This window comes from Scyliorhinus torazame, chromosome 5, assembly GCF_047496885.1.
Source record: "Scyliorhinus torazame isolate Kashiwa2021f chromosome 5, sScyTor2.1, whole genome shotgun sequence".
NCBI lineage: Eukaryota > Metazoa > Chordata > Chondrichthyes > Carcharhiniformes > Scyliorhinidae > Scyliorhinus > Scyliorhinus torazame.
The window spans coordinates 166,497,480-166,569,568 of NC_092711.1; the positions used below are offsets into that span (position 1 = coordinate 166,497,480).

The window sequence follows — 72,089 nt, forward strand, 5'->3', positions numbered from 1 at the left end:
GAAAATAGAATATGAGAGCAAACTGGGGAGAAACATAAAAACTGACTGGAAAAGCTCCTATAGGAATGTGAAAAGGAAAAGATTAGCAAAGACCAATGTGGGCCCAGTCCAGGCAGAGACAGGAGAGTTTATAATGGGGAATAAGGAAATGGCAGAGAAACTAAACAATGTGTTTGTCTTCACGGAGGAAGATACAGAAAATGTCCTAAAACACGAGAACCAAGGGACCAGTGAGCACGAGGAACTGAAGGAGATTAGTATTAGTGAAAAAGTAGCACTGGAGAAAATAATGTGGTTGGAAGTTAATAAATCCCCAAAAGCTGCTGCTCTACATCCCAGAGTGTTGAAAGAGGTGGCTGTAGAGATAGTGGATACATTGGTGATCACCTTTCACTATTATATAGATTCTGGAATGGTTCCTGCAGATTGGAAGGTGGTAAATGTAACCACACTATTTAAGGAGAGAGAGAAAACGGGGAACCACAGACCCATTAGCCTGACATCAGTAGGAGTGAAAATGCTACAATCTATTATAAAGGATGTGATAACATACGAATTAGGAGCAGGAGTAGGCCACTCGGCCCCTCGAGCCTGCTCCACCATTCAATAAGTTCACGGCTGATCTGATTGAAACCTCAACTCCACAGAGGCCCCTCAGAAAATACATCTGAGGAAATAGTAATAATATTCTTTATTATTATAATCTTTATTATTGTTACAAATAGGCTTACATTAACACTGCAATGAAAATCCTCTAGTCGCCTCACGCCGGCACCTGTTCAGGTACACAGAGGGAGAATTCAGAATGTCCAATTCACCTAACAAGCACATCTTTTGGGACTTGTGGGAGGAAACCCACGCAGTTTTGGGGAGAACGTGGAGACTCCGCACAGACAGTGACCCAAGCCGGGAATTGAACCCGGGTCCCTGGAGCTGTGAAGCAACAGTGCTAACCACCATGTGCCTCCACACTGCTGTTTCAGTTATGGGGAACAAGGAAATGGCAGAGGAGTTTGTTTTTTGTTTAATATTTTTATTCTCCTTTTTCACATTTTCTGCCAAATTTACACCCACCAACAATAAACAATAATCAGCAACAAATATGTTAATCCCCATAACAATAACAACAATCCCATCCCCCCCACCAACCCCCAAACATCAGCCCGCATGTTTACATAAACAAATGACAAAAAGGAATCTGGGATTACCCATAGTCACCCTTAATACAAGCAGCCCCTCTCCCCCCATTCCCCCCAACTAATGTTCGATGTTATCCAGTTCTTGAAAGTGCTTAATGAATAATGCCCATGACTTGTAGAACCCCTCCATCCTTCCCCTCAGTTCAAACTTAACCTTCTCAAGGGTCAAGTATTCCAACAGGTCCCCCCCGCCACGCCAGGGCACAGGGTGGAGAAGCTGCTCCCAGCAGGATCCGCCTTCAGGCGATCAACGAGACGAAGGCTACAATATCTGCTTCTGCGCCCGTTTCCAACCCTGGCTGATTTGACACCCCGAATATGGCCTCCCGGAGATCCGGGTCCAGTTTCACGTGCACCACTTTAGAAATTACCCTAAAAACCTCCTTCCAGTACTCCTCTAGCTTTGGACAGGAACAAAACATATGAACGTGATTCGCGCCCTTCCCCCCCACCCCCTCCCGCAACGCTCACACACATCCTCTACTCCTTCAAAAAATCGTCTCACCCTCACCCTCGTGAGGTGTGCTCTGTATACCACCTTCAGCTGTTTCAGCCCCAACCTCGCACATGAGGTAGAGGCATTTACTCTCCGGAGCACCTCACACCAGAACCCCTCTATAACCTCTCCCAACTCTTCCTCCCACTTTGCTTTGATCCCTTCCAGTGGTGCCTTAGCCTCTTCCAAAATATCTCCGTCCACCGCTGACACTACCCCCTTCTCCAGTATCCTGATCGTCAGCACCTCCTCCAGCAATGTGGAGGTCGGTTCCTCCGGGAAGCTCTGTACCTCCTTCCTGGCAAAATCTCGAACCTGCATGTATCGAAACATTTCTCCCTGCTCCAGCCCATACTTAGCTTCCAGCTCCCTCAATGCTGCAAACCGACCTCTAAGAAACAAATCTTTTAGCGTCTTGATCCCCTTCTCTTCCCATTTCCGAAAACTTCCATCCCACCTCCCTGAACACGCTGATGTTCTGCCGATGCGGTAACTGAGTGAATCCCTTTCCACACTCAGAGCAGGTGGATGGTCTCTCCCCGGTGTGAACACACTGGTGTCTCCGCACGTGTGCAGACCGAGTGAATCCTTTCCCACACTCAGAACAGGAGAACAGCCTCTCCCCAGTGTGAACTCGCCTGTGTTCCTGCAGGCTGCATGAATGAGTGAAAGCCTTCTCACACTCAGAACAGGTGAAAGGAATCTCCCCAGTGTGTACTCGCTGGTGTGTCAGTAGAGTCGGTAAAGCACCGAATCCCTTACCACACATGGAACAGGTGAACGGCCTGTCCCCAGTGTGAACTCGCTTGTGTTGCAGCAGTTTCGATGAATCACTGAATCCCTTCCCACATCCCAAGCAAGTGAATGGTCTCTCCCCAGTGTGAACCCGCTGGTGTTTATACAGGTCTGATGAATTACTAAATCCCTTCCCACACTCAGGGCAGGTGAATGGTCTCGCCCCAGTGTGAATTAGCTGATGTCTCAATAGGTTGGATGACTGAGTAAATCTCTGCCCACACTCAAGGCAAGTGAACGGCCTCTCCCCAGTATGAATTCGCTGATGGGACTGCAAGATGGATAAATGACTCAAACCGCTTCCACACTCGGGGCAGACGAATGGTCTCTCCCCAGTGTGACTGCGGTAATGAGCCTCCAGTTGTGACGGGTATTTGAATCTCTTGCCACAGTCCCCACATTTCCATGGTTGCTCCATGCAGTGTGTGTCTCTCTCCAGGTCCGATGATCAGTTGAAACCTTGTCTTCACAGCAAACACGTGTATGGATTTTCCCCTCTCTGAATGGAGCGATGTTTCTTTGGGCTGTGTAGCTGGTTAAAGCTCATTCAATATCTGCACTGGGACACTCTCACTCAGGTATGTGTGACTTGGTACTTTTCAGATTGCAAAGTTGTTGAAAATCCTTTGAAGCCAACAGATGAGACAAACCTTTCTTCTTCTGGATTCAAAGTCTGATAATATTCAGCCCCAAAGAATCGAGTGACTGTCAGACCGCGTTGTGAAGTCTGAGATATCTGACTGGAATTCGTCCTCTTCTAATATTCTGTAAAAACAATTTACAAAAGACATCACTGTCAGTGCAGGATAGAAATTCAGAACAAACAATTCTAGTTGCTATGGAACATTCTTTCCTCTCTTGTTCCTCAAAAGCTGTGAATCTCCATCACACACATTCTCACTCCATTCTCGCTCCACTTTTCCGTAAATACTCAATAATACCGCACTAAAAATGTGTGTAATATACAGGACTTGATTACAGGACTGGAGACTGATGGGGCTGTGAGGGAGATAGTTATTTCAACAGTGAGATGTGAGAGATCTGCAACATGCTGCCTATGAGGGTGGAGGAAGCACAGACGATCATCATTTCAAAATAAAAGTGTGAGGAAATAAACTTGCAGAGTAACGGGGATATCGAGGGGGGAATGTGACTGATTGGATTTCTCTACAAAGTCGGCATGGATTGGGCTACTGAATGGAATCCAAGTGTCGTAATCATCATAGAATTTATATCATAGAATTTACAGTGCAGAAGGAGGCCATTCGGCCCATCGAGTCTGCACCGGCTCTTGGAAAGAGCACCCTACCCAAGGTCAACACCTCCACCCTATCCCCATAACCCAGTAACCCTAAGGTCAATTTTGGACACTAAGGGCAATTTATCATGGCCAATCCACCTAACCTGCACATCTTTGGACTGTGGGAGGAAACCGGAGCACCCGGAGGAAACCCACGCACACACGGGGAGGATGTGCAGACTCCGCACAGACAGTGACCCAAGCCGGAATCGAACCTGGGACCCTGGAGCTGTGAAGCAATTGTGTTATCCACAATCCTGCCGTGCTGCCCTAAATAAATGTGTCAAGCTGAGGGAGCAAATGTCTTTCAGAAAGAGAGAGAGCTGGGTCAACCTTTCCAGAATCTGCACCCTCCCTGGATTCACTTTCTTTCCCTTCAATTGCTCCGAATCGCCAATTGAAGGTGAGAATGAGAAAAGAAATGGAAAGGGGGAGAAAATAAAGTGTTTTACTCACAGTTGTTGGAGACAGGAGGAGGTTTCAGTCTGTGGGGAGCTCAATCTTCATTCACACAAAGTCCGCCTTCTGATTAGCTGGAGGATCAGAGTCCTTCCGGTTCACCAACTTTTGCTATTGGTTAATACCGTAACAGGACGTTCAGGGGGTGGGCTCGACTCTGCACCACATGCGCAGCTTCCCTCTCTCTTGAACATGCATAGGCCTGGGTCGCGGGCGCGGTGGATTGAGCGGTTTCTCCAATGCTGGGGATTGTGGGAGATGCGGCCGTCATTACTCATCCAAAGCCCAGTCTCCAAACTCCTGGGTGACAAGTAGCGGTGGGAGGGCAGTGACCCCACACTGATACAACGTACACGTGGGTAGTCACTGGATTTGATTGCGAGCCCCCCTTAGCAAAACAGTTTGTTAACTCTAGGTGTAAAGATTTAGATACATGTGTGACATATTGGCGGGGGGGGGGGGGGGGGGGCAATAAGTGAATGTGAAACTGAACCCGAGAGTCAGCACCTTCAGGGGAGGAGAATTGTGGATAAGCAGCAGGAGAAATCCTGGTGGGAGGATAGGAGACAGAATTATCTGTTCTTAATTTCTATCCTGTACTGACAGTGATGACGTATGCAAACTCATTTATCAGATGGGTGGATTTGAAGACAGAAATTGCAAGCCAAGCACCTCGTTGTCATCTGACAGATTCACTTAATTCATCAGGATCTGAATATCATGAACCATTGAATCTAGAAGGAGAAATTATGATCTGTCAGCTTTCAAATAATTTAAATATTACTTTCACTGGAAAGGCACAAGGACTCATCCAAGTGAGAGTTCCACTGCACTGACTGTGCAAAGCCTGAAATATTATCACAACATTCACATTGAGGAGAAACCTTCCTGGTGTTCTGTATGTGGATGAAACTTCAACTGAGCATTGAACCTGAAGAGACACAAGGACACACACCAACGGAGGAACAATCATCAAGATCCACGATAATTTTAATGTCGATTGGGAGAATCAGATTCGCAAAAATATCCTAAAAAATGGGTTCAGAGTCTTTTTGGAACAATTTCTTGGAGCCATACATTTTAGAGCCAACCAGGGAGCAGACTATCCTCGATCTGGTAATGTGCAACAAGACAGGATTATTCAATAATCTAATCGTGATGGAGGCTCTAAGTCACAGTGATCATAATATAATAAAATTCCACTTTCAGTTTGAAGGTGAGAAGTGCTGGTCTAAGGGCGGCACAGTGGAGCAGTGGTTAGCATAGCTGCCTCATGGCGCTGAGGACCTGGGTTCGATCCCGGCCCCGGATCACTGTCCATGTGGAGTTTACACATTCTCCTCATGTCTGTGTGGGTCTCACCCCCACAACCCAAAGGTGTGCAGTGTCGGTGGATTGGCCACGTTAAATTGCCTTTTAATTGGGAACAAAAAGAATGGGGTACTCTAAATTTCTTTTAAAAGTGCTGGTCTAAATTAAAAACTAAATAAAGAGAACTCTGAAGGGTATGAAGGGAGAGCTGGCGAAAGCGAACTTGGGAAACTAGGTTGAAAATTGGGACATCAGTATGGAAGTGGGTGACTTTGAATAACTCTCAGCAAACATTTATGCCAGAGAGAAAGAAAGGCTGTTTGAGAAGAATGCATCATCCATGGTTAAATAAGGAAGTCAAGGAATGTATTAAATTGAAAGAAACACCATCAAAATCTGCAAAGGTTAGTGTTCATTTAAAAGTTGGGCAGATTTTAGAATCAGCAAAGAATGAGTAAAAGATAAGAAACAGGCAGAAATTAGAGTATGAGGGTAAACATTCTCGGGCTACAAAAGTAGATAGTAAAGGTTTCTGCAAGTATTTGAAGAGGAAAAGAGTGACTAAATCCAGGTTGGTCCTCTGGAGAGTGAGCCTGGGAAATTGATCATGGAAAACAAAGAAATAATGGAGGCTTGAAACAGGTATTTTGTGTCTATCGTCACGGTACCAGACCGAGAACAATTCACAAAGATAATTGAAAATCGAGAGGTAATAGGGAGGGAGGAACACAGAACAATCACCAGAGAAAAGATGCCAGGAAAACTATTGAACCTAAAGGCTGACAAGTCCCCAGGACTGGGTGACCTGCATTCTTGGGCTTTAAAAAAAGTGGTGGCAAAGAGAGTAGATGTATTGGTTATAATCCCACAAAATTCCTTAGATTCTGGAAAGGTCCCAGTGGATTGGAAAATAGAGAATGTAACACCTTTATTCCAGAAAGGAGGGAGACAGAAAGCAGGAAACTATAGGCCAGTTAGCCTAACATGTGTGACAGGGAAAGTGCGAGAATCTATTATGAAGGAGGTTACAGCAGATTACTTAGAAAATGTAAACATTATTACTTTTTATTTATAACGAGAACTACCATGAAATATGCAGTAAATGCAACTGGTTAACTACAAGTTAATACCTAATACCCACGTCAATCTGCCCCACCCTCTCTCTCTCTCTCTCTCTCATATATACACACACACACACACACACACAAGAAAGACAACCGCAGAGGGGTGGAATGGGGCAAAAAAAATTCAAAATTGGAGGAAAGAGTCTTTCTTCACAACAAGCTTGCAGATTAAAGTCTTTGGCTTGCAGTCTGTAATGATCTTCTTTGGAGATTCATTCATTCAGGTACTCTCTACATTAAAAATGCAGTAGTCAAAACTTTTCTGGAGAGTCACCTTAGTTCACGTCAAATTTTGCTTTCAGTTTGTAGTTTGTCTTTCGGTCCCTGTAGTCTCAGAAGTACAGCACCCACCAGGCTCTCTGGAGAGAGAGCCAGCCCTTACAATGGCCTTCTGGGGAGAGTTAGCTGGACCTTTTTGGAGAGAGTTAGATGTATCAGCGTGCTGCCAGAGTCAAAACTGATACCAAACTGATATCTTGGGACTCGGAAAAGCGTTCTAGTGGAATACTATCCAATCACCACCTGTTACTGGACAGATCACAGATCTTTGGGCCAATTCATTGGCAACCGGCCAAATCAATCAAATGGACGTTTCATTATGAGATATGCAAGACATAAATCACAAACGTTCAATCCATCCCCATTATACAAGTTACCTACCCAGTCTTTATATTGGTAACTAGTCAGCCCTTAAACCCATGACAAAGCATCTGCAATCACATTATCCTTTCCAGGAATATGTACAATTCTAACGTTGAACTGTTGTAATAATAAACTCCAATGGAATAATCTTGCGTCCAGGTTTTAAACTTCTCTACAAATGCAAATAGATTATGGTCTGTGTAACAATGTTTTGCTGATTGTCATGTTGGACATGTATGACGAAGTGCTAAAGGGCTAGTCGCAAGGCCAAGGCTCAATGATGGAATACTTTCTTTGGCACAGACTGAATTTGTTTCTAAAAATACCTCCCTATCCTCTTTATTCCTTCATTGTTGTCCTGTAGTAGCACTGCCCCTACTCCCAGGTCACTGGCATTTGTGGCCATTTTAAATGGTCTGGAAATGTCTGGGATGGCCAGCAATGGTTCGCCCACCAACATGGATGTCAATCTGTCAAACTCTACTTGGCGTTCTGTGGATCATTGCATTTTTAATTGTTTCCGCTAAATATCGAACGTGCTTTTTATTTCAGTTTCTAACTGAGGAGGATGTTGCTTTATTAGTTCAGAATTTCTGATGTTTACTTCATGATTTGTTAACCGAATGCCGCTTGGTGTTTCCATTCAATTCTATTCATACCCTTTCAGCATCTTTGTTATATCTGCCCCTATCTGGGTGTCGTGCAATGTAAAGATGTGGAGATGCCAACATTCGACTGGAGTGGGCTCAGTAAGAAGTCTTATAACACTAGGTTAAACTCCAACAGGTTTGTTTCGAATCATTAGCTTTCGGAGCACAGCTCCTTCATCACCTGATGAAGGAGCTGTGTTCTGAAAGCACGTGTAATGTAGTCAGTCTTTTCTGATTGTCCAATGAATGTTTATCCATATTTCAAAGATTTGCTACAGTCAAACAAAAAGCACTATTGTCAATGCTGAGGGAAATATTTGGTTCATTTTTAATCCATAAACACTCTCCAACCCCTCCAGCTTTACATCCTCTCTTTTCTTGCGCATGGTTACTTTCAGAAATAAGAACCATTCTTTGTTTTACAGCTTCTACCTCCTCTTTGGAGTTTTCGTAATCACAACTCTTATCCCGATTTAGCAATACAGACCTTCAGAATCAGAGGATAACACATTGTTGGACCCATGCATTTTCTGGTTTTTGTTACCAGATGTGGTGACAGAATCACGACATAGTTTTAAAAGATATTGATGACTGATTATTTAATCTCCTTTGCCATTTGCTCCCTTTAAGAGGCACTGTGGATCTTTAAAAGGATGTGGGTGAACCAGCTTAGGGCCACTTCACGGTCCTTACTGTCCTCGTCCTGACTAACTGGTGCTGTGCTATCAAGTATACTTTGCTTCAAAGGAGGCATGCTGTGGGAAATATTTCCCCTGAAGGGGATGGCAATGGATTTACTACAAGGGACTTTAACAAATCACTTTTAGAAAAGTCCAATTCACTTTCTTCCTCCAATTTTCTGTCTTCGTTCCGAGCTCTGGGAGAATTACTTGTCATTGGCACAAGATCAGTTAGTGACAGGTCTATTTGGTAATAGCTGTTCATCATCACTTCATAATCAGAAGCAAAATTGAATTTGGTACTCTCGTCTGTCTCTTCATCACTGTCACTACTATTAAATTCAAACTCCTCTTTCCTATGGTCACCTTCAGTCTTAGAATTCTGAGAATCTGGTTCACTATTTGATCTGTGATTAACATCTTTCAACATTTTTCTTTGAGTAATTTAATGCCCAATGAGTTTCTTAATTCCCACATGCCCTACTGTTGGGATTTCAGGTGATAACTGCAGTAATTCTCTCAGACCCTCTGTTATCATGGATGAATCTACAACCGTCACTCCTGCCAAATCATTCCTCAAAAGTAAATCTATTCCGTCCACTGGGAATTTCTCAGCCAGCCCAACAACTACTGGACCTGACACTAGATCACACTCCAATTGTACTTTATACAATGGGACTGGAATACAATCTCCACTTTTCCCATTCACTAATTCCTCAGCTTTCATTGAGTCTCTGAAAGAAGAAACAAATCCTTCTCCAGTAAGAGAGTTTGAGTAGCCCCTGTATCCCTTAAGATTGTTATGGGTTTGGCACATGTTGGACATGTAAAGTCACAGTTTGTGGCTTAAGAAAAGTAGTGGGAAAACAGACTCAATCAAACAGGATAAGCCAGTGGGTTTTATTAAAGTGGGAGGAAAAAACATTGTCCCAGTGGAAAGGTGCAACAGAGTGTAGAGCCTATTGAGAGGTTGGTGGATAAGCAGGTAACAGAACTTTTTAAGGATATTTGTGAGGGTGAGGTTTACTTGTGTGTACAAGGTGGAGTAGGTGAAGAGATTCAGATCTTGAGGGATACAGGAACAAGTCAATCTTTTTTTTAATAAGCATTTTATTGAGGTATTTATGGTATTACAACGACAACAAAATAAACAATGTCCATGTAAATATAAACATAGTGCAAAAGCCGTCTTCCACCCTTACAGGGACCACCTTTACTAACATCCTAATCTAAACTAAGCGAACCCCCAATCCCGCCCCCCCCCCCCCCCTTCTGCTGATGGTTAATTTTCCCCAAAGAAGTCGACGAATGGCTGCCACCTCCAGGCGAACCCTAACATTGACCCTCTCAAGGCAAACTTGATTTTCTCCAAACAGAAAGCTAGCCATGTCAGTTAGCCAGGTCACTGTCTTCGGGAGCTTTGGGTCCCTCCAGGCTAATAGTATCCGTCTCTGGGCTACCAGGGAAGCAAAGGCTAGAACGTTTGCCTCTTTCTCCTCTGGATTCCCGGGTCTTCCGACATTCCAAAAATCGCCACCTCTGGACTCGGTGCCACCCTTGTTTTTAACACCTTGGACATGACATCCGCAAACCCCTGCCAGAATCCCCTAAGCATCGGGCATGCCCAGAACATATGGACATGGTTCGCTGACCCTCCTGCACACCTTGCGCACTTATCTTTTACCCCAAAGAGCCTACTCATACAGGCCACTGTCATGTGGGCCCGGTGAATGACCTTAAATTGTATCAGGCTGAGCCTGGCACATGTTGTGGACGCGTTGACTCTACTCAACCCATCCACCCAGAGACCATCCTCTATCTCTCCTCCTAATTCCTCTTCCCATTTGTGTTTCAGCTCCTCAGTCTGCGTCTCCTCTGACCCCATAAGTTCCCTATTAATGTCCAAAACCCTCCCTTCTCCCATACACATTCTGGAAACTACCCTGTCCTGTATCCCCCTTGGTGGTAGGAACGGGAAGGTTGAGACCTGCCTGCGTACGAAGTCCCGTACCTGGAGGTACCTAAACTCATTTCCCCTCACCAATCCAAATTTCTCCTCCAGCTTTCTCAGGCTAGAAAAGCTCCCCTCCATAAACATATCTCCCATCCTCTCAATCCCTGCACTCTGCCATCTCCGGAACCCTCCATCTAACCTTCCCAGGGCAAACCGGTGATTATTACAGATTGGAGACCACACCGATGCTCCCTCCGCTCCCACATGCCTCCTCAATTGCCCCAAGACCATCAGGGCTGCCACCACCATGGGCTAGTGGAGTACTGTGCTGGAGGGAATGGCAGAGGCGCCGTTATCAATGCCCCCAAACTGGTGCCGTTGCATGATGCCGCCTCCACACGCTCCCATACTGCCCCTCCCCCCACCACCCACTTCCTGATCATGGTTATATTCGCCCCCCAATAATAATTACTAAAGTTCAGCAGCGCCGGCCCGCCCTTCCCCTGGCTCCGCTCAAGCATCCCCTTTATTACTGTTGGGGTTTTACCCACCCACACAAAGCCAGTGATCACCTTATTGACTCGTTTATAGAAGGACCGTGGAATAAAGATGGGGAGACACTGAAACACAAACAGGAACCTTGGGAGGACCGTCATTTTCATAGTCTGCACCCTTCCAGCTAGTGACAACGGAAGCGCGTCCTACCTTCGGAAATCGTCCTTCATTTGATCTACTAATCAGGCCAAATTTAACTTGTGTAGCCGTTCCCATTCCCGCGCCACCTGAATGCCTAGGTATCGAAAGCTTCCCCCTATCACCCTAATCGGCAGCTCCCCCATCACCTCTCCTGTCCTTTGCATGGATCACAAACATCTCACTTTTCCCCATATTCAGTTTATAATAACTGGCCAAATACCCCCAGAATCCTCATAATTTCTTCCATCACCTCTAGTGGGTCCAAAATATATAGGAGCAGGTTGTCTGCATATAGCGAGACTCTGTGTTCCACTCCCCCCCGGACCAGCCCCTTGAGGCTCTCAGCGCAATTGCCAGCGGCTCTATGGCCAATGCTAACAGGAGTGGGGAGAGGCGGCATCCCTGTCTCGTCCCCGATGCAGCCTGACATAGTCCGATGTTGACCTGTTCGTCCGTACGCTCACAACAGGAGCCTGGTACAACTGCCTGACCCAGTCAATAAAGCCCCGTCCTAATCCAAACCACCCCAGTACCTCCCGCAGATATTCCCATTCCACCCAATCAAATGCCTTCTCTGCATCCATTGCGACCACTACCTTCACGTCCCTACCTTCTGGGGGCATCATAATCACATTTAACAACCTTCTTATGTTGGCCGCCAACTGCCTACCCTAAACAAATCCTGTCTGATCCTCCACAATCACGTCCGGAATGCAGTCTTCAATCCTAGAGGACAAGGTTTTGGCCAGCAGTTTGGCGTCCACATTTAGTCAGGATATCGGCATATAGGTTCCGCATAGCTCAGGGTCCTTGTCCCGCTTCAGGATCAATGAGATAGTGGCCTGTGACATTGTCGGGGGAAGCACCCCAGGTTCCCTTGCCTCATTGTATGTCCTCATCAACAGCGACCCCAATATCTCAGAGAACTTTTTATAGAACTCCATTGGGTACCCGTCCGGACCCAGGGCTTTACCCCACTGCATGGCCTTCAGTCCCTCGGCTATTTACTCCAACCCGATCGGGGTCCCCAGCCCTTCTCCAAACCCCCCGTCCACCTTCGGGAACTTCAGCCCCCCCTAAAAAGTGCCTCATCCCCTCCGACCCAGCTCGGGGTTCCGACCCATACAACTTGCTGTAAAACTCCTTGAACGCCTTATTCACCCCTGCTGAGTCTCCAACTAGTTTCCCGTCCCCATCATTTACTTTCCCTCTCTTCCTGGCTGCCTCCCTCTTTCTAAGCTGCTGTGCAAGCATTCTGCTGGCCTTCTCACCATGTACATATATCGCCCCCTCACATTCCTCAGCTGCTCCATCACCTTCCCTGTAGTTAACAAGCTGAACTCCGCCTGTAGCCTCCGTTGCTCCCTTAGAAGATTGACTTGCTCAAATATATTCAGAACTACCTGGAAATCAATGACACAGGTGAGGTTTCGGCGGTGGTGCCTGGGAGGCAATGAAGGCGGTGGTTAGAGGGGAGCTGATCTCGATATGGGCCCACAGAGAGAAAGCAAGAGACGGACGGACTGATCAAGGAGATATTGCAGGTCGACAGGAGGTATGCGGAGAACTCAGAGGCAGGGCTTCTAAGGGAGCAACGGAGGCTACAGGCGGAGTTCGGCTTGTTAACTACAGGGAAGGTGATGGAGCAGCTGAGGAATGTGAGGGGGCGATATATGTACATGGTGAGAAGGCCAGCAGAATGCTTGCACTGCAGCTTAGAAAGAGGGAGGCAGCCAGGAAGAGAGGGAAAGTGGTAATTTGTGGAATATGGGGTTGGTTTAGCACAGTGGGCTAAATAGCTGGCTTGTAATGCAGAACAATGCCAGCAGCGCGCGTTCAATTCCTGTACCGGCCTCCCCGAACAAGCGCCGGAATGTGGCAACTAGGGGCTTTTCACAGTAACTTCATTGAAGCCTACTTGTGACAATGAACAATTATTATTATTATTTAATGGTGAGAGCAGTAGTGTGCCACTATGTAAGGTATGGTGAGAGAGTTCAGTGAAAAGTGGTGAAGTGGTAGTAGGAGTAAAAGAAAAATTACCTTTTTAGGATAAGATTTATCCTAGATAATAATATAGCTAGATCACAGGTGGGAGTGCAACCTACTATGGTTGAAAAGCCAGTGGAAAGTGGAACAACTGAGATGTTGCAAGAAATATATCCGGGAGTGTTTCCTGATTGCGTGGTAATCAGATCACAAAACCACTGGTTAAGATAGGAGGAAGATAATTTGAGGAGTGTCAATTGGGAGGCTGAGGTTCAGTTGTCAGAAAACCTATTTGATCAGATGGTTGGTAAAAACAAGAGCAGGTGGTGGATGAAGTGGATAATTTTAGTTCAAGCAAGTTGGTTCAATGGGGAGAATGTGCAGATCCGCAGGCAGTGACCCAAGCTGGGAATCGAACCTGGGTCCCTGATGCTGTGATGCAGCAGTGCTAACCACTGTGCTACCATGCCACACCAGTAGTAACACAAGGTGATTATACTAGTATCTGGTCAGGACTGGAGCTGTCTCACAGTTTTATAGAGAGCATCGTCTGTGGTGGAGGCTGAAGAGCTTGTACAAATGTAGCCAGAATGTTCAGCAAACGTTTGCATGCAATGACTGTTGTTTTGCACTGTCCAAATGCACCAGCACTTACCCATTATTTTTGGCTATCCTCAACAGACACAGAATACAAAGCAGCTGATAAATGTGAAGAACAGATGATGAATGCTGCAGCATCGATAGCAACCTGTCTTACCATCAAGAGAAGAATTCTGCTGTCAGAGCCAGGCAACTACATATCACTGAATTATTTTTTTTTAATTTAGAGTATCCAATTATTTTTTCTAATTAAGGGGCAATTTAGCATGGCCAATCCACCTATCTTGCACATCTTTGGGTTGTGGGGGTGAGACCCACGCAGACACGGGGAGAATGTGCAAACTCCACACGGACAGTAACCCAGGGCCAGGATCGAACCTGGGACCTCGGTGCCGTGAGGCAGCAGTGCTGACCACTGTGCCACCATTCTGTGCATTTATCACTGAATTGTTGATGAAGCTTTTCTTGTGTAATCTTGGGAGGCCACCCTGATCTTTGAAATCTCTCTCGCTCGAAGTAGTGGTTAAATTTATGCTAGTGACTGACATGTGAGAAGACATAAATGGACTATACTCATGTGTAGGTTAGCCTGTTGAAAAATGTAAAATGTTATTATAGAGTATAAGTTGCATGTAATCATAAGAAATGTTTAAAGTTAAAACGTTTTTAGAAAAATAAAGCCATTTGCATACATAGCTGGTTCATTTTTTTAAAGGGGGAGGTGTGACAATTGGAAGATTTTAGGAAAATTTCGATCATAAATGTATTGGGCAATTTAAGGGTTAAAAGCATTGGGTTAAAGTGTGATTCACTGCAGTGGTCCTGTTTTTATTTTAAAGAAGGATTCTGTTTTGCAGGGCGTGGGTGTTTTTAGTAGTCAGAAGGTGAAATTGACAAAGGAATGTTTTTTTCAGTCTGGGCTATTGGACTGTGGTTTGACTGGGAAAGTACTTGTGGAATTACTGTACTTTGCAGCCGACAGAGGTCATTTGTTTTCCAGCTTGGGGAGATTAGGTCATTGCTGGGTGAACCAAGGAAGGCAGAAAGACATTTTAAAAATCTTTAGAGAGCAGTTTTTGGAGAAAGATTTGGAGAGAGGAGTTGAATTCTAGGTCCACAATTCCCACAGTAAGATAGATTGAGAGCTGTATCTTTCTTTTCCTGTTGTTTAATGGGAGATTGAGTAGTAGTGTTTAAGTGGCTAACTGTAAGCTGTTGTTTTTGGGTGTGATGTTAAAATGTTTAATATTGTCGCCATAATAAAATTTTATTTTAAAAATAACCAAGCTCTATTTCTTCATGTGATCACTCCTGGAGCGAATCATTCTTTCCGCACAGTCTGACAAATAAACTGAAATATTGGGGGTTTGGTCCAGTATCCTAGCAACTGTTGGGGTTTGGTCTGGGATCGGATTAGTGACCGATGTAATAATTGATTTGTGGTCCATTTCCCAGTCAGTCCTCCAGCACCTACCTGACACTCAATTAGTGCAACGCCCATTGCAGTTTTCCAACTGGGATGCAGGCCCCGTTATTTTCAGCTAATTTCAGCCCTCAGCTCTGTCACCCGGCTGTCATTGATATGAGCAATAGAGACAGAAAGGTGCCCGGGGAGAAAGTGGGAAGTTAAAACTTGTGGCTCAAAATCAATACTTAAACATTTGTCAGTTAAATCCATGTTATTTATACTGGAGTTTTTAATTATTAGATTGAGGCAAAGGGTGGAGGGTTTTAAAGCGTAACTTTTCCTTTCTAACTAGTGTCCGCCATGGCTCAGGGGGCAGCACTATCACCTCTGGATCAGAAGGTTAAGACCCAGTTAGGGACCTGTGGACAAAAACCACTTCCAACATTCCTCATCCCAGCACTGAGGGAGTGCTGCACTGTCAGAACAGCCAACTTTCAAATAAGATGTTAAACTGAGGTCCTGTCTGCCCCTCCCAGGTGGGTGTAAAAGTTCCACAGCCACTATTTTGAAGAAGAGCAGGGGAGTTATCCCCAGTGTCCTGGTCAATATTTACCCCTCAATCAACATCACTAAAAACAGATCATCTGCTCATTATCACATTGCTGTGTGTGGGATCTTGCTGTGTGTAAATTGGCTGATGTGTTTCCTACATTACAACAGTGACTACACTTCAAAAGTACTTCATTGGCTGTAAAGCACTTTGGGTCATCCTATGGTTGTGAAAGGCGCTATAGAAATCTAAGTTTTTAAATTGAAGGTTTATGTTTTCTGATCTTATCTGGAACTTAATTGATTTCAGCCACCCCCAACTTACCATTTAATAAATTCACTTTGGTTCAGACAAGGCAATTAAGGCAAAGGCAGAATTCTCTTGATATTAAATTTTAAACATTTATTCAAAGAAACTTTCAGACATTGACTTTTCCAACTTCATGTGGGTGATCAGTCTGTAGAAGCGTAACCCTCTCTGGCTCCTTCTTTGACAGTAATTCTTGTGCAATTCAGCCTCGGGAGTCTGGCTCCTTCTTTGACAGTAATTTCCTTAGAACTCAGCCTCGGGAATCTTCAGTACTTGGCCAACAAGGAAGACTTTTGGAACCTCTACTTTTATCCCCAAAGTGACCATTACCTCACGTCAGAGTTGGGCCTGTTGTAACACGGCAATTGGTCAATTTGGTCACTTGATTAATTTAATTGGATCCCCAATTACTGACACCACCTTCTCTCATTATCTTAGACAAGAATACAATAGAACTGTTTCATACTGTCCCTTTATCTGAGTCTGTACAATCCCTTATTCATACAGTTTCAAATGTTGAGGCGAATCAGAACTTGAAGGTCTCTCTTGCCAGTACATTTATCCTCATTGCACATTCTTTACATACACAGCAATGAAGCTTTTACAGCAAATGAAAATCAGGGTATGATCTAATGGCCACGATGCGCAAGGTGCAAATCCAAGTGCGCCACTTAGATCGCAGGAGAGTCTGAAATCAGGCACCGCACTAAGCGCCAATCGGTTTCAGATCTAACCGGCCTATTCCCATTGGAGAGATCTGGATACAATTAAGGCCAATCTCCATCCCATTAACGGGAAGGACACCCTATGATATAAGCGACTCCCCAGTCGGTCACATGGAAGCCGATTAGTATTGGCCCACACAGACAAGTGCCAGGCGTCACGATTCCCGAGGGTTCCCGGGCCATTGGGAGGCCCCTGAGTGGTGAGGGTTAGGGCAGGGTGGCCCTCCCTGGCCCAGCCCCTGGAACGTGTGCACTTGGCACTGCCAGTCTGGCACCGCAAACCTGGGTATTTCACACTCTGCCCATTCATGAAGATCATTCATAAAGACTGAGTCTTGATTTTGTGTAACAACAATGTCTTTCTCCCCATTTCAAATCCCCTGTGAAAATCCAAATACAGAGTATCGTGAAATTATTATATTTATAACAGAACGAGTTGTTGGGATTCACTGCCTGACAATGGTGTAGGAAGTAAATTCAACAGCAACTTTCAAAAGGGAACTGGACAGATTCTGGAGGAAAAGGAACTTGCCGGGCGATGGGACTAATTAGATAGTTCATTCAAAGAGCTAGCATGGGAACAATGGGTGGGATGGCCTCTTTCTGTGCTCTCTGAGACTCATTTGCATTTGAAGAAAGTGGGAAATACCTGGAAGCCACTTCCGACAATGCGGGTAGAAGCAGAGATGTTGGAATGTTTCTAAAAGGAAATTGGACGTGCTTTTGAGGGAAGTAAACTGACAGGGATATGGGGATAGAACGGGGCAATGGTTTGATCTGCAGAGATCTGCAAGTTGTAAATCTTTGGAATTCCCTACCCCAGAGGGCTGTGGGAGCTCAGTCATTGAGTGTGTTTAAAGCAGAGACTGACAGATTTCTAAATAGCAATAACATAAAGGGATATGGGGGAAAAGCATTGAAGTGGATGATCAGCCACGATCATATTGAATGGTGGAGCAGGCTCGACGGGCTGAATGACCAACTCCTGCTCCTATGTTCCAATGGTACAATGATAAGCAGGAAAGTAAATTGTGAAGAGGACATAAGGCGGTTAAAAAGGTATATTTTAAATGAGTGGAAAAAGATCTGTCAAATGGAGAATAATGTGGGAAAATGTGAAATTGCCCATGTTGGCCAGAAGAATAAAAAAGCTTATTATCTAAATGGTGAGAGATTGCAGAGCTCTGAGATTCAGAGGGATCTGGGTGTCCAAGAGCATGAATCACAAAAGACGAGTATACAGGTCCAGCAAGTAATTAGGAAAGCTAATAGAATGTTATTGTTTATTGTGAGGGGAATTGAATACAAAAGTAGGGAGGTTATGCTTCAGTTATACAGGACATTGGTGAGACCACATCTGGAGCACTGTGTACAGTATCGCTCTCATTTAAGGTATGATGTAAATGTGTTGGAAGCAGTTCAGAGAAGGTTTACTGGACTTATACCTGGAATTGGAGGCTGGTCTGATGAGGAATGATTGGACAGGCTGGGCTTGTGTCCGATGGAGTTTCGGTGACTTGATTGAACCGCATAAGATCCTGAGGGGCCTTGACAGGGTGGATGTGGAGAGGATGTTTCCTCTTGTGGGAGGATCGAGAAATTGGAGTCACTTTAAAAGTAACAACTTGTCCATTTAAGGCAGAGGGTTGGGAGTCTTTGGAACTCTCTTCCTCAAAGGGCAGTGGAAGCAGAGACTTTGAATATTTTGAAGGCAGGCTGGATAGATTCTTGAAAAGCAAGGGGGTGAAAGGTTATCGGGAGGGTAGGTGGGAATAAACCATACTAAGACCAGACGTAATAGGAACAGGAGTAAGCCATTCGGCCCTTCCAGCCTGGTCCATCTTTCAATAGGATCACAGCTGATCTAACATTTCACACGTTCACTTTCTTGCCCTTTCCCTGTAATTCTCGGTTCCCTCACTGATCAAGAATCTATCTCGGCCTTACATATACACAAGGACTCTGTCCCCTCAACTCTCACTGTTCCAAAGACTCTCAGAAGAATTTCCTCCTCATCTCAGTCTTAAATTGACATCTCTTTATTCTGAGACGATGCCATCTGGTCCTAGATACTCCCATGAGGGGAAACATCCTCTCAGCATTTACCCTGTGAAGCTCCTTAATAATCCTGTATGTTTCAATGAGATCACTTCTCATTCTTCTAAATTCCAATGAGTAGAGTCCCAATCTGTTTAACCTTTGCTCCTAAGACAATCCCTCCATACCTGGGATTATCCTAGTGAATCTTCTCGAAACCTCCTCCAATGAAATAATACATTTCCTTACATAAGGGGATCAAAATTGCTCTCAGTTCTCCAGATGTGGTGTCACCAGCACCATGTACAGCTGCAGCAAGACTTCCCGACTCTTATACTCCAACACCCTTGGAATCAGGGCCAACATTCCATTAGCCTTCCTGATTACCTGCTGCACCTGTCTGCTAGCTTTCTGTGTTTCGTGCACAAGTTCCCCCAAGTCCCTTTGTGCTGCAGCTTTCTGCAGTTTTTCTCCATTTAAATAATACTGTTCTTTTGTTCTCCCTTCCAAAATTAACTTCACATTTTCCCACATTATGCTCCATGTGGCAACTTTTTGTCCACTTGCTTAACCTCTCAATATCTCTTTGCAAACTGTTTGTATTCCCCTCGCAACTTGCCTTTCCACCTATTTTTGTGTTGTCTGCAAATTTGGGCACAGTACATTTGCTTCCTTCCTCCAAGTCATGAACATAAATTGTACACTGTTGCGGTGCCAGAACTGACCCCTGTGGAACCCCACTGGTTACAGGTCACCAACCTGAAAAAGAACCCCTTATCCCCACTCACTGTTTCCTGCTCATTAGCCAATTCTCTATCCATGTCAATATACTACCTCCAACTCCATGTGTTCTTATCTCATGACTTAATGTTTTGTGAGGTACCTTGTCAAAGGCCTCCTGGAAGTTTAAATATAACACATCTACTGGTCCCCCTCTATCCACTCTGGTTGAGACTTCCTCAAAACACTCTGATAAATTAGTCAGACACATTTTCCCTTTCACAAAGCCATGCTGACTCTGCTTGATTAGATTATGTTTTTTGGAATGTGCTGCTATTACTTCCTAATAATTGATTCCAACATTTTTTTCAACAATAAATGTCCTATAGTGTCTCATTTTTTGCCTCCCTACCATTCTGAATCAGGGGGTTGTCACATTGGCAGTTTTCCAATCCTCTGGTACTTCTCCAGAATCCAAGGATTTTTGGAAAATTACAATCAATGCATCCACTATCTCTGTAGACATTTATTTTAGGATCCGAGGATGCAGCCATCCAGGGGACTTATCTTATCCCCATTAGTTTGTCCAAAATGACTTCTCCAGTGATGGTATTTAATTGCTCTATTTGTATTCTTTAGAATTAATGGGATAACAAAGTATCTTCCACCATAAAGACCGATGCAAAAAAATCTGTTTAACTCCTCTGCCATTTCCTTGTTCCCCACAACTGGCACGGCAGCGTGGAGGCACATGGTGGTTAGCACTGTTGCTTCACAGCTCCAGGGACCCGGGTTCAAGTCCCGGCTTGGGTCACTGTCTGTGCGGAGTCTCCACGTTCTCCCCAAAACTGCGTGGGTTTCCTCCGGGTGCTCCGGTTTCCTCCCACAAGTCCCAAAAGATGTACTTGTTAGGTGAATTGGACATTCTGAATTCTCCCTCTGTGTACCCGAACAGGTGCCGGAGTGTGGCGACTAGCGGATTTTCACAGTAACTTCATAGCAGTGTTAATGTAAGCCTAGTTGTAACAATAATAAAGATTATAATAATAAAGAATATTATTACTATCTCCTCAGATGTATTTTCTAAGGGGCCTCTGTGGAGTTGAGGTTTCAGTCAGATCAGCCGTGAACTTATTGAATGGTGGAGCAGGCTCGAGGGGCCGAGTGGCCTACTCCTGTTCCTAATTCGTTATCACTTCCTTTATAATAAATTGTAGCATTTTCCCTCCTACTGATGTCAGGCTAATGGGTCTGTGGTTCCCCGTTTTCTCTCTCCCTCCTTAAATATTGGGGTTACATTACCACCTTCCAATCTGCAGGAACCATTCCAGAATCTATAGAATTCTGAATGATGATCACCAGTGTATCCACTATCTCTCCAGCCACCTCTTTCAACACTCTGGGATGTAGAGCATCAGCTTTTGGGGATTTATTAACTTTGAACCACATCAATTTCTCCAGTGCTACTTTTTCACTGATACTAATCTCTTTCAGTCCCTCGTGCTCACTGGTCCCTTGGTACTCTAGTGTTTTGGGGACAATTTCTGTATCTTCCTCTGTGAAACAGACTCACATTGTTTAGTTTCTCTGCCATTTCCTTCTTCCCCATGGTAAACTCTCCTGTCTCTGCCTGGAATGGACCCACATTGATCTTTGCTAATCTTTTCCTTTTCACGTTCCTATAGGAGCTTTTCCAGCCAGTTTTTATGTTTCTCCCCAGTTTGCTCTCATATTCTATTTTCTCTTCATCAGTTCCTTGGTCCTCCTTTGCTGAATTCTAAAACAAGTTGCCAATCCTCAGGCTCACTACTATTTGGGCCACTTTATGAGTCTCCTCCATTGATCTAATAAAATCTTTAACTTTTTTTGTTAGCCACGATAGCTTCATTTTGCTGTTTAATTTTTGCTTCTTAAAGGAATCTAGATTTTATGTAAATAAAATGCGAATGGTTGCCTGTCTATTGTCTGTCATCATACATAGAACAACAAAGAACAAAGGACAGTACAGCACAGGAACAGGCCCTTCGGCCCACCAAGCCTGCTCGGATCATGATGTCTGTCTATACTAAAACGTTCTGTGCTTCCAGGGTCTGTATCCGTCAATTCCCATCGTATTCATGTATTCGTCAAGATGCCTCTTAAACGTCACTATCGTACCTGCTTCCACCACCTCCTCCACCAGCGAGTTCCAGGCACTCACCACCCTCTGTGTAAAAAACCTCCCTCACACATCTCCTCTAAACTTTGCCCCTCGCACCTTAAACCTAGGTCACCTAGTAGTTGACTTTTACAACCTGGGAAAAAGCATCTGACTATCCACTCTGTCAATGTCAATGCCACTCAATTTTGTAAACTTTTATCAGGTCAACTCTGTCGCTCTAGTGAAAACAATCCGAGTTTATCCAACCTCTCCTCATAGCTAATACCCTTCAGGCCAGGAAACATCCTGGTAAACCTCCTCTGTACTCTCTCCAAAGCCTCCACATCCTTTAGGTAATGTGGTGACCAGAATTGGAGGCAATATTCCACGTGTGGCCTAACTAAGGTTCTGTACAGCTGCAGCATGACTTGCCAATTTTTATACTCAATGCCCCGACCAATGAAGACAAGCATGCCGTCTGCCTTCTTAGCTCCTCATCAACCTGCGTTGCCACTTTCAGTGATATGGTTATTGTAATTTCCCAATCTACCACAGACAACTTGCCCCTCATACCGTGACAGTTTCCTTCTGTGAGAAACATCCAGATAAATTAGGCAAAAGAACCATGTAACCACCATAGCCCATCTTCATGGCAACGAGGCTGCTTTGGGAACTAAATATCTTCCAACATACAAACACCTTTTCATTCTGTGCTCCTCGCCAACTTGGAACCAGGTAATCGCAACTAGCCTCAAAAATGGTCAGCCCACCGGAGGCAGAGGTGTTAGACCGGCCAGTCCAGCAGAAAGAAACCCTCCAATCATCACCATTCACCAGATGTCAGAATGAACAAAATGCAGTCCTGGATGTCAGTGAGAGCAGAAACAATAACAACGGAGCCAACATCTGTAATTTATTGTGAACTTGTTGGAGTCACAACAGGTGTGATGAATCACAAAACCCCTCCCCACATTGAGAGCAGATGAATGGTCTCTCCCCAGATTTAACTCGCTAGTGTCTCCAGAGTTGGGATGGATCATTGAATGTCTCCCCTGCTCAGAGCAGGTGAATCGCTTCTTCCAGGTGTGAACTCACTCGTGTTCCCGCAGGGTGTATGGATAATCTGAATCCCTTCTCTCACTAAGAGCAGGTTAACGCTTTCTCCCTGTGTGAACTCGCTGGTGTCTCTGCAGGTTGGATAACCGAGTGAATCCCTTCTCACACTGACAGCAAGTGAATGGCCTCTCCCCAGTGTGAAATCGTTGGTGTCTCTGCAGGCTGGATAACTGCGTGAATCCTTTCTCACACTGAAAGCAGGTGAACGGCCTCTCCCCAGTGTGCACTCGCTGGTGTGTCAGCAGGTTCGATAAACCAATGAATCCCTTCTCACACTGAGAGCAGGTGAACGGCCTCTCCCCAGTGTGCACTCGCTGGTGTGTCAGCAGGTTCGATGAAGTAGTGAATCCCTTCTCACACTGAGAGCAGGTGAACGGCCTCTCCCCAGTGTGCACTCGCTGGTGTGTCAGCAGGTTCGATAAACCAATGAATCCCTTCTCACACTGAGAGCAGGTGAACGGCCTCTCCCCAGTGTGCACTCGCTGGTGTGTCAGCAGGTTCGATGAAGTAGTGAATCCCTTCTCACACTGAGGGCAGGTGAACGGCCTCTCCCCAGTGTGAACGCGCTGATGTATCCGCAGGCTCGATAAAGCAATGAATCCCTTCTCACACTGAGAGCAGGTGAACGGCCTCTCCCCAGTGTGAACTCGCTGGTGTTTCCGCAGGCTGGATAACTCAGTGAATCTCTTCCCAAACTGAGAGCAGGTGAACGACCTCTTCCCAATGTGAACTCGCTGGTGTTTCCGCAGGCTGGATAACTCAGTGAATCCCTTCCCACATTGAGAGCAGGTGAACGGCTTCTCCCCGGTGTGAACTCGCTGGTGTGACTTCAGGGCGGATAACTGAATGAATCCCTTCCTACACACAGAGCAGGTGAACGGCCTCTCCCCAGTGTGACTGCGTCGATGAACTTCCAGCTGAGATGGAGCACTAAATCCCTTCCCACAGTCCCCACATTTCCACGGTTTCTTCATGGTGCGGGTGTCCTTGTGTCTCTCCAGGTTTGACAATCAGTTGAAGCCTCATCCACACACAGAACAGGTGTACAGTCTCTCCCTGCTGTAAATAGTGTGATGTTTTTTCAGGCTGTGTAACTGGTTAAAGCTCTTTCCACAGTCAGTGCTCTGGAACACTCTCACTCGGGTGTGTGTGTCTCGGGGCTTTTCCAGTCACATTGATGGTTAAAATCTTTTGAAGCTGACAGAAAAGACAAACATTTCTCCTTCTCAATTCAAAGTCCGGTGATATCCAGTTCCAAGGAATTGAGAGACTCAGCCAGATTGAGACGTGAAGTTTGAGGTTTCTGTCTGTAATTCCTCCTCTTCTAATATCCTGTTAAAACAATGCACAAAAGAAATCACTGTCAGCACAGGATAGAAATTCAGAACAGACAATTCTAGTTCCTAGAGAACATTCTTTCCTCTCTCATTCCTCAAAATGTGTAAATATCCATCCCACACACTCTCCCTCCATTCTCACTCTGCTGTATCTAATATTCACCCTCCCAATTCTCCTGAAGGTGCTGATTCAGGCTGATTGACAGATCCATACTCACTGCATCTGACGAATGTGATATAAAATAGTTACTTTAGAGATATTAATTAATGTAATGTAGAGATAGGCCAGTCTAATTCTGGTGAGTTCACAGACAAAGGATTTCAGACCGCATGGCAAAGCAAAGGAAGAGGTGTGTCCACCAAAGGAGGAGAAAAGGATGCTGGGTAATAGGGGCAAGAGGAAGGGATTGGAAGTGAGCCAATCAGAATGTCTGACCAGGTAAGGAGGGGTATAGGATGACCTATGGGAATCGTGTATGTGAAACTTGATGCCATTTGAATGTATCAGTAGAGACTTCTTTGTTCTACAGACTCACTTGATTCCATAAGTGTACGAAGCAAGATGTGCTTTGTGCCACTGTGAACTGAGTAAAGCTTGCAAGCTAAATAAACTAACTAATGCTGTACCTGCAAATCCATCTCGACTTTTATTGAGGCCAGACTGACGGGTAAAGAAATTTGGGATTTGACACTTCCTGTCCTGGGCACAGAGATCATAACAAATAGGAGCTGCAGTTGGCCATTCGGCCCATCGAACCTGCTCATTTATTCTGTGGGATCATTGGTTGATTGATGTCAGCAACATTCTCCGTGTTGTTGACCAGAGGCTGAGTGTGCTGACTCAATATCTGTGAGTTCATGAGGCCGAGCTGCAAAACACCATGAAGAGGCTCGATGATCCGGAGGAGAGAATCCTGAACGTTGAGCAAGATGCCTCCTCGGCGGAGGCAAGAATTAAATCCTTGGAGAACCAGCTGAGTGGCGTGGGAGAAGCCTGGCGGACTTGGAGAACCGACGGTCAGAGAAAGAACATCCGAGTCGTCGGCCTGCCAGAAGGTGTTGCTCCCGTTAGGTTCTTCGAGGACCGGCTGCCAAGTTTTCCCAAGCTGGGTGTGAAGCCTGGGTGTTTCAAATTGGAAAGGACATCGGATCCTGTCTTTGAGGCTGAGGGATAGTTTTCATCCCAGGCCTGGAATCATTCACTTCCACAACTTGAAAGATCACCAGAGGGTCCTGGAGACAGGTAAGGTGAGGTGGGACCTGGCTCCATAAGGAATGAGGAATTTCCTTATTCCAGGATTTTTCAACAGCTACGCAAACGAAGCAGCGAGGCTTCGATGAAGTTTGAAGGGAACTCAAGGCTGCGGGAGTGAATTCTGTCGCTTTACCCAGCAACCCTGAAAATTATATTGACAACTCCGTCAAGACTTTCGATAATCCGACTACTTCCTTGGCCTTCATTAAATCCACGAAGGGCAAGGATTTGGAGGGATGGGTTGCAGCTCAGACTAACTCAGGCTCTAATCTGGACTCGGATTATCTTATCTCAGTTTTGGTAGATGTGCCGTGTGCTTATTATCCGTTGTCTTCTATTATCCGAGCGTTAATCATGGCAGAACCGAGTGGGGCCATTGCTGAAGGGTGGGTGGTGGTGGATGCAGGTCTTCACCGTTGGGTCTAAAATGCGGGAGGGACATTCGATCCCCATTCCCTTGTTGGCCTTTCTTTTCTTCTCATTTTGGAGAAGGTATCCCGAGGGTAACGACAGTCTGGCCGTGGGGTTAATCCTCCGGGTCCTCAGTCTTATTGAGGAATGTCCCCTTGGTTCTATTGTGGTGGTGATTCCTTTGTATTTTTGTTATTAAGGGAGGGTTTATGTGTTGTTGACTTTATCCTAGTCTGGTACAGACGGGGCTTTTATCTGTGAAAGGAGCAGTTTGGGGAGACTTTGGTGCCTCTGGTGTAAAGTGAGTTGGAGGAGGGGGTAATGGCGCACGCCCGATTGTGGTGTGAAAATCTGTTCCTGTCTCTGTCGCCTGACTAATGGCGGCAGTTAATCTGCAAATTTTCTCAGGGAATGTACGGGGCATCCATCATCCTATCAGAAGGAAAAAGATCCTCTCCTTTCTTAAGGAGAAAGTCGACATAGCTTTATTACAAGAAACTCATCTGGATGATGAGGAGCACTTTAAATTGAGGCGGGATTGGGTGAGGCAAGTTTTTTTGCCTCTGTTTCATCAAGTAGCAGGAGTGTGACAATACTTATTAATAAAAATATCACTTTTAAGATTGAAACCTGCACCAAGGACAAAGGAGGTAGATATGTGATCATTAGAGATTAGGTGCATGGAGATGTTGCTTCAATAATGAATGTTTATGGATCCCCGAATCACTCCCCGGGGTTCATTACTGAGGATTTTGCGAATTTTGCAGAGTTAGCTTCAATTAACTCTTTTGTGGTTGGTGACTTCAACTGTCCCTTGAATCCTCTGGCAGATAAGCTCCCGGTTACCAGGGTTACCCCCCTGCCCCTGATGGCTGTAGGAATTTCAGAGATGTTGTATGGGCTGTTTAGCACAGGGCTAAATCGCTGGCTTTGAAAGCAGACCAAGGCAGGCCAGCAGCACGGTTCGATTCCCATAACAGCCTCCCCGAACAGGCGCCGGAATGTGGCGACTAGGGGCTTTTCACCGTAACTTCATTTGAAGCCTACTTGTGACAATAAGCGATTTTCATTTCATTTCATTTCATATCTGGGTATTTGCTGCAGTAAGGGTTAAAAGCCTGAGTTAGTGTGTGTGACCGCTGCAGTCATGTATCTCAAAGAAATCCTAGTTTGAAAGACAACTAAGTTTTGGAGCCAGATATGCAATTAAAGCATCATAAAAAGTGTGGGCTAATGGAAAGTTGTTTGGATGAAGGGGATTCCCTGTGGAGTTAATTACATTTCAGCTTGGTAAGATGATGTCAGTATTAGGAGGAGCCACGGTTTCAGGCTTTTCGCAGCAAAGCAGTGTTTTAGCTGAGAATTAGTATTGTAATCGAGGACCTTCCCTCGTTTGTCAGGAGTTTTTGCTCGAGGGCTCACCCCCAGGTCTAGAATGTGGAGGTTTGGAGCCTCCCCGAGTTCATTTATTATGCACTTTCGGGAAGAGTTTGAGTTCTTCCTTTTAGTTAACTCGAACCCTGGGATTTCCCCGCTCCATTTTGTGGGAGACGTGTGACGTTTATGCTCGGGGCTAAACATTTCTCACACTGCTAATAAAAGGTGCAGGATGCTGGAGAACCAGCGGCGTCTGGAGGTTTGTTTGGTGAAGGTGGAGGAGAATCATATGGAGGGCCCGAGTAAGCTATTGCTGAAGGAGGTTAACGCAGCAAGAGTGGCTTTGTACTTCCTGTTGACTCAACAGGTCGAGAAAAGTTGAAAATTTGTGAGATCGAAGTTGTATGAGTTTGGGAATAAGCCGAGCAACTACTTGCCTGTTTGACAAATGACCTTTGTTCTGCAGCCTAGGGGCAGCAAAGGTAGCACAGGTGGATAGCACTGTGGCTTCACAGCACCAGGGTCCCAGGTTTGATTCCTCACTGGATCTGTGCAGAGTCTGCACGTTCTCCCCGTGTCTGCATGGGTTTCCTCCGGGTGCTCTGGTTTCCTCCCACAGTCCAAAGTCGTACAGGTTAGGTGGATTGGCCATGCTAGATTTCCCTTAGTGTCCAAAAAGGTTCGGAGGGGTTATTGGATTACAGGGATAGGGTAGAAGTGAGGGCTTAAGTGGGTTGGTGCAGACTCGATGGGCTGAATGGCCTCCTTCTGCACTGTATGTTCTATGTTCTAAAATGAGTGTGTTGCCCAGACTGTTGTACCCTCTGCAGATGCTGCCGATACTGCTGTCAAGCAGAGTCGTTCGGGGAATTAATCAAATCAGGGCAGGACCTACTCAGTTAATGGTAGCAAGTTGGGGAGAGTTACAGAACAAAGAGATCTAGGAGTACAGGTTCATAGCTCCTTGTAGCTGGAGTCGCAGGTGGACAGGGTGGTGAAGAAGGCAGTCAGTATGCTCGGTTTTATTGGTCAGAATATTGAATACAGGAGTTGGGATGTCTTGTTGAAGTTGTACAAGACATTGCTAAGACCACACATGGAATATTGTGTTCAGTTCTGGTCACCTTATTATAGAAGGAATATTGTTAAATGAGAAAGAGCGCAGAAGAGATTTACCAGGATGCTGCCAGGACTTGATGGTCTGAGTTATAAGGAGAGGTTGGGACTTTTATCCCTGGAGCGTAGGAGGCTTAGGTGTGATCTTATAAAGGTCCATAAAATAATGAGGTGCATTGATAAGGAAGATAGCCAACATTTTTTCCCTGAGGTAGAGGAGTTTAGAACTAGACTGCATAGGTTTAAGGTGAGAGGAGAGAGATGCAAAAGAGACCAGAGGGGAAATTTCTTCACACAGAGGGTGGTGAACATCTGGAATGGGCTGCCAGAGGCAGTGGTAGAGATGGGTACAAATTTGTCCTTTAAAAAGCAGTTAGACAGTTACACGGGCAGGGTGGGTATAGAGGGATATGGGCCAAATGCTGGCAAGTGGGACTTGCTTAGTGATAGAAACTGGGTGGCATGGACAAGCTGGGCCAAAGGCCTGGTTCCATGCTGTAAACATCTATAACTCTACCTGGAACAAAATGTTTGTTAAGCTCCAATCACCAAGCAAAGCTGAGGTATGGTCTCCCGAAAAGCAATGTCTTGCTTCATCAATTGGCCTCTCGTCTTAGGTTCATCAGAGATTGGGTGAGGATGGACCCAACATTCATCAGGCTCAATACAGAAGCAGACCAGTCAGTTCTCCCTCGATCCAAAACTGGCAGAGGCTGATTATGGAATGCATCTCCATGCAATTTTTAATGTCTGTAATTCATTCTGATTCTGATGCATCGGGTAAAGCATGGGACACCTGTCTCAAATACATAGGATCCAATTTGACTGACTTGCTCCTCCTGGGCTTTCCATGAGTGAATTGAATTTAACTTAGGCCGGGAGTAGGGCACAGTGGTTAGTACTGCTATCTCAGCGCCTGGGACCCAGGTTTAATTCCAGCCTTGGGGGGGCTGTCTGTGTGGAGTTTGCATATTCTCCTCGTGTCTATGTGTGTTTCTTCCGGGTGCTCTGGTTTCCTCCCACTGTCCAAAGATGTGCAGTGAAAGTGGATTGATCACGCTAATTTGCCACTTAGTGTCCAAGATGTGTAGGTTAGGTGGGTTGACCATGATCAATGCACCGGGTTCCGAGGATAAGATGGGGCGTGGGCTTAAGTGAAATGCTCTTTGAGGCTCACTGCAGACTTGAAGGGGCGAATGGCCTTCTGCACTATAGGAGTTCTATGTCATCTATGTTGTGAGATTCATATTAATTTGATTATGCTGTTAGTCTGTTTGTAATATTTTTGGGTTTACAAACTAAATTGTGATATAATCTTCCCTTCTTTCCCCACTCTCTATTTTAACCTGTTAACTGGTTGTTCAATTGATCTGGCATTTCATCTCGAGGCTCTGGTCCCTCAAATATCCTGTTCCAAATTAATTCTGCAATGTGTTGCTTGGATTTATGTTGGCAATATCTCTTGTTCTGCTCTGTGCCCATTTCCCACTATTTTTTCTGTAACTCTGTTGCATTCATTGTTTCAAAACGATTTAAAACATAACAATTTATTAAAAATCTGTCCAACACTTCCGTGAATATATTCAATGACCCCCACACCCAACCGGTCCCCGTGGAAGAGATATCTAGAGACTAATAACCCTCTGAGGAAAGAGATGACACGAAATATATAACATAACTACAGTACAATATTACAAGGCTAGAAATAATAATAAATGTACGTTATTACAGAACTATAAATAATATATCTAATCTGTACCATATAACACAAGACATGTCTCTGTCCGGTATTAATTTACTGTCCCCTTAAATGTCAACCATTGCCTGGCGAAACCAGCCCTTCATTGTGAACATTAGGAAAGAGACCATCCTTTGAGCCAGACAAATAAATGTGTCAAGCTGAGGGAGCAAAGGATGTCAATGTCTTTGAGAGAGAGAGAGAGACCTGGGCCAAGCTTTGCAGAGTCTCCTTGGTTTCACTTCGTTTAGCTTCAGTTGCTGCAAGTGACCAATTGAAGGTGAGAATGAGAAAAGAAATGGAAAGGGGGAGAAAAGAAAGTGTTTTACTCACAGGTGTTGGAGACAGGAGGAATGTCTTAGTTTGTGAGGTCCCAGTTTTGCTCAGCGTCCAACTTCCGCCTTCAGACAACGGGGGAGCTGATTGGATGGAGGAAGAGACTCCTTCCGGTTCACCAACTCTTTCAGGCGCACGCATAGGAATCCGCGGTGACGTCTCACGGTTCCAGTGCGCAGGCCCAGCGCGCGGACACAGCAGCTCCGCCCCACTCATTGTTCCCCCTCCTCGAGGCAAGGTTTCCAGGCAACCGGCTCCGGCCAGAGCGAGAAGCCGCTAGGTGTTTCCCCCTCCCCCTGCACGAGACTGCGCATGTCCAAGAGAAAGGAGAGGCTGCGCATGTGCGAGAGGAGGGCGAATGGAGATCGAGCTTCACACAGACTGAAACGTCCTCCTGTCTCTAACATCTGTGAATAAAACACTTTCTTTTCTCCCCCTTTCCATTTCTTTTCTCATTCTCACCTTCAATTGGTCACTTGCAGCAACTGAAGGGAAAGGAACTGATTACAGGGAGGGTGCAGACTCCGGAAAGGTTGGCCCAGGTCTCTCTCTCTCTAACACATTTACACCCGTTGCTCCCTCAGCTTGACACATTTATTTGTTTGGCTAAAAGAATGGTCTCTTTCATACTGTCCACCATCCCCATATCCCCTGCTGCTCTCAGTGCCATCGCATATGGTTTTATAGCTAGGGCAAACAGCAGTAGGGAGAACGGGCGCCCCTGCCTCGTCCCCCGGTGCAGCCTGAAATAATCTGAACTCAATCGGTTTGTCCGTACACACGACAATCACCCCTGGGACACAATCCTCTATTCTCGAGGCCAAGATCTTAGCCAATAGTTTGGCATCTACATTTAGCAGGGAGATCGGTCTGTATGACTCGCATTGTTCGAGGTCCTTTTCCCGCTTCAAAATGAGGGAGATCGAAGCCTGCGACAACGTTGGGAGAGTACTCCCAGCTGCCTTGCCTCGTTAAAATCCCTTACCAGCACCGGCCCCAATACCCCAGAGAATTTCTTATAAAATGTCACCAGGTACCCCTCCAGACCAGGGGCCTTGCCCAGTTGCATCACCTCCAGTCCCTCTATCTATCACTTTCTGAAACCTATTTCCTTTACTTGCTTTTGCTAAATCGCCATCTTTCTTTTTTTTAAATCACTCAGGCATTTTATACTGTGTATTATAATTTGAAGAATTACACAATTTGTAATTGAATGAAAACTCAACTACTGTATTCGCTAAAGACAATCAATCTGACCTAATCTTGTGTTGACAAACAAAGTTTACCAGTGGCACAAGCTGACAAAGTTCACCTGAACTTTGCCAAAAAGCACAGACTTGATCTCTGTTATTTGGGAACTAAGAAGGGATAACGGATATCCAGGGTTCCGAATAGACACAGAGATCCATCAGGCTTCTATCTATGGGAAAGGCGGTGGGGCAGTTAAGAAGGGTGGTGTATGAGTACGGGGAGAAGGCGAGCAGGATGCTAGTGCACCAGTTGAGGAAGCAGGAGACTGCAAGGGAGACCGGGAAAGTGAAGGATGCTTCTACCATGGCAATTGGGGCCCCAACGGCCTCTAACTGCTCCTCTTCCAACCCCTCTAAAGTCCGCCTCATCGCCTCCACCCCGGCCGGGGGTTTCGACTCGTACAGCTTGCTATAGAAGTCCCGAAACTCCCCATTCTCACCCGTCGGGTCCAAGACCATATTCCCTCCCACGTCCTTCACTTACCCGGTCTCCCTCGCAGCCTCGGGATCAGCGAGCCTCTTCATGGTGTTTTGCAGCTCGGCCTCATGATCTCAATGAGAGGTATTGAATCAGCACACTCGGCCTCTGGTCAATAACACAGAGAATGTCGGCAGTCATCATCTTCACCAGCTCCGAGAGTGAGAGAGTCCCGGAGAGCGCGGGGTCGCGAGACCTCCTGAGGGTCAGGCCGCCATGTTGAAAAGGCGGCTCCATTTCCACTGAAACTGCCTGCCCTCTTTTATCGACGGATTTCTTAATCTTACCTTATCTAATCCCAATGTCTTCCAGAGCCATGCATGAGAACAAATATTAATTCAAGGATCAGGTAGATGAGTGTCGGGCAATCAAGATAAATTACGGATTCTAGGTGAGTAGCATCAGAATCTGTGGAAAAGCAGCTACTCCTCCGCCGCATCACATGGTTCCCACCCAGACAGATTTCTGATGACGAGGGAGTCGAGGGTTATGGATAACAGGCAGGAAAATGGAGAGAAAGCTGAGATGAGGAAGGATTTCTTCACTCGTTGTGGAGCAGGTGAGAATGGAGGGAGAGTGTGTGGGATGGAGATTGACAGCTTTTGCGGAGTGAGAGAGGAAAAAATGTTCCAGAGGAATTAAAATTGTCTGTTCTGACTTTCTATCCTTTACTGACAATGATGTATTTTGTAAATTGTTTTTACAGGATATTAGAAGAGGAGGAATTACAGACAGAAATATCAAAAATCACATCTCGATCTGCCAGAGTCGCTCGGTTCGTCGGGGCCTGAATATCATCGACCTTTGAATCGAGAAGGAGAAATGTTTGTCTGTTCTGTTCGCTTCAGACGACTTTAAAGATCATTGTGACTGGAAAAGCACCAAGACACACACACAATGAGTGAGAGTGTTCCAGAACACTGACTGTGAAAAGAGCTTTAACCAGTTACACAGCCTGAAAAAACATCACACCATTCACAGCGGGGAGAGACCGTACACATGTTCTGTGTGTGGTCAAGGCTTCAACTGATTATCTGATCTGGAGAGACACAAGGACACCCATGGAGAAACCGTGGAAATGTGAAGTCTGTGGGAAGAGATTCAGAGTCCAATCTAATTCTGGAAAAAGGGCTGGAAATTCATCGACGCAGTCACACAGGGGAGAGGCCATTTCCCTGCTCTGTGTGTGGGAAGGGATTCACTGAGTTATCCAGCCTGAAGTCACATGAAAGAGTTCACACTGTGGAGAAGCTGTTTACCTGCTCTCGATGTGGGAAGGGATTCAGACATTCATCCACCCTGAAGGCACATCAGCGAATTCATACTGGGGAGAGGCGTTCACCTGCTCTCAGTGTGAGAAGCAATTGACTGCGTTATCCAGCCTAAAGTCACACCAAGGGTTCACAGTGGGGGGAAACCGTTCACCTGCGATCAGTATGGGAAGGGATTCACTCAGGTATCCAACCTGAAGACACACCAGCGAATTCACACTGGGGAGAAGCCATTCACCTGCTCTCAGTGTGGGAAGGGGTTCACTGCTTTATTCAGCCTGAAGTCACATCAGCGAATTCACACCGGGGAGAAGCCATTCACCTGCTCTCAGTGTGGGAAGGGGTTCACTGCGTTGTTCAGCCTGAAGTCACACCAGCGAATTCACACTGGCGAGAGGCCGTTCACCTGCTCTCAGTGTGGGAAAGGATTCACTCAGTCACCCTACCTGCAGGCACACCAGCGGGTTCACAGTGGGGAGAAGCCATTCAACTACTCTCAGTGTGGGAAGGGATTCAGAGATTTATCCACCCTGCGGACACACCAGCGAGTTCACATGGGGCGAGGCCGTTCACCTGCCCTCAGTGTGGGAACGGATTCGCTCAGTTATCCAGCCTGAAGATACACCAGCGAGTTCACACAGGGGAGAGGCCGTTCATCTGTTCTCAGTGTGGGAAGGGATTCAGACAATCATCCACCCTGTGGAAACATGAGTGAGCTCACACTGGGGAGAAGCCGTTCACCTGCTCTGTGTGGGAAGGGATTCTGTGATTCATCCCACTTGAAGCGTCACCAGCAAGTTCACACTGGGAAGAAGCCATTCACCTGCTCTCATTGTGGGAAGGGATTCCGACATTCATCCAACCTGCAGGGGCATCACCGAGTTCACACGGTGAGAGGCCATTCTCCTGCTCTGATTAGGGGAGGCGTTGAGTGATCCATCCTACCTGCTGAGTCACCAACAAGTTCACAATTGATTGCGGGGATTGGATTCTGCTGTTATTGTTTCTGCTCTCAATTACATTCGGAACTGCATTTTATTCATCCTGTCAATTGGTCAATACGGATGGTCGGGGTTTCTTTCTGCTGGAATGGCTGGTCTCGCAACGTTTCCTCCAGTATGCTGATGCTCTTTGAGCCTTGTTGCGAATACGTGGTTTCCAATTACACAAGGGTCACAGAGTGAAAACGTGTTGGAAGTTAAAAGATATTTAGTTCCCATTTCTGTTTGGAACCTCCTAAAGCATGCCACGTTGCCATGAAGATGGGCTTTGGTGATTATATGTTTCTTTGTTTAATTTTTCGGGGCGTTTCTCAAAGAAGGAAACTGTTGAGGTATGAGGGACAGGTTGTCTGTGGTAGGTTGGGAAATTACAATAAAAGGTTGGACAATAGACAGACAATTGCTAACATTGAAGAAATTATTACATATTTGCAACAAATACACATTCCTTTCAGGAACAAAAATCCACAGGAAAGTGGTGCAGTAATTCTTCACACATGATTACAGCTTTTGGATTCTGCTGTTACACAAGAGAACCAAGGGAGCAGTGAGCAGGAGGGACTGAAAGAGATTAGTATTAATGAAATAGTAGTACTGGAGAATTTATTGGATTATAAATTAATAAATCCACAAAAGCTGATGCTCCACATCCCAGAGTGTTGAAAGAGGGGGCTGTGGAGATAGTGGATACATTGGTGATCATCTTTCACAATTCTATAGCTTCTGGAATGGTTCATGCAGATTGGAAGGTGGTAAATGTAATCCCACTATTTAAGGAGAGAAAGAAGAAACAAGGAACCACAGACCCATTAACCTGACATCAGTAGGAGGGAAAGTGCTACAATCCATTATGATGGATGCAAAGCAGCACGGTAGTGCATTGGTTAGCACTGCTACCTCACGGCGCTGAGGTCCCAGGTTCAATCCCGGCTCTGGGTCACTGTCTGTGTGGAGTTTGCATACTCTCCCTGTGTTTGCGTGGGTTTCGCCCCCACAAACCAAAGATGTGCGGGGTAGGTGGATTGGCCACACTAAATTGTCCCTGAATTGGAGAAAATGAATTGGGTATTCTAAATTTAATGACGAACGTGATAGCATACGGCTTAGGAGCAGGAGTAGACCACTCGGCCCCTCGAGCCTGCTGCACCATTCAATAAGTTCCCGGCTGATCTAATTGTAACCTCAACTCCACATAGACAAGTTGTGAGGGGGATACACACAGTTTGCAATGAGATATTGATAGGTTAAGTAAGTGGGGAAAAAGTTGGAAAATGGAGTATAATGTGGGAAAATGTGAAGTTCATTTTGGAAGGGAGAACAAAAGAACAGTATTATTTAAATGGAGAAAAACTGCAGAAAGCTGCAACACAAAGGGACTTGGGGGAACTTGTGCACGAAACACAGAAAGCTGGCAGACAGGTGCAGCAGGTAATCAGGAAGGCTAATGGAATGTTGGCCCTGATTCCAAGGGTGTTGGAGTATAAGTGTCGGGAAGTCTTGCTGCAGCTGTGGACCAGAATAAAGTCTCTGAATAAAGAGGTGCCAATTAAGACTGAAATACGGAGAAATTTCTTCACTGAGGGTTATGAGTCGTTGGAACTGAGAGTTGTGGGGACAGAGTCCTTGTCTATATTTAAGGCTGAGATAGATTCTTGATCAGCGAGAGAATCAAGCGTTACAGGGAAAGGGCAGGAAAATGGACAAGACAAATGTTGGATCAGCCATGATTGAATGGTGGGGCAGGCTTGAAGGGCCGAATGGTCTACTCCTGTTCCTATTTCTTGTGGTATTCCTGCTGACCTCCCTTCCTGATAACCTTTCACCCCCTTGATGAACAGGAATCTATCCAGCACTGCCTTGAAAATATTCAAAGACTCTGCTTCCACTGCCCTTTGTGGAAGAGAGTTCCAAAGGCACCCAACCCTCTGAGAGAAAAAAGTTCTCCTCTGCCTTAAATGGGCAAGTTTTTACTTTTAATGTGACTCCAATTTCTAGATTCTCCCACAAGAGGAAACATGCTTTCCACATCCACCCTGTCGAGGCCCCTCAGGATCTTATACGGTTCAATCAAGTCACCTAAACTCCATCGTACACAAGCCCAGCCTGTCCAATCATTCCTCATAAGACCAGCCTCCAATTCCAGGTATGAGTCCAGTAAATCTTCTATGAACTGCTTCCAACACATTTATATCATTCCTTAAATGAGAGCGATACTGTACACAGTGCTCCAGATGTGGTCTCAACAATGTCCTGTATAACTGAAGCATAACCTCCCTACTTTTGTATTCAATTCCCCTCACAATAAACAATAACATTCTATCAGCTTTTCTAATTACTTGTTGTACCTGTATACTCGCCTTTTGTGATTCATGCTCTTGGATACTCAGATCCCTCTGAGTCTTGGGGCTCTGCAATCTCTCACCATTTCGATGAGAAGCTTCTTTTTCTTCCTGTCAAAATGAACAATTTCACATTTTCCCACATGATCACCCATTTGCCAGATGGTATCCCACTCATTTCAAATATACCTTTTTAACCTCCTTATGTCTTTTCACAATTTACTTTCCTACCTATCTGTGTATCATTTGAACATAGGGGCAGCCGTTAGCCATTCAGCCCGTCGAGGCTCCTCTCATTCAATACAATCATGGCTAATCATCCACTTCAATGCCTTTTCCCCTACTCTATCCCCATATCCCTTTGTGTTATTGGGATTTAGAAATCTGCCAGTCTCTGTTTTAAACACACTCAATGACTGAGCTCCCACAGCCCTCTGGGTAGAGAATTCCAAAGATTCACAACTTGTAGATTTCTATAGATCAAACCATTTCCCTGTTCTATCCTTGTACCCTTGTCGGTTTATTTCCTTCAAGTACCCATCCAATTTCCTTTGGGAAACATTCCATCATCTCTGTGTCTATCCGACTTGAAGGAAGTGGGTTCCAAATATTTCCCACTTTCTCCAAATGTAAATGAGGTTCAGCGAGCACATGAGGCCATTCTGCCCATTGTTCCCATGCTAGCTCTTTGGATTAATTATCAAATTAATTCCATCACCCTATTTTCCTAGTTTATTTCCAAGTTTATTTTGAATCCCAACTCACAACAACTCGTTCTGTTTTAAATCTAATGGGCAGAATGGCCTCCTGTGCTCTCTGCACAGCATATTGTGAAATTATTAGATTTAAAACAGAACAAGTTGTTGTTATTTGGGATTCTCTGCCTGACAAAGGTGCAGGAAGTAAATTCAACTGTGACTTTCACAAGGGAACTTTACAGATTCTTTACATAGTCCCATCGCCCGGCAAGTGTCTTTTCCAACAGAATCTGTAAAGTTCCTGCACCTTCATCAGGCAGCGAATCCCAAATAACAACAACTCGTTCTGTTTTAAATCGAATGATTTACGATACGCTGTGTTTGGATTTTCACCGGGGATTTGAAATGGAGAGAAAGACATGATTGTTGCACAAAATCAAGACTCAGTCTTTATTCATGATTTTCGTAAGTGGGCTCAGTTTGGGGACTAATGCTTGATTATAATTTATTTTTAAATTCACAATAAAGGGGCAATTGAATGTGGCCAATCCACCTACCCTGAACAACCTTGGGTTGTGGGGGTGAAACCAATGCATACACGGGGAGAATGTGCAAACTCCACATGGACAGTCACCCGGGATCGAACCTGGGTCCTCGGCGCTGTGAAGCAGCAGTGCTAACCACTGTGCCACCGTGCCACCCTGTTTAGGGACTAATTCTGAAAATAAATTACATTTCTATAGCATCTTTCATGATCACAGCTTCTCCTGAAGCTTTTTTACAGCCAATTAAGTACTTTTGAGATGTAGTCACTGTTGGAATGTCGGAAACTGTAGGTTTGCCTCAGTTCTAGGGGAGGGGATGGTGCAGTGGTATTGTCAATGGATTACTTGAGGTTTTACACATTCCACTGACTGGGACCATGGCAACTGGGGCAGAGCAGGGAGCATTTACCTGGAGATGGTGCTTCTACCCAGAGTGTAATGGTAATGCTGCTGCACTTTGATATTACTGCTCAGACATTAGCATGTGTCAGCTCTTATTTATACTGAATAGCATCTAACCACTGTCACCAATAAGGGTTATCACTGTGAATCATTTCAGAATTTGGGAAAAGGGGAAAAAGGGCTAATTAACGCCCTAAAATGTAGAGTTTCCAATTAAGCGGCAATTTAGCATGGCCAATCCATGTATCTGCACATCTTTTGGCAGTGGGGGTGAGACCCATGCAGACACAGGGAGAATGTGCAGCTCCACACGGACAGTGACCCCGGGTCCTCAGCGCTAGAGGCACCAGTGCTAACCACTGCACCACCATGCCACCCCTGAACCCCATTTCTAACATCGCTGTGTCAAAACTAAGCTCATCTCCCCCTCTGGCTCCTTTGCCAATTACCTCAGAGGGACTCACTTTTTGTTAAAGAGCCTGTCAACCCCTCTCGCCCTCTTTCCCTAAAGTGCATCAACCTAATCATGAAAAGTCAAGAAAAATCAAATATTTTTATAATCGTTTATTAATCAAACAGACAAGGTGAAAAATAGAAAATACCTTGAGGATCAAAGACAATGAAAGTAAAGGATGTTCACAATGTTCAGGATCCAAATGGTTTCTCTTCGGATCATCTGTACCCTGTTCCCGTGACTCCCTGTGTTATACCGTCAGTTCACTGCGAGATTGTGAGAACGAGTGAATATAAGGCTTTATTATCCATGAACTCGCCTACCAGTGTCTGCTGTACAAATGAGTGCCACCCACAGGTGGCCGGTCTATATATCGCCCTGGGGAGGGCGGAGCCAGAGGCGGAGCCCACCGGGGTTCCAGTACAGTACCTGGAAGTAGACCGTATTATCATTTCCAGGTCATAGGTCACAGCACTATACAGACAGTTCATACTTAGGTGAATACATTCACCACGCCCTGCTTTGGACATGGGCACTGAAGACTATGGGCTCGATACCATCAGCCCCAATTACGCCCCCCCACACACACCCTCGAGCCCTGATTGGTAGAGCCCCATTTCCCAGTCTGTTCTCCAGCACCTTCCTGTCTCTCTGTTAGTGAGGTGCCCATGGCAAGTGTGATGGGAGGAGATGCATTAGGGTTACAATCAATAGGAAGTGTGTGGGGGGAACAGTGATTTCTGGTTTGAGAGGGAAAAGGGTGTTGTCTGATGACTAGAATTGCCAGTTCTGGATTTCTGCCCTTTCCTTACGGCGATGTCCTTTGTAATCTCCTTTCCCAGGCGATGAGCAGATAGGTTTTTGCAGACAGGAAACACAAACCAAACATCCCTATTCTGAGATGTGTCCTTTTAGATTGGACTCCCGACTTGGGACTTGGTTCGCAGACTATAGACTTACTCCGGTGTCTGTTTAACACTTGTTTATTAGTTCTACATCTAAACAAGTTACAGAGTAGGCATGTTACTCCTCGGCACAATTCCAACACTCCCTTGAGAGTCTAACACATGTTGATAAATCAGCATCCACGTCATACAGTAGCATGTGCCATCTCTTAACCTGTTACACTAGATCTCTTCCCCCCCCCCCCTCCCCACTCCCAAATATACTATCCAGGAGTTCTGTAGCCGTCTAAAATACATGTCAACAGTTTTGAGAATGTACACAAAGTCTGCAGTGCCACCTGCACACCTGCCTTTGAGAACGTTGCTGCAGTCGGTCCAGTAACAGACAAGAAAGGTGCTGACTTGAAGCTTTTGCTTCATTTCATGAAGACCTGATGCAGCCGGTACCAGAGAAAATGGTGTTTCCACAACCCGCACTGCTGGCCTCTCTGCGGGTGGGGCAAGGACAGGGACTGCTCAGCAGGGAGGGTCATCATTACCTCTCCCTCCAGTGAACCTCCTCCTTCAGGACAAGGACAGGGACTGCTCAGCAGGGAGGGTCATCATTACCTCTCCCGCCAGTGAACCTCCTCCTTCGATATGACCAAAATGTTTTTTACATCAACATCTTCAACGCTGCCACTATGTTCTTTGATGTGTCCTTCTAAATTGGACTATAGGCAAGGGCCTCGGCTCTGAGACAAACTGTAGACATATTCTGATATATGCTTAAAAATAGTTTATTAGTACAACATCTGAACAGGTTACAGAGCAGACGTGCTTCTCAAAGACAGGATTCCAATCTCTCTGAGTCTAACACACGACTGGCTGATGCCACTGGTACATCATCATCCGTGTCATACATTAGCACATTCCAGCTGTTAATCCTTTATGTTTGGGGCGGCACGATGGCACAGGGACGGCTCGGTGGCACAATGGTTCGCACTCCTGCCTCACAGCGCCAGGGACTAGGGTTCAATTCCAGTTCGGGTGACTGTATGTGTAGAGTTTGTACTTTCTCCCCATATCTGCGTGGGTTTCCTCCGGGTGCTCCGGTTTCCTGTCACACACTAAAGATGTGCAGGTTAGGTGCTAAATTGTCCCTTAGTGTCCGAGAGAGGTTATACTGTTACACCAGGTTACTGGGTTACAGGGATAAGGGTCAGGGCGTGGGCCTAGGTGGGGTACACTTTCCAAGGGTCAGGCAGACTCGATGGGCTGAATGGCCTCCATCTGCACTGGAGAGATTCTATGTTACAATTCAATCATGGATGTGATTAACAGCAGCAATAACAACAGAATCCAACCCCTTTAATCACTTGTGAACACACTGGTGCCTCAGCAGGTTGGACACCTGAGTGAATCCCTTCCCACACTCAGAGCAGGTGAATGGTCTCTCCCCTGTGTGAACCCGCTGGTGAGTCAGCAGTTGGGAAGACTGAGCGAATCCTTTTCCACAGTCACAGCAGCTGAACGGCCTCTCCCCTGTGTGAACTCGCCGGTGCTTCTGCAGGGCAGATGAATCAGTGAATCCCTTTCCACATTCGGAGCAGATGAATGGCCTCTCCCCGGTGTGAACCCGCTGGTGTGTCAATAGTTGGGATGACTGACTAAAACCCTTCCCACACTGATAACAGGTGAAAGGCCTCTCCCTAGTGTGAACCCGCTGGTGTATCAACAGGTAGGATGAATCAGTGAATCCCTTCTCACAGACAGAGCAAGTGAATGGCCTCTCCCCAGAGTGAACTCGTTGGTGTGTCTGCAATTGGGATAACCGACTGAATCCCTTCCCACACTCAGAGCAGGTGAATGGCCTTTCACCAGTGTGAACTCGCTGGTGTGTCACAAGGTGGGACAACTGACTGAATTCCTGGCTGCACTCAGAGCAGATGAATGCCCTCTCCCCAGTGTGGACTCGCTGGTGTGTTTGCAGGCTGGATAACTGAGTAAATCCTTTCCCACACTGAGAACAGGTGAACGGCCTCTCCCCAGTGTGAACTTGCTGGTGTCGCAGCAGAGAGGATGAACGAGTGAATGCTTTCCCACATTCAGAGCAGTTGAATAGCCTTTCCCTAGTGTGAACCCGCTGGTGCGACAGCAGGTTGGATGAATCACTGAATCCCTTCCAACACTCAGAGCAGGTGAACGGCCTCTCCCCAGTGTGACTGCGTCGATGGGGTTCAAGTGCAGATGGGGACTGGAATCCTTTCCCACAGTCACCACATTTCCATGGTTTCTTCATGGTGCAGGTGTCCTTGTTACCATTGAAGGTCGATCATGATTTGAAGACTCGTCGACTCACAGAACGCGTGTACGGTCTCTCCCCGCTGTGAATGGTGTGATGTTTTTCAGGCTGGTTAAAGCTCTTTCCACAGTCAGTGCTCTGGAACACTCTGACTAGGGTGTGTGTGTCTCGGTGCTTTACCAGTCACACTGATGTTTAAAATCTTTTGAAGCAGGCAGATCAGGCAAATATTTCTCCTTGAGATTCAAATGCCGGATATTCAGGTCCCAAGAAATCAAGTGACTCAGTCAGTTCAAGGCGTGCCGTTTGAGATTTCTGTCTGCAATTTCTCCTCTTCTAATATCCTGTAAAAGGAGTTTAGAAAAGTCATTGCTGTCAGTACAGGATATAAATTCCGAACAGTCAGTTTTAGATTCAATGGAACATTCTTTCCTCTCTCTCTCCCCAAGGCTGTAAATCTCCATCCCACACACTCTTCCTCCAGTCTCACCCACTGTATCTAATATTCACTGTCGCAATTCTCCTGAAGGTGCTGATTCAGACTGATTGACAGATCCCTTTCTTTCCAAACCTAAAAATCTACTGTTAGCGGGAATGAATCCAAAAGAATCACTCAGCATTTGGGACTGCTCCAAACGTCAAACATTTGACACAGTATCAGAACATTCACTCTGCCCACCTCGCCTGGATATGAGCCAATCGTACAGATTCTAGATTATGTATCAATCCAATGAAATTAGTTACTCGACATGATGGGGCTGCGTGATCAGCTCAAGGAAAGACAGAGGCTTCTTAATGATGTTTTCTACAACCCTTATCAGCTGTCCTTGGGCCTTCACAACACGTCACAAGCTTGAGACTTCCTTATCCTGACTTCATTAGCTGGTTCCATTGTGCAGAGACGGCTGCCCCGATAAGTGGAGTTCTGCTGAACGAACTATCCTCTGTGTGTCTGCATGAACTGATCCTCTGCAGGAATGTGGCAGCTAGGATTTATACATTTTTAGTGTAATAGCAAATAATATACATTTAATATAAATATGACATATAATGCAGGTGCCTCTGCCCTGGGAACTCACTCTAACATATACATATAAGTATATTTACTGATTAGAGTTAACAGGAGAATCTAAGGAAGACTTTATTTCGATATTGAGTGGTTGTGACCTGGAATTCGCTTTATACAAGGGTGGTGGCAGTGGAGTGGATTTACGACTTTAAGAGGAAATTGGTATTTTAAGGAAATAAACTTGCAGTGGATTGGGGATATCAAGGGGGAATGGAACTGACTGGATTGTCTACAGAGAGTCGGCATGGACTCCAGTTGCTGACTGCACTCGTTCTGTGCCATAATGACTGGAACTATATAACACAGCCACAGTGCATATTACACTGGAAATAATAATAAATGTACTTTATTACAGAGCCATAAACAATATATCTAATCTGTACTATATAACACTCGACATTCTATATTCATTTACTGTCCCCTAAAATGTCAGCCATCTCCTGGGGAAAGCAGCCCTTTAATTGTGAACATTAGGAAAGAGAGCGTCCTTTTAGCCAGACAAATAAATGTGTCAAGCTGTGGAAGCAAAGGATGTCAATGTCTTTAAGAGCCAGAGAGACCTGGGCCACCTTTCCAGGGTCTAAACCCTCCCTGGATTCACTTCCTTTCCCTCCAGTTGGGGCAAGTGACCAATTGAAGGTCAGAATGAGAAAAGAAATGGAAAGGGGGGAGAAAAGAAAGCGTTTTCCTCACAGATGTTGGAGACAGGAGGAGGTTTCCGTCTGTGTGAAGTCAATTAAGCAGGCACACAAAGCCCGAGCTCTAATTGGCTGGTGGACCACAGTACTTCCGGTCCTCCAAATCTTCCCATTGGTCAACACAGCAGGAAGGTCAGGGGATGGGCTCTCGTGCACATGCGCAAACCCGGGTCGGGGAGAGGGTAAGGTCACCGAGCGGTTTCTCGCTCTGGCCGAATCCGTCAGCCGGTTGCCGAGAAAAAGGTCGAGGAGGTGCAGGGGGCGGGGCTTCTGTGTCCGCGCGTCGTGCCTGCACGACAGAACCCGGGACGTCACCACGTACAGAGTGATTCGTATTGGTTGATTCAGGCAGGACTGCATTGTGACCTCATAAAAGAGACAGTGAGCTTCACACGGACTGAAACTACCTCCGGTCTCCAACATCTGTGAGTAAAACACTTTCTTTTCTCCCCCTTTCCATTTCTTTTCTCATTCTGACCCTCAATTGGTCACTTGCAGCAACTGAAGGGAAAGGAAGTGAATCCGGGGAGGGTGCAGACTCTGGAAAGCTTGGCCCAGGTCTCTCTCTCTCTTAAAGACATCCTTTGCTCCCACACGGTCACATTTGTTTGTCTTGACCCTCTCTGAAGCTCAAATAGGACGACCATAAACCATCCATGAGCCCTGCCCCTGGCCAGCCTGTAATATAACAGGGGCCGGTTCAGCTCAGTTGGCTGGACAGCTGTTTGGTGATGCAGAGCAAGGCCAGCAGCGTGGGTTTAATTCGCGGCTGAGGTTATTCATGAAGATCCCACCTTCTCAACCTTGTCAACCTGTTGATCTTCAGGTTAAATCACCACCAGTCAGCTGTACCCCTCAACTTTGGCGACTTTACCTTTTGGGGCAGCACGGTAGCCTTGTGGATAGCACAATTGCTTCACAGCTTCACAGCTCCATGGTCCCAGGTTCGATTCCTGGCTTGGGCCACTGTCTGTGCGGAGTCTGCACGTTCTCCCCGTGTGTGCGTGGGTTTCCTCCGGGTGCTCCGGTTTCCTCCCACAGTCCAAAGATGTGCAGGTTAGGTCGATTGGCCATGATAAATTGCCCTTAGTGTCCAAAAAGGTTAAGTGGGGTTACTGGGTTACGGGGATAGGGTGGAGGTGTGGGCTTGGGTAGGGATCTCTTTCCAAGGGCCGGTGCAGACTCGATGGGCTGAATGGCCTTCTTCAGCACTGTAAATTCTATGATTCTATAACAATTGAATCCACTCGATATAATCCTCACCCAATCTGAAGCATCGCATCGTATGCACCAGATAATTTGACTCGAACAAAAGCTTTCTCTGCATCGAAGGAGATCACCAGCCCATCCAATGCATATTTCTGAAAAGCCTGAATCACATTCAGCAACCTTCCAACATTGTTACTGGAAAGTTTTCCCCTTATAAACCCAGTCTGGTCCTCCAGCACGATTGTCAGAAGGATGTCCTCCAGCCTTCTCGCCAAAACTTTAGATAGCAGTTTCAAATCAACATTCAAAAGAGAGACTAGCCAATAAGAATCAAATAGATATTAGCCTTATGAAGAGTCAGTGGCAGCATCCCCGAGTCAAAAGAGTGACAATATCGGCCCTCAACGGGTCTAACAGACCCTCAAAGCCCTGATTAAACTCACACCTACAGCCATCCAGACCCGGTACTTTACCCGGCTACTGCTCCTTCATGGCCTTTGACACCTCTTCCCCAGAAAGGGGAGCATTAAGAGGCTCACACTGGCTTTCTGGGGTACCCAGAAGCTTCAGGGAAGAGACTAAATGCTCCATATCTACCAACACATCATCAGACTTCACAGACTTGTATAATCCTGCATGGAATTCCCCAAATCCCTGTTTATCTCCTCTGTCCTCACAACCCTTTTCCCTCCCCCAAGCCACACAGAGGAATTGTCAGCTTTTTTCTTTGTCAAACAATTCGGATTGGATTGGATTTGTTTATTGTCACGTGTACCGAGGTACAGTGAAAAGTATTTTCCTGCGAGCAGCTCAACAGATCATTAAGTACATGAGAAGAAAAGGGAATAAAAGAAAATACATAATAGGGCAACACAACATATACAATGTAACTACATAAGCACTGGCATCGGATGAAGCATACAGGGTGTAGTGTTAATGAAATCAGTCCATAAGAGGGTCATTTAGGAGTCTGGTGACAGTGGGGAAGAAGCTGTTTTTGAGTCTGTTCGTGCGTGCTTTCAGACTTCTGTATCTCCTGCCTGATGGAAGAAGTTGGAAGAGTGAGTAAGCCGGGTGGGAGGGATCTTTGATTATACTGCCCGCTTTCCCCAGGCAGCGGGAGGTGTAGATGGAGTCAATGGATGGGAGGCAGGTTTGTGTGATGGACTGGGCGGTGTTCACGACTCTGAAGTTTCTTGCGGTCCTGGGCCGAGCAGTTGCCATACCAGGCTGTGATGCAGCCTGATAGGATGCTTTCTATGGCGCATCTGTAAAAGTTGGTAAGAGTCAATGTGGACATGCCGAATTTCCTTAGTTTCCTGAGGAAGTATAGGCGCTGTTATGCTTTCTTGGTGGTAGCGTCGACGTGGGTGGACCAGGACAGATTTTTGGAGATGTGCACCCCTAGGAATTTGAAACTGCTAACCATCTCCACCTCGACCCTGTTGATGCTGACAGGGGTGTGTACAGTACTTTGCTTCCTGAAGTCAATTACCAGCTCTTTAGTTTTGCTGGCATTGAGGGAGAGATTGTTGTCGCTACACCACTCCACTAGGTTCTCTATCTCCCTCCTGTATTCGGCCGGGAAATAGTCATTCAAGTATTTGCTGGGTTTATCCTAAAGTGCCTCCTCAGCTAGTTCCAGATCTTCACCATGGATTACACGACAGGGCTCTCCGAGAGTTTCCTTGGCGACATTGGCAATGCCGCTGTCGCCATAGTCCTCAAGCTGGACCCCCTACAGGATTCTTCCTCCATCTTAACCCATTCTACCCCTTCCCACCACCACCTCGCCTTCTCCACATTCACCGCCCAGTAATAATGTAGCAGGTTTGGCAACGCCAACCCTCCCTTCTGCCTGTGTCTCTGTAACTGGGTCATTTTAACCCTTGGCACCTTCCCTGCTCATACAAAGTCTGAAATAATCATATCCAGTTTTTGAAAGAAGGCCTTCGGTACAAAGATCGGGAGTATCTGGAATATGAACCTCAGCAGAATGTTCATGTTCACCAGTTGGACCCTCTCTGCCAAAGTCAAGTGCAGCATGTCCCACCTCTTCAGATCCTCCCTAATCTCCTCCACCAGTTTTGTTAAATTCCATTTGTGTAGCATCGCCCTTTCCCTCACTACCTGAATCCCCAGGTATCTAAACCTGTCTCTGGCCACCTTAAATGGCATCCCCCCTAGATTGGCTCACCGACCCAACTCGTTCACCGGGAACACTTCACTTTTCCCTACATTTAACGTGTATCATGAGAACGCTCCAAACTTCCCCAACAGGCCCATGATCCTCTGCATGCTCTCCAGCAGGTCCGAAACATACAACGGTAGGTCGTCCGCGTAGATCGACACCCAATGCTCCCTACATCCCCTCGTAATCTCTTGCCACTCTGCCGACCCCCTAAGAGCCATTGCCAGAGGCTCTATAGCCATTACAAACAGAAGCAGCGACAGCGGGCACCCCTGCCTTGGTCCCCTGTGCAGTCAAAGTTCCATGAACCCATGTCATTGGTCTGCACACTCGTCATCAGTGCCACATATAACAGGTGCACCCATGCCACAAACATTGACCCAAACCCAGACCTTCCCAGGACCTCCAACAGGAATCGCCACTCCACCCAGTCAAATGCCTTCTCTACGTACATAGACACCACTACCTCTGGCACCTGGGCTCTCAACGGGGTCATGATCACATTTAACAGCCTCCTTATATTATTAGAAAGCTGCCCTTTACGAAGCCTGTTTGTTCCTCCGCAACCACCTCCAGGACACAACCTTCCATCCTTCCCACCCCAACGTAGCCAGTACTTTCACATCCGTATTTAACAGAGATAGGGACCTATACGACCCACATTCCAACGGATCCTTCCCCTTTATTGGTATTAACATGATTGTTGCCGACGTCATCGTCTCCGGCAGCTCCCCCTTCTCCAGCACCTCATTAAACTCCCCCAGGAGATGTGGTGCCAGGTCCGTCGCAAACTCCTTATAAAATTCCGCCGGGTCGCCATCGGGCCCCGGGGCTTTCCCTGACGTCATTCCCCTTATACTGTCCAATACCTCCCTCAGCCCCACGGGCTACCCTAGTGCCTGCCTCTTCTCTTCCTCCAACTGTGGAAACTCCAGTTCATCTAAAAACCGCCCCATGTCCCCTCTTCACCCCCGGGTCCGCCCTGTACAGCTCCTTATAATAATCCCTGAACCCCTCATTTATCTTCCCCGGCTCCGACACCACATCCCCTGCCCCAGTCCATGTCTTCAATATTTCCCGGGACGCAGCCTGCCTCCGTAACTGATGCTCTAACATTCGACTCGCCTTCTCCCTGTATTCGTACTGCATCCCCCTGGTCCCACGCAGCTTCCTACCGCCCTCCCTGTCGCCACCCTATCAAATTGCCTCTGTAATCTTTTCCTCCTCACCAATCCCTCTATGTTGGGCACCCTCGGGTACTCCCTATCTACCTCCACTATCTCGTTCATTAGCCGTTCATATTCCTCCCTCCTTTCCCTATCCGCATGTGCCTTGAATGAGATCATCTCCCCGCGGGCCACCGCTTTCAGCGCTTCCCAAAAAGTGGCCGCCGACACCTCCCTGTTTTGGTTCAATTCTACAGAATCTTCAATCACAGCCTGCACTTTGTCACAAAACCCTCTCTCTGCCAACAGCCCCGAATCGAGCCTCCACCCCGGCATCTGCTCCCATCCCAATCTAAGCTGAATCTCCAGCCAGTGGGGCGCATGGTCCGAGATTACTATCCCCGTTAACTCCGCCCCCTCCACCCCAACCAAAACCTCCTGGCTCACCATAAAAAAGCTGATTCATGAATTCACCCTATAAACCTGTGAGAAAAGGAAGACTCCCTTCCCCCTGGGTTCTTGAAGCTCCATGGGTCCACCCTTCCCCTCTTTTCCATAGACCTGCCCAGTTCCTTTGCCATCCTACCCATTGACCTGGGGCTCGATCTATCTACCCCTCGGTTCTAGGACACAATTAAAATCCCCTCCCATAATCAACTGGTGCATCGCCAAGTCCGGGATTGCTGCCAGCAACCCCCTCATAAAAACGACTTCACCCCAATTCAGTGCATACACATTCACCAACACCACCGGTGTCCCTTCTAATACCCCACTCACATCATCCCAGTCCAGTGCATACACATTCACCAATACCACTAGCATCCCTTTTAATACCCCACTCACCATCACATATCTCCCACCCGGGTCCCTCACTTCCTTCACACTCACAACCCCCGTTTTCTTACTCATCAAAATTGCCATCCGCACGACTTTGAATCAGACCCTTAGTGGAAAACCAGTCCCACCCACCCCTTCCTCAGAATAACCTGGTCCTTCATGTGGAGGTGCGTCTCCTGCAGAAAGATCACCTCTGCTTTTAAACTCCTTAGGTGCACAAAGACCCGAGATCGCTTCACCGGTCCATTGTGTTAGCTTGTAGCTGCTGTTGAGTAAAGAGTCAAGAGTTCTGCTTCTTTCCCAAACACCTTTATTTTCTTTGAACACCCTCCATATAAAATTCCATCGCCAGAGCAAGTGCCACCTACAAGTGTCATCATTGGATACTGAACATCAATTTAATATGTAATTGGAAGGTCTCTAAACCCTTTCCTAACACATTGAGCCGTCGCACATTCCATGTTATCAGCCGTAAGGGGGGCTTACGCCCCCATTCCCCGCTCCCGTCTGTCATCCTCACCTTTCAGCTCTACCCCTGTTAATCTCACTCTGTACCCGGCTCATCCACAAAGGCCCCTTTCTCTGCCCCTGACCTCGTCGCATCCTCCTCCCTCCCCTCCCCTTTGAGTGAAGACGTTCTTTCCAACATCTCCCCTGAACGCTTCAGCCCTAATGTTTAGACTATGCCTCCTTGAATCTCCAACGAGTGGAAACCGTTTGTCTTTATCTACCCTGCCTTTCCCTGTTAATACTTTGATCTGACCACCCCTTAACCTTCTAAATTTGAGTGAAAACAGGTCTGATTTGATTAATCTGTCCTCGTAACTCAACCTCTGTAATCCAGGTATCCTGTTTGTAAACCTACGTTGCCCTCCCACCAGGGCTGAAATATCCTTCCTAAGGTGTGGTGCCCAGAACTGCTCACAGTCTCCAAGTGGAGTCTAACCAGGGTTTTGTATAGCTGCAGCATAACCCCTGTGTCTTTATATTCCAATCCTCTAGATATAAAATCTAGCATTGCATTAGCCTTTTTGATTATTTTCTGCATTTGTTCCTGACATTTTAAGGAATATGCACCTGAACTCCAAGTCTCTTTGGACATCCACTGTACCTCTTTCCATTTAGAAAGTATTCTGTTTTATCCATTTTTGGTCCAAAATGGATAACCTCACATTTGTTTACATTCAATTCCATCTGCCACAACTTTGGCCATTCACCTAGTCTGTCAATATCGCCTTGCACCGACGAGAGAGAACCCAGTAGAGTACTACTGGAGCTGTGTAGATAGTTAATGATAAATAAAATAAAAAATGTTTTCTCTACAACTCGGTGTTGGATTCTTCATTGCCCCGAACTAAATACCTATTATCCCCACTCTCTCCTGCCACTCAACCAATTTCCCAACCAGGTCAATAATTTGCCCTCTGCTCCGTGAGCTTCCACCTTAGCTAACAGTCTCTTGTGTGGAACTTTATCAAATGCCTTCTGGAAGTCCATATAAATGACATCCATAGACTTCCCCTGTCCATTAGCTTGGTCGCCTCTTCAAAGAATTCAGTCAGATTATCGGACATGACCTTCCCTTCACAAATCCCTGCTGGCTCTCCCTGATGGACTGAAATGTGTCAAGGTGTTCAGTTAATCCCATCCCCGATTATAAACTCCAGCAATTACTCCACCCCAGATGTTCGGCTAACTGGTCTGTAATTCCCGGGTTTTCCCCTTTCACCCTCATTAAAAAGTGACAAGTGCAGTTTTCCAATCCAGAGGGACTACTCCTGAATCTAGGGAACTCTGGGAGATTCTAGTTAGGGCATCTACAATGTCCTCCCCGACTTCCTTTAACACCCTCGGATGGAAACAGTCAGGTCCTGGGGATTTGTCAGTCTTTAGTTCCATTAATTTCTTAGTTAGTGATGGTACAGTTATGTTAATTGTATTAAGTCCCTGTCCTCTATCAACTATTCATTTTTTCGGGACTTCTGGCAAGTTATGATCCTCACCCTGGCACCGGGCAGGCAACATACCATGTGGGACTCTCGGTCCTGCTTCCAAAGGATGTTATCAGTCCCCCTAATTATAGAATCCCTGACAACTACCACTTCCTCCCCCTGCTTGAATGGCCTCCTGTACCAGGGTGCAGTGGTCAGCCAGCTCATCCTTCCTACAGTCTCTGCTCCGATACCCTGCCCCTCCGAGTCCGCTCCCTGGAGACTCGGCTGCGAATCTCCGAGATAAGGTTTTTGTACTCGAAACTCCGTCCCTCCGAGTCCGCTCCCTGAGACTAGGTATGGGGAATAGGTGTATAAGGCTCTGGTCAGACCCTATTTGGAGTGTTGAGAGCAATTTTGCGCCCCCATCTCAGGAATGACGTATGAGGAATGGTTGAGGACTCTGGATCTGTATTCATTGGAGTTTAGAAGGATGAGGGGGATCTTATTGAAACTTACAGGATACTGCGAGGCCTGGATAGAGTGGACGTGGAGAGGATGTTTCCACTTGTAGGAAAAATTAGAACCAGAGGACACAATCTCAGTCTAAAGGAACGACCCTTTAAAATAGAGCTGAGGAGTGAAGCTGTGGAACTCTTTGCCGCAGAGGGCTGTGGAGGCCAAATCACTGAGTGTCTTTAAGACAGAGATAGATCAGTTCTTGATTAATAAGGGGATCAGGGGTTATGGGGAGAAGGCAGTAGAATGGGGATGAGAAAAATATCAGCCATGATTGAATGGCGGAGCAGACTCGATGGGCCGAGTGGCCTAATTCTGCTCCTATGTCTTACGGTCTTGTGGCATTGGAGCCGCGGTATTGGGGAATGAGAGAACAAAGAATGGTCCAAAGAAATTAGAATTATCTGTTCTGAATTTCTATCCTGGACTGAGTGTTGACTTTTGTAAACTCCTTTTACAGATATTACAAGAGGAGGAATTTATCAAAGATCTCAATTGTCACGTCTCAGTCTTACAAAGTCACTCGATACCTTGGATCTGAATATCATCGGCCTTTGAATCTAGAAGGAGAATTGTTTACCCAATCTGTCGGCATCAAAAGATTTTAATCATCAGTGTGACTGGAAAAGCACCGAGACACACACACCCGAGTGAGAGTGTTCCAGAGCACTGACTGTGGAAAGAGCTTTAACCAGTTACACAGCCTGAAAAAACATCACACCATTCACAGCGGGGAGAGTGATCTGTGTGTGGACGAGACTTCATGGCCAACATGAAGGGACACGAGGAGATGCAAAACATGGCGAAACCATGGAAATGTGGGGACTGTGGGAAGGGTTACAGATTCCCATCTCTGCTGGAGATTCATCGACGCATTCACACTGGGGAGAGGTCGTTCACCTGCTCTCAGTGTGAGAAGGGATTCACTCAGTTATCCAGCCTGAAGTCACACCAGCGGTTTCACACTGGGACAAGGCCATTTGCCTGTTCTCAATGTGGGAAGGAATTTGCTGAGTTATCCAACCTGAAGAAACATCAGCCAGTTCACACTGGGGAGAGGCCATTCACCTGCTCTCAGTGTGGGAAGGGATTCACTCGGTTTTCCCACCTGCGGATACATCAGCGAGTTCACACTGGGGAGAGGCCATTTCCCTGCTCTCAGTGTGGGAAGGGATTCAGTGTTTCATCCCAAGTATTGAAACACCAACGAGTTCACACTGGGGAGAGGCCATTCTCCTGCTCTCAGTGTGGGAAGGAATTCACTCAGTTATCCAGCCTGAAGTCACACCAGCGAGTTCACACTGGGGAGAGGCCGTTCATCTGCTCTCAGTGTGCAAAGGAATTTCCTCGCTTATCCAGCCTGAAGAGACACCAGCGAGTTCACACTGGGGAGAAGCCGTTTAGCTGCTCTCAGTGTGGGAAGAGATTCATTCAGTTGTCAGACTTGACGAAACACCAGCGAATTCACACTGGGGAGAAGCCATTCTCCTGCTCTCAGTGTGGGAAGGGATTCAGTGATTCATCCAACCTGCGGATTCACCAGCGAGTTCACACTGGGGAGAAGGCAATCACGTGTTCTGAGTAGGGGAAGGCAATTAGTGATCCATACCACCTGCAGAGTCACCGGCGAGTTCACGCTGGGTAGAGTCCGTTCAAACAAAGAACAAAGAACAAAGAAATGTACAGCACAGGAACAGGCCCTTCGGCCCTCCAAGCCCGTGCCGACCATACTGCCCGACTAAACTACAATCTTCTACACTTCCTGGGTCCGTATCCTTCTATTCCCATCCTATTCATATATTTGTCAAGATGCCCCTTAAATGTCCCTATCGTCCCTGCCTCCACTACCTCCTCCGGTAGTGAGTTCCAGGCACCCACTACCCTCTGCGTAAAAAACTTGCCTCGTACATCTACTCTAAACTTTGCCCCTCTCACCTTAAACCTATGCCCCCTAGTAATTGACCCCTCTACCCTGGGGAAAAGCCTCTGACTATCCACTCTGTCTATGCCCCTCATAATTTTGTATACCTCTATCAGGTCGCCCCTCAACCTCCTTCGTTCCAGTGAGAACAAACCGAGTTTATTCAATCGCTCCTCATAGCTTATGCCCTCCATACCAGGCAACATTCTGGTAAATCTCTTCTGCACCCTCTCTAAAGCCTCCACATCCTTCTGGTAGTGTGGCGACCAGAATTGAACACTATACTCCAAGTGTGGCCTAACTAAGGTTCTATACAGCTGCAACATGACTTGCCAATTCTTATACTCAATGCCCCGGCCAATGAAGGCAAGCATGCCGTATGCCTTCTTGACTACCTTCTCCACCTGTGTAGCCCCTTTCAGTGATCTGTGGACCTGTACTCCTAGATCTCTTTGACTTTCAATACTCTTGAGGGTTCTACCATTCACTGTATATTCCCTACCTGCATTAGCCCTTCCAAAATGCATTACCTCACATTTGTAATGCATTACCTCACATTTGTAATGCATTACCTCACATTTGTAATGCATTACCTCACATTTGTAATGCATTACCTCACATTTCACCTCTCAGTATGGGAAGGGAATCCATGATTCATCGCACCTGCTGAGACACCAACAAGTTCCCAGTTGATTACAGGGATTGGATTCTGCTGTTATTGTTTCTGCTCTCAATCACATCCAGGACCGCATTTTGTTCATTCTAACTGCTGGTCAATGTGGAGGGCCGTGGGGTTTCTTTCTGTTGGACTGGCCGGCGTCACGGCTTTTTCTCCAGTGGGCTGACGCTCTGCGAGCCTTGTTGCGACTACCTTGTTTTAAATTTCACAAGGATCACAGAGTGAAGGGGTGTTTGGAAGTTAGAAGATATTCAGTTTGCATTTCTGTTTGGATGCCCCCCAAGTCTTGCCACATTGCCATGAAGATGGGCCCTGGATGTTATAAGTTGTTTTTGTTTAATTAATCTAGGTGTTTCTCACAGAAGAAAACTATCAGGGTATGGGGGCAAGTTGTCCGAGGTGACTGGGAAACCACATTAAATGGTATGATGGGAGACAGGCAATAGCTAATATTTATGGAATTATTATATATCTACCAGGGGGGTCAGTTAGATCAGTTGGCTGGATCATGATGTGGAGTGACACCAATAGCAGGGGTGCAACTGTTGTACTGGCTGAGGTTATCCATGACGGGTCCACCTTCTCAACATTGCTCCTTGCACAAGGTGTGGTGACCCTCAGGTTAAATCACCAGTTCTCTCACTCTCTCTATCTCTCTCTCTCTCAAAGGGCAGAGCAGCCCATGGTCCTCTGGGACTTTGGCAACTTTCATTTCACATATATACACCAAATATAGATTCCTTTAGGGAACAAAAATCCAACTGGAAAAGTGACGCAACTGTGGCTAACAAGAAAAGTTAAAGATTCCATTAGATCAAAGGAAGACACTCATAAAGTGGTCAAAATAGTAGTGAGCTTGAGGATTGGGAACTTGTTTTAGAATTCAGCAAAGGAGGACCAAGAAACTGATAAAGAGAAAATAGAATGTGAGAGCAAACTGGTGAGAAACATAAAAGCCGACTGGAAAAGCTCCTATAGGAATGTGAAAAGAAAAAGATTAGCAAAGACCAATGTGGGTCCATTCCAGGCAGACAGGAGAGTTTACAATGGGGGATAAGGAAATGGAATAAGAGAAACTAAACAATGTGTATCTATCATTACGGAGTAAGATACAGAAATTATCCCCAAAACACTGGAAAAGCAAGGAATTAGTGAGCATGAGGGAATGAAAAAGATTAATATTTGTGAAAAAGTAGAACTGGAGAAATTAATGGGATTGAAAGTTAATAAATCCCCAAAAGCTGTTGCTCTACATCCCAGAGTGTTGAAAGAGGCGGCTGTAGCGATAGTGGATACATTGGTGATCATCTTTCAAAATTCTATAGATTCTGGAATGGTTCTTGCAGATTGGAAGGTGGTAAATGTAACCCCAATATTTAAGGAGAGAGAAAGAAAACGGGGAACCACAGACCCATTAGCCTGACATCAGAAGGTGGAGTAGCCTGCTCGGCCCCTCAAGCCTGTTCCATCTTTCAATAAGTTCCCAGTTGATCTGATTGTGACCTCAACTCCACATTCCCGCTGACCCCCCCCCCCCCCATAACCTTTCACCCCCTTGCTTACCAAGAATCTATCCAGCTCTGCCTTCAAAATATTCACAGACTCTGCTTCCACTGCCCTGTGAGGAAGAGAGTTCCAAAGACTCCCAACCCTCTGAGAGAAAAAAGTTCTCCTCTGCCTTGAATGGGCAAGTTATTATTTTTAAGTGACTCCAATTTCTAGATCCCCCCACAAGAGGAAACATCCTTTCCACATCCATCCTGTCAAGGCCCCTCACGATCTTATACGGTTCAATCAAGTCGCCTAAACTCCATCGGACACAAGCCCAGCCTGTCCAATCATTCCTCATAAGACCAGCCTCCAATTCCAGGTGTGAGTTCAGTAAACCTTCTCTGAACTGCTTCCAACACATTTACATCATTTCTTAAATGAGAGCAATACTGTACAGTGCTCCAGATGTGGTCTCACCGATGTCCTGTATAACTGAAGCATAACCTCCCTACTTTTGTATTCAATTCCCCTCACAATAAACAATAACATTCTATTAGCTTTCCTAATTACTTGCTGTACCTGTATACTCGCCTTTTGTGATTCATGCTCTTGGACACCCAGATCCCTCTGCGTCTCAGAGCTCTGCAATCTCTCACCATTGAGTTAATTTTTATTATTCTTCCTGTCAAAATGGACAATTTCACATTTTCCCACATTATACTCTGTTCGCCAGATCTTTTCCCACTCACTTAATCTATCTATATCACTTTGTAATCTCCTTCTGTCCCCTTCACAATTTAGTTTCCTACGTATCTTTGATCATTGGAATAGCAGAGCAGAAATTGGCCATTCAGCCCGTCGAGCCTGCTCCACCGTTCAATACGATCATGGCTGATCATCCACTTCAATGTCTTTTTCCCCACACTGTCCCCATATCCCTTTGTGTTGTTGGTATTTAGAAATCTGTCAGTCTCTGCTTTAAACACACTCAGTGACTGAGCTCCCACAGCCCTCTGAGGTAGAGAATTCCAAAGATTCACAACTCTCTGAGTAAAGAAATGTCTCCTCAGAGACCGGTCCTAAGTGGCTTCCCTCTTATTTTGAAATTGTGTCTCCTGGTTCCAGACTCTCCAACCAGGGGAAACATCTCACCTGCATCTTCCCTGTCTATTCTATTCAGTATTTTGTAGGTTTCAATGAGATCACTTCCCATTCTTTAAAACTCTAGAGAATACAGGCCCAGTTTCCCCAATCTCTCTTTATGGGACAGTCCTCCCATCCCTGGAATGAGTCTGGTGAACCTTCATTGCCCTCCCTCCGTGGCAATAATACCTTTCCTAAGGTAAGGGCAGTAAAACTGCATGCACACAGTACTCTAGCTGTGGTCTAACCAAGGTCCTATACTATTGAAGCAAGTCTTCACTACTCCTGTACTCAAATCCTCTTGTGATAAAGGCCAACATTCCATTCGCCTCCCTAATAACTTGCTGCACCTGTATGTTCACCTTCACTGACTTATTGACAGGGCACCCAGGTCCCTTTGTACATCTACACTTTCTAATCTCTGACCATTTCAGAAATACTCTGCTCATTTGTTCCTTCGACCAAAGTGATAATCTTACATTTTTCCACATTATATTCCATCTGCCATGTCCTTGTCCACTCACTAAGTCTGTCCAAATCCTCCTGTAGCCGTTTTACATCTTCCTCACAACACACATTCCCACCTAGCTTTGTGTCATCTGTGAACTTGGAAATACTACATTTGGCCCCACAACCAAATCATTGTATAAACTATGAACAGCTGGGGTCCAAGTACTGATCCTTGTGATGCCCCACTGGACACAACCTGCCAAGGTGAGAATGACCCATTTATTTCTGCTCTCTGTTTTCTGCCTGTTAGCCAATCCTCAATCCATGCCAGTCTATTACCTTCTATTCCATGTGTTTTCATTTTGCTAACTGACCTCTAGCGACACAAGTGGTTAGCACAACACCTCAGAGGGCCAGAGACCTGGGTTCGATTCCAACTTCGGGCAACTGTCTGTGTTGAGTTTGCATATTCTTCACGTGTCTGCGTGGGTTTCCTCCAGGTGCTCCGGTTTCCTCCCACAGTGCCAAGAAGTGCAGGTTAAGTGGATTGGCCATTCTAAATTGTCCCGAGGTGGGGTTACGAGGACAGGTTGGGAAATTGTGTCTCGGTACGGTGCTCTTTCACAGGGTCGGTGCAGACTTGATGGGCCAAATGGCCTGCGCTGTAGGGATTGTTGATTCTATGAGCTCCTATGGGGTGTTTATCAAAAGCTTTCTGAAAATCCAAGTCCAAGTGAACTATATCCATAGACGCCCCTTTATCAATTCTGATAGTAATGTCCTCAACAACCCCAAAAGGTTCATCAAACATTGTTTCCTATTCCTAAATCCATGTTTTTTTTTAAACCACCGACTCTGCACATCTTTGGGTTGTGGGGATGAAACCCACGCAAACACGGGGCGAATGTGCAAACTCCACACGGACAGTAACCCAGAGCTGCGATCGAACCTGGGACCTCAGCGCCGTGAGGCAGCAGTGCTAACCACTGCACCACCATGCTGCCCTCTAAATGCATGTTTATTCTTATCCAGGTGTCCATTTATCACATCCTTTATAATAGATTCTGGTATTTTCCCAATACTGATGTCAGGCTAACAGGTCTGTAGTTCACCATTTTCTCTCTCCCTCCCTTCCTGAACAATGGGGTGATATTTGCTCCCTTCAATCTGCAGGAACCATTCCAGAATCTATAGAATTGTGGAAGATGATCACAATGTATCCACTATCTTTATATCATCACTTTTGACTGGTTCTGAGACACTTCAGTTTGGATTTCTGGTGCAGAGTAAAGTATAACCGTGGAGTGGAATTTTAGATTGTGTAAAAGGACAAAGTTCTATTTTATAAATAAAGATGTAGGTTTCTGGCAAAAATAGTGTTTCGTTAATGTTGCTTCTGAGGCATCACGGTGACACAGTGGTTAGCACTGCTGCCTCACGGACCCGAGTTCAATCCCGGCCCTGGGTCACTGTCCGTGTGGAGTTTGCACATTCTCCCCATGTCTGTGTGGGTCACACCCCCACCAACCCAAAGATTTGGTGGATTGGCCACGCTAAATTGCCCCTTAATTGGAAAAATTAAAAACACAATGTTGCTTCTGGTTTGTTTGCTGCAGTAAAAGCCACAAAACCTTAACTCCTGTTGTGTGATCCTTTCAACTGTTGACTTGGAATTGATTTTTTTTTAAAGTTACTGATCTGTACAGAGATCCTAATCCACAAGTTTTGACTTCCCATTTGAGCCTCAGGCAGCTTTCTGGCTCACTTCTCGTGTCAGTGACAGCCAGGAGATGGAGCTGAGGGCTGAATTTAGTTGAGAACAATGGGGCCTGCACCCCAGTTGGGAAACTGCCATGGATGTCGCACTAAGAGAGACAGGAATATGCTGGAGGACTGACTGGGAAATATCCCTCCAACCAATGGGGACACAGGAGGGGGTGACCAGGGCTGGTAGTGACGTGACCCCCGGTATTCAGTGCCCCTGTGTCCAAAGTGGGGAGTCACGGGAACAGAGAAACCAGAGAAAAACCATTTGGGTTCTGAACATTGTGAACATCCTTTTACTCTGCTTGCTATTTATTCTCAAGTAATTTTCTGTTAGTTTTTTTAACCATGTTGTTTCATTAATAAACAATTAATTGGAACAATATTTGATTTTGCTGGGTTTTTCATGATTAGATTGATGTAGCTCAGGGAAAGTGAGTGAGAGGAGTTGACAGGCTCTTTCACAGAATACGAGTCCCTCTAAGGTGATTGGCAAAGGAACCAGAGGGGAAGAGTAGATTTGATTTTTCTTTTAAAAAAAATAAAATAAAAATTTGAGTACCCAATTATTTCTTTTCCCAATTAAGGGGCAATTTAGCATGACCAATCCATATAGCCTGCACATCTTTGGGTTGTGGGGGCGAAACCCACGCAGACATGGGGAGAATGTGCAAACTCCACACTCAGTGACCCAGGGCCAGGATTCGAACCTGGGTCCTTCACTCTGCAGCCCCAGTCGGGCAGCACGGTAGCATTGTGGATAGCACAATTGCTTCACAGCTCCAGGGTCCCAGGTTCGATTCCCGGCTTGGGTCACTGTCTGTGCGAAGTCTGCACATCCTCCCCGTGTCTGCGTGGGTTTCCTCCGGGTACTCCGGTTTCCTCCCACAGTCCAAAGATGTGCGGGTTAGGTGGATTGGCCATGCTAAATTGCCCATAGTGTCCAAAATTGCCCTTCGTGTTGGGTGGGGGATAGGGTCGAGGTGTTGACCTTGGGTAGGGTGCTCTTTCCAAGAGACGGTGCAGACGCGATGGGCCGAATGGCCTCCTGTACTGTAAATTCTATGATTCTATGATAACCACTGCGCCACATGCCGGCCCTATGAATTTTCTTTTGACACATAAAATGGGGTTCAGGGAGTCAATTTTGATTGACTCATTTATTGAGGCTCCTTGAGGGAGTAACATGGGATGTCAATAAAGGGGAACCTGCAGATGTGGTTTGTTTAGATTTCCAGAAGGTATTTCACAAGGTGCCACATTAAAGGTCTCTGCACAACATAAGAGCTCATGGTGTAGAGGGCAACATGTCAGCAGGGATAGAGGATTGGTTAGCTCACAGGAAACAGAGAGTAGGTATAAATGGGTCATGTTTGGGTTGGTAAGATGTGACAAGTGGAGAATCACAAGGATCAGTGCTGGGCCCTCAACTATTTACAATCTATATTGAGTTGGATGGGGTTAAATTTGCTGATGACACAAAGAGGGATTGGAAATTAATTTGTCAAGAGGACTTCAGGAGAATGCAAAGCGCAACAAATAGATTAAGTGAGTGGGAGCAAATTGACAGATGGAGCATAATGTGAACTTTGGCAGAAAGGATTAAATAAAACAACATTATTTAAATGGGAGCGAGATTACAGAACTCTGAGGTACAGAGGGATCTGGGTGTCCTGGTACAGGAATCACAAGTTAGTTTGCCGTGTTACGACACCCTGGGCTAGTGCGCGGTCAATTCCAGCCCCACGTGCCCCGGAGTCACAGCACAAGTGAATTGACCAATAATTCTTATAAAAATACCCTATGTCTTTGGCCCTTGGCTGCCCAACAATCAGTCACCATAGTTGCAAATGTAAATACGATTACTGTTTATTTATAACAAGAACAATAATAAAATATGCAGCAAACACAACTGATTAACTATAAGCCAATTCCTAATTTCTCACTTTAATCTGCCCCCAGCCTCTATACACACAGAGACAGACAAACACAGAGGGGTGGAAAGGGATAAAATCATAAGTGAAATAAATTCTTTTTTCAGATGATGTTTTTTAGCACACTTTTCTTCACCGCAAGCTTGCAGATTAAAGTCTTTAGTTTACAGCCTGAAGTGATCTCTGTAGATTAATTTGTTCAGGTTCTCTGTAGTTTAGAAATGCAGTACTCACACTTTTCTGGAGAAGCACCTCACCTCTGTTCAAACATTTCTTTCAGTTTGTGGTTTGTATTCAGGTCTCCATGGTTCAGGAATACAGCACCCACAGGCTATCTGGGAAGAGAGATAGCACTCACAGCTGCCTTCTGGACAGAGAGTTGGTCAGTTCTGCCTCTTGTGCTGCTAGAATCAAACTGAAAGCTTGGGACTCTGAAAAACATCCCAGTGGGATAGGATACAATCACCGCCTGTTACCTCAGAGCACAGCCTTTTGGGCCAATTCATTGGCCACTAGCGAATCAATCAAACCGAGTCCCAACCCCAATTCTCACACTGGTGCCTAAAGATCTCCAGCTCCAGTTTAAACCGGCACAGACGCCAGGATTCTTCTGCTTGAATTAAAGATACAGGCTGCTTGCCTTAAAGTGACATGTCCATTAATCATCCATGGACCAAAAATGTAACAGCAGAAATAAAAGAAAGGGGAAATAAGGTTATGAAAAGGAAGGGCCCTCCCAGCCGGTACAGCAAGTGATTTGGAAGGTGAATGGAATATTGTTATTTATTGCAAAGGGATTGGAATATAAAAGTTGGGATGTTTTGCTGCAGTTGTACAGGGCCTTGGGGATACCATGGGCTGGATTCTCCACTGGCAGGATTCTCCATTGCGCCAGCAGCGCACCCACGCCCGGGGATTTCCAGACGACGGGCTGGCAACAATGGGAAACCCCATTGGCCGGCTGGCGGGATGGAGAATAACACTGCTGGCAGGGGCACGCCACAGGATGGAGAATCCCGCGGGTGCACGCCGCAGGACGGAGAATCCCGCGGCTGGCGGGGGCACGCCACAGGACGGAGAATCCCGCGGCTGGCGGGGGCACGCCACAGGACGGAGAATCTCGCGGCTGGCGGGGGCACGTCGCAGACAGTGAATCCCGCTGCTGGCAAGGATTGGTCAGCACTTGGGCAGCACGGTAGCACAAGTGATTAGCACTGTGGCTTCACAGCGCCAGGGTCCCAGGTTCGATTCCGGCTTGGGTCACTGTCTGTGCGGAGTCTGCACATCCTCCCCGTGTGTGCGTGGGTTTCCTCCGGGTGCTCCGGTTTCCTCCCACAGTCCAAAGACGTGCAGGTTAGGTGGATTGGCCATGCTAAAATTACCCGTCGTGTCCATAAGGGTTGGGAGGGGTTATTGGGTTGCGGGGATAAGGTGGAAGTGAGGGATTAATGTGGGTCGGTGCAGACTCGATGGGCCGAATGGCCTCCTTCTGCACTGTATATTCTATGTAATCTATATGATGCGCCACAGGACGGAGAATCCTGCGCAGGAAGGAGAATCCCGCCCCATGTTTAGAGCACTGTGTACAGTTTCGGTCTCATTTCAGAAATGAGATAGTTGCATTAGCAGTTCAGAGGAGGTTGGCTCCCAGATTCTGGAATGAGGGGGTTATCCTCTGAGGAAAGGTTTGACAGGTTGGGACTGTATCCATTGCAGTTAAGAAGAATGAGAGATGATCTTATTGAAACACGTGAGATCCTGAGTGGAATTGACAGAGAGAATGCGGAGAGGATGTTCCCCCTTGTGGCAGAGGCTAGAAATAGGGGAGAGCCGGTTAAAATCTGAAATGTCCGAGCAGCCACTCAGTTCAAGGGCAATAAATTCTGGTCCAGCGACTCCCACATCCCATTAGGAATTTACAAGACTCTATCCACAAATCCTCACTCAATTTAACTCCCATATTTTCCAGTTCTGTTCTGGCTCCGCCTGGGGTAACATCTACTCGATATTTTCTTCTTGTGCGGTGAGTTCTAGGTTACTGGTACATAAGAACAGATGCTTCAAGCAACAAATCAAGCATGGATGTAAAAGATTCTCCAACTCCCTCTTTACCCCCGGCCAACTTGTGGACAGTTCTTACTCAGTATTATTTCTCCCAAGTCCTTCATTGTACCATTATCGCTTTAATTTCACTCATACTTTGCCCATGTCCAGTGTGTTTAATTCTATCCTGATTGTTTCAAAGTCAGTTTCTCTCTGGAGTGTGTGTCACTGTCTTGATGATGTCACAATGGTGTCTCAATCCCCTGGCCACATTGACCATTTCATCTCCTGCTGTGTCTCCAGTAGCTGTGTGTGTTTGGGACTCGGTCTTCAGTCCATTTCACCATGAATTTAGGCTTGTTATTTTTCACATGTAACAAATCACATCTGCACACCCACACCGGTATCCCAAAATCATGTCACATTTTTAACTCTCAGATGCTCTGATGAAAAGATGAAAGTGAGTGTCTGTCTTTCTTATCTGCCCTGTTATGGTGCTGATATTTCATGTAGTGGCCGAGCTTTCAAATCTGGATTTCTTTAAAACAAAGTTCATGGGCCAGGATGTAAATATTTCCAAGAGAAAGTGATCAACTTATTCATCCCACCCACACATTCCAGACTTTCACTAGAACGTAGGTAGATACCAGATTGATATATTCCATTCAACTAACCCAAGGTAAACATTCCAATCATTTATTGTCCAGGACAATAGTCCCAGTATCTTTCAAACAGAAATTAAACATTCCCGTCCGATCCCAGGTATTAACATATTCTGTTTGTTTGTTCATGTCAGGCTGGGATTGTTCACCTTGGAGCAAAGGAGGTCGAGGGGAGATTTGAGAGAGGTGGACAAGATTATGAAAGGTTTAGGAAAGGTGGATAAAGAAAAGCTGTTCCCATTCGCTGATGGGCCAAGAATGAGGGGGTCACAGATTTCAGGTTTTGGGTAAGAGCTGGGGGGAGGAATGTGCAGGAGAGTATTTTGATGCAGCGAATGGCAATGACCTTGAACTCGCTGCCTGTGAGGGGGGTGGAAACAAAGACAATGGAGGATTTCAAACAGAAATTGGATTGACATTTGAAGAAACCAAACTTGCAGAGCTGCAGGGATAGAATGGAACACTGGGACTGATTGGTTTGCTCCAGAGAGCCAACATGGAATTGATGGGCTGAATGGCTTCCATCTCTGACTTCATCACTCTGATCGAAAGAGAACAATTTCAGCTGCTGCAGTCTCTCCAACTCACTGAAGTCCCTCATCCCTGGTGCCATTCTCGTAAATCCCCTTGGCACCCTCTCCGAGAACTTCACATCTTTCCGAAGCTGTGGAGCCCATATATAGGGTTCCATTCTAGAGGATAGAATTGAAAATCAGGATGGTTTTGTTAAACTTGTTTAGACCCAGGGTTAGACTGCACTGGGAGCACTGTCAACATTTGTGATCTCCATTTAGAAAAAGGAAATAGAGGCACTGGAGAAGGTGCAACAAAGATTGACAACAATAATACCAGAACTGAGAGCATTTCACCCTCAAGAAAGGCTGGGGCTGCTTTTCTCTAGAAAAGAGAAGACTGAAGGGTGACCTGATGGAAGTCTTTAAGATTATGACGGGGTTCAATAATCCAATAGGGATTTCATGAGAAACCGCTTTATCCAGCGAGTGGTGAGAATCTGGAACTCGCTACCACAGCGAGTGGTTGAGGTGAACAGCATGAATACATTGAAGGGGAAGCGAGATACATACATGAGGGAGAAAGGAATAGAAGGAGATGCTGATGGGGGAGATGAAGAGGGGTGAGTGGAGGCTCATTTGGAGCATGAATACTGACAGAGACCAATTGAGCTGACTGGCCTGGCCCTGTGCTGTAGACTCAATGGAACAGAGACAAACGTATTTATTTTCGATCTATCTGCAGTGGTAGGAAAAGCATTATTTGCTATCCAGGATAAAATAAATGTCCTTCAGCAGCTTTTGTGGATCATTTCAGTGGAAATGTGCTCTCCCAGGCTCAAGAGCTTCAGCCAGCTGGAAGCAAAGTCGTGAGACCGGCCAGTCCAGCAGAAAGAAACCTTCCGACCCTCCCACTTCACCAAGTGTCAGAATGAACATGGTTCAGTCCTGGATGTGATTAACGGCAGCAAAAACAGCAGAATCCAACCCCTGTCATCACTTGTGAATTCGTTGGTGTCTCAGCAGGTTACATGACTGAGTGAATCCTTTCCCACACTCAGAGCAGGTGAATGGCCTCTTTCCAGTGTGGACTCGCTGGTGTGTCATAAGGGCAGATAAATCACTGAATCTCTTCCCACAGTCAGGACAGGTGAACGGCCTCTCCCCGGTGTGAACTCGCTTGTGTCTCCGCAATGTGGTTGATGTTCTAAACCTCTTTGTGCAGTGAGAGCAGCTGAATGGCTTCTCCTCAGTGTGAATGTGCTGGTGGATCATCAGAGCCTGAGAGCTTTTGAAGCCACTCCCACAGTCAGAGCATTTAAAGGGTCTCTCATTGGTGTGAGTGACATTGTGTTGCAGCAAGTGGGATAACCGAGTGAATCCCTTCCCACACTCAGAGCAGGTAAGTGGCCTCTCCCTGGTGTGAACTCGCTGGTGTCTCATCAAGTCGGAGGAGGTTCTAAAGCTCTTTGTGCAGTGAGAGCAGCTGAATGGTCTCTCCTCAGTGTGAACGCGCTGGTGGATCATCAGTACACGAGAGCTTTTGAAACTACTCCCACAGTCAGAGCATTTAAAGGGTCTCTCATTGGTGTGAGTTACATGGTGTTGCAGCAGGTGAGATAACTGAGTGAATCCCATCCCACACTTTGAGCAGGTGAATGGCCTCTCCCTGGTGTGTACTCTCTGATGTGTCTGCAGGTGGGCTAACCGAGTGAATCCATTCCCACACTCACAACAGATGAATGGCCTCTCTCCAGTGTGACTGAGTCTATGCCTTTCCAGCTCGTACTGCGCTCTGAATCCCCTTCCACAGTCCCCACATTTCCATGGTTTTTCCATGGTACGGGTGTTCTTGTGTTTCTCCAAGTTTGACAATTGACAAATGTGCACACAGAGCACTGGTTCATTCTCTCCTCGCTGTAAATGATGCAACGTGTTTTCAGTCTGTGTAACCGGTTAAAGCTCTTTCCACAGTCCGTGCACTGGAACACTCTCATTCGGGTATGTGCATGTCTTGGTGCTTTTACAGTCACACTGATGTTTTAAATCTTTTGAAGCAGACAAGACAGAGAAACATTTCGCCTTCTAGATTCAAAGGCCAATGATATTCAGGCCCCGATGAACTAAGAGACTCTTGACGTGACGATTCAATAGAGTTTCTATCTGCAAATTCTCCTCTTCTGATATCCTGTAAAATACGTTTACAAAAGCTATCACTATCAATTGCGAATAGAAATTCAGAACAGACCATTCTAGTTTCCATGGAACATTCTTTCCTCTCTCAATCCCCAAAGCACCAAATCTCCAATCGCACACACTCTCCCTCCATTCTCACTCTGCTGTATCCAATATTTGCCCTCTCAATTCTCCTGAAGGTGTTGATTCAGGCTGATTGACAGATCCATGCTCACTGCTTCCTGTCCTGGACACAGAGACCTGAAATTCTTCTTGCAACTGCCAGATATAAGTCTATATTACTGGATGAAAAGTGTGTTTAATACGTAGACTTCTGTTCAGTTGCTGCAAGTCACCAATTGAAAAAGTTTTTAACTCACAGGTGTTGGAGACAGGAGGAAGTTTCCGTCTGTGTGAAGCTCAGTCACACAACGCCCACGCTCTGATTGGAGGGCCAGAATCCTTCCGATCTTGCAACTCTTCCCATTGGTCAACACCCCAGCAGGAAGGTCAGGGGGTGGTCTTTGTATGGCACATGCACATCATCCACTCCCGTTGGACATGCGCACTCCCAGACCACCCGCCCGTGCAGCGGACAGAGCGGTTTCCCCAGCGCGGGGGGTTGTGGGTGCCCCGGCCGCCATTAATCATCCGGAGCCGTCACCAAACTCCTGGTACTGGGATGAAAAGAGGAGAAATGTGTCATGTAACCCCACCTGACACATAGTACATGTGTATAGTCACTGGATTTGATTGGGACGTCCCCCTTAGCAAAACAGTTTGTTAACTTCAGGTGACATATTGGGGAGGGCAATAGGTGAGTGTGAAACTGAACCCGAGAATCAGCCCCTTCAGGGAGGAGAACTGGGGGGAATGCGGGAGGAGGATAGTGGGATGAATTAGTGTTACCATCAATAGGGAGGAGGGAGTGTGTAGGGGACAGAGACTTATCGTTTGAGAGGGTCAATGATTCTTCTGATATTGCTGCGTATTCAGGACCAAACCATATTTATTCTAAAGATTGGAGCATATTGTCGCTGATGTTGGAGCCCCCTGTAACTGGGCTGGAATTTAATGTCTGGATTTCGGTCAAATGAACCAGATTTGGATTGAACAACCTGTGTCATGTCCTTGATGTTGGAGCAGTTGGGCTGCTGATTAGCTGGGTTATCAGTGTATCTTTGGGCAGCATTGTAGCATAGTGGTTAGCACAGTTGCTTCACAGCTCCAGGATCCCAGGTTTGATTCCCGGCTGGGTCACTGTCTGTGCGGAGTCTGCATGTTCTCCCTGTGTGCGTGGGTTTCCTCCGGGTGCTCCGGTTTCCTCCCACAGTCCAAAAATGTGCAGGTTAGGTGGATTGGCCATGATAAATTGCCCTTCGTGTCCAAAAAGGTTAAGTGGGGGTTGCCGGGTTGTGGGGATTGGGTAGCTACGTGGGCTTGAGTGGGTTGCTCTTGTAAGGGCCGGTGCAGACTCGATGGGCTGAATGGTCTCTTTCTGCACTGTAAATTCTACGATAAGTGTTTTTTGTGATATCTCCTCAATCATTCAGGGTCTCTCAGCTGAAATTATTTTGCAATAAAATAGTTCACTTTCAGCATCGCACCCAAACAAATCCTTGGTGTGAGATCAACAAATCCGGTCTGAAATATTTCACTGATTGAAAGGACATAGAACGGACATCGCAAAACAGGACATTCGGCCCACCTGGTCTGTGATGCTTTTCAAGCTCCTCACATCCTTCTCCCAGTCCTCTTCACCTTCACTGTCAGTCAGGGCTCAGTGGGTAACACTCTTGCCTCTGAATTGCAAGGTTCTGGGCTCATGTCCTCATTCAGGACTGGAGAACAAAATGCATGGCTGCTCTCTTGTGCAGTGCTGAGGGAGTGCTGCTCTGTTGGAGGTGCCATTTTTAATGAGGGGCAGTATTCTCCGGTTCCCCAGCCGCTTGCTTCTCTATGGCTCCCCATTGCTGGCATTGCGATCCTATACTCCCGCAGCTTGTCAATGGGTTTTCCCATTGAAGTCATCACAGGCCCTGGGAAAGCTATGGGCAGGTGTGGGTTGCCGGTGGGAAAAGTGAATCACAGTGGTGGCAGAATTCCAACTGAGGTGTGATACCGGAGTCCCATTTGTTGCTTCAGTGAATACAAAATATTCCACGTCTTCACCTGGTCATCATCACATTATTGTGTGTGGGATTTTGTAAATTGTCAATAGGTTGTAGGGAATCTCCAAAAAGGCACAGATATGTTAAGTGAGTGGGTAAAAAGTTGCAAATGGAGTATAATGTGGGAAAATATGAACATGGTCACTTTGGCAGGAGGAATAGAGAAGCAGTATCCTATTTAAATGAAGAGATTGCAATACTCAGTGTTACAGAGGGATCTCTTACGGTTAACGTGCAGGTTCAGTCTGCAGTTAGGAAGGCAAATGCAATGTTGGCATCCATGTTGAGAGGGCCAGAATTCAAAATTGGGGATGTACTTCTGGGACTATATATGGCTCTGGTCAGACCCCATTTGGAATATTGTGAGCAGTTTTGGGCTCCGTACCTAAGGAAGGATGTGCTGGCTTTGGAGGGGGTCCAGAAGAGGTTCAAAGGAATAAGTCATGGAATGAAGCGTTTGTTATATAAGGAGCGTTGAGGACTCTGGGTCTTGAGGAGTTTGTTGCCTCAACTTCTCCTGGTGCTCGGACGTGGCGGCCGTGGCAAACTACTGCTCCCCAGACCTGGAATACCTGACTGTGTAGTGCTGCCCTTACCGTCTTCCATGGGAATTCTCTTCTGCCATCATCACGGCGGTCTACATCCCACCCCAGGTGGAAGTGAAGAAGGTGCTTGATGAATTGAACACAGCTATAAATAACAATGAAGCAGAATACCTGGAGGCCTGTTCATTGTCGCCGGGGACTTCAACCAGGCCAACCTCAAGAGTGTACTGCCAAAAGTCCACCAACACATCTCCTGTCCCAACAGGGGCCCCGACATCCTTAACCATTTCTACACAAACATCAAAAGGTGCCTACCGATCCTTCCCCTGATCGTACTTAGGAAAATCGGACCACAAGACGGTGCTCCTTCTCCCAGCATACAAGCAGAAACTTAAGCGGGATAATCCAGTTAAGAAGGTCGAGCAATGCTGATCCATGGCAAAGGATGAGCTCCTACACGACTGCTTGGAATCACTGGACTGGTCCATATTAAAGAACTCAGTGGCCAACCTAAATGAGTATGCCAGTGAGGAAATGAACAGAAAGGCATGATGGGTAGTTAGGCCAAGTTAGGAGTAAAATCTTATTACAGTAGAATAAGGAGTTAGGTTAGCGAACTTTCAAACATCTCTAGCTTAGGCTGGAGAAAATGGGTAGCAGTCTGTAATTGCCTGTAATTGGGATTTTGCAAAGCATGAAGAGGGGGATGGGCAGCCACTAGGACCATTTCTTTGTTGCAGGGGATACTGGGAAAAGGGGCCTCAGGCCAGGTTAAGAAATGTGGGGAAAGCCTATGGGAGCTTTGCATTTGCCACCTTGCCTTATTTGGGCGTGGGTATGTTAAACATGATGCTGAATCCATGTGTGTGAAACCAGATGCTGTGCTCCCTTTGTCTCACTCGCTCTGGAAGTTTCAAGAGACATGTAGTCTCCTGCTTTTTTATCAGAGTGAATGAAGCTTGCAAGCTATTTGAAATAAAATAAATCAATACCTACAATCCAACTCAGGGTTTGACTGATCCCAGACTGAGGGAAGAAAGAACTCAATATCGTAATTTGGTGTCGGGAGTGGGATTACAAGAGCGAATTCCCGACTATTCGCGAAATCAGAATTAAACCAGTCTTGGATGGAGAGAGGGGAAATGGGCCCACGGTGTTAGTAGATTATAAAGAACCACGTCGGTTTCCCCCTGCCTCGTAGCCCGAAGCGGGTTTGGTCACTCGCCTATGGTCGGGTAAGATCGTTCGACAAAATCAAAGGTCAGTCTGGCGGATTAGAAAACTTAATTTCAGCCGATGTAGGTACGGCTGAGGGTTAAACGAGAATTGAGGGAATATCAGGCAATAATTCAGTTAGCAACTGAGGAAATATTGCAGTGATAGTTCAGTTCCGTGCATGTGGGTTGAAAATTAAAATTGGTTGTATTAAATTACACTTTAATTCGGTTAAGGTCTTTAACAGGTTGAGGGAATGTCACAGAGACAATTCAGTTAGGACCGCTGATGGAATGTTCTGGAGACAATTCAATTCCGTACAATCAGAATTGGATTTTGATCTTGGGAGATATGTCTTATGAGTGAAAAAAAGTTGGGAGATGAATGGCCACTAGGGGGAACCAGAGACTTGGAAAATTCAGAACCGTATCGGAAAAAAAGAAGATTGTGTAAATTTACGTTACAGTTTTGAAGAAGGGAAAAGGGAAAAAACACATTGTGTTTCTGTGCAAATTCAAACTTTTATTGTCCAGTTGGTTGTGATGAATGAAAGTATAATGCTTTGAACTCCTTTTGTTTGAGTGGAGATCTCGATGGATGAATGAGTGTGTGTGTGTTTAATAAGAATTTGTGAACTTCCTCTGGTAGTCCTAGTTTTTAAAATGTTGTGTTTTGCAAAACAAAGTTGCACATCAATTAGGAGGTATACACGGCAGTTAAAGTGAGATTTAAAATGGGGTAAATATTTGAAAGTTCTTTAGAAAATCAGTAATAATGATTAACATTGTGGGAGTTATTTAGAACACAATTCTCAGGAAGTAAACAAAAAGCAAAATCAAAATGTATAAATTGGGATTTGTAAATGATCAGTTTCAACTTGGCATAGTCTTGGCTGCTCTTAAAAAAAGGAGAGAACAAAGGTACCTAAATTAAAATGCGAAGACCAGGCATTCGGTGTGGGCTGAGTCCATGTGCTCCTTTGTTAGAGGCAGCCATGATGTACCTACATTTAAAAATGTTGTTCTGTGTGCTCCAAATTTGTAGAAATTTCAGTATCTTCTCTGTAAACTCGCTGCACATCAAATTTAAGATTCGGAGATTTTCATATAGCAAAGACTCTGGATTTTTAACTTTATTTTAAGATTACACAGGAGGAAAGGAAGATCCCAGTGGAAAGGAGAAGGCCATTTTAGAGATGCCCAAACCCAGACCATAAGAGGGGTTAGGCAAGTACTGGAGACTATTCGACTACTGTAGGGCCTTGGTGTATAAGCACTCAGAACTTGAGGGGACGCTGCAAGCACTGACCCCAGAGGGGTAGGCAGTCCCGAGAGCAGGTAGAATGGGGACTGTAGCAGGATACCGCTTTCAAGGAAAAATTAATTAAAACATGCCCTCGCGTTATATTGGGATAGTGGAGAGGGGCATTGTGGCAGTAAGGGGCTGGAAACACAGGGACCAATGTAACCAGTATTAGGAGGTAGTCGGTGGAAGTGATACGGCACAGCTCTACTGGGTCCTAGTGCCCGCTGAGTTGCCAGAAAGTCGCGAGCAGAAGAAATGAAGTTTAGAATGTGAACTACATTGCAGACGGAGCTTTAAGGAATAATGATATGGGACCGGAGCTTAGATTAGGAGTATTACTTGCAGTATCAGGAAATGAGAAT

At 46.0% G+C, this 72,089-nt stretch overlaps 3 protein-coding genes across 4 annotated transcripts; 1 reads left to right on the top strand and 2 right to left on the bottom strand.

Annotated features, from left to right (window-relative positions):
* Positions 1 to 22,684: 22,684 nt before the first annotated feature.
* Positions 22,685 to 30,560, bottom strand: LOC140420496 (uncharacterized). 2 transcript variants are annotated; one of them, XM_072504502.1, is made up of 2 exons: positions 30,468 to 30,560; positions 22,685 to 24,232 (listed from the first exon to the last, which is right to left on the bottom strand). In XM_072504502.1, the coding sequence occupies exon 2, from the start codon at positions 23,872 to 23,874 to the stop codon at positions 22,936 to 22,938; it is 939 nt and encodes a 312-aa protein (XP_072360603.1). In that variant the 5' UTR covers positions 23,875 to 24,232; positions 30,468 to 30,560; the 3' UTR covers positions 22,685 to 22,935. The 2 variants fall into 2 exon arrangements, with proteins under 2 accessions (XP_072360603.1, XP_072360604.1); XM_072504503.1 differs by lacking the exon at positions 30,468 to 30,560 and adding an exon at positions 24,456 to 24,624.
* A 10,014-nt stretch (positions 30,561 to 40,574) lies between these two features.
* Positions 40,575 to 42,435, bottom strand: LOC140420497 (uncharacterized). Its single transcript, XM_072504504.1, has one exon. It carries the CDS (start codon positions 42,092 to 42,094, stop codon positions 41,168 to 41,170), a length of 927 nt encoding a protein of 308 aa, XP_072360605.1. The 5' UTR covers positions 42,095 to 42,435; the 3' UTR covers positions 40,575 to 41,167.
* Positions 42,436 to 52,183: 9,748 nt separating this feature from the next.
* Positions 52,184 to 53,363, top strand: LOC140420498 (uncharacterized). Its single transcript, XM_072504505.1, has one exon. It carries the CDS (start codon positions 52,481 to 52,483, stop codon positions 53,300 to 53,302), a length of 822 nt encoding a protein of 273 aa, XP_072360606.1. The 5' UTR covers positions 52,184 to 52,480; the 3' UTR covers positions 53,303 to 53,363.
* Positions 53,364 to 72,089: the final 18,726 nt, after the last annotated feature.

Coding starts and splice junctions, on each gene's coding strand:
- LOC140420498 (XM_072504505.1), top strand. CDS start 52,481: ATGGCCAACATGAAGGGACACGAGGAGATGCAAAACATGGCGAAACCA.
- LOC140420497 (XM_072504504.1), bottom strand. CDS start 42,094: ATGAAGAAACCATGGAAATGTGGTGACTGTGGGAAAGGATTCCAGTCC.
- LOC140420496 (XM_072504502.1), bottom strand. CDS start 23,874: ATGAAGAAACCGTGGAAATGTGGGGACTGTGGGAAGGGATTTAGTGCT.